General features: G+C 44.6%; 1 protein-coding gene across 1 annotated transcript; it reads left to right on the top strand.

Annotated features, from left to right (window-relative positions):
* Positions 1–23,240: 23,240 nt before the first annotated feature.
* Positions 23,241–70,105, top strand: LOC138766389 (heat shock factor protein 3-like). The gene is made up of 13 exons (XM_069943967.1): positions 23,241–23,533; positions 28,463–28,571; positions 29,767–29,894; positions 43,453–43,577; positions 48,567–48,642; positions 51,437–51,498; positions 58,844–58,928; positions 63,197–63,363; positions 63,413–63,655; positions 64,501–64,606; positions 65,220–65,285; positions 65,393–65,453; positions 68,050–70,105. Exons 1-13 carry the CDS (start codon positions 23,423–23,425, stop codon positions 68,340–68,342), a joined length of 1,632 nt encoding a protein of 543 aa, XP_069800068.1. The 5' UTR covers positions 23,241–23,422; the 3' UTR covers positions 68,343–70,105.
* The last annotated feature ends 1,984 nt before the right edge of the window (positions 70,106–72,089 follow it).

The raw sequence follows: 72,089 nt of genomic DNA, 5'->3' as shown, positions 1-72,089 counted from the left end.
GCCCACGGGTGACCGGTCTCCTCAGTCTCCAGCCCCGGCTCCTCTGGATCCTATGGTACCACAGGGACTCCCACCACGGAACTTGAGTCCGGACAGGCCTGTGTCTTCTGCCCAACATCGTTGAGCCTGCCTGATCTGGGGCAGGGTTTGTAGCTGGACTCGATTGCCTGCCGGGCACGCAGATTGACTTACCTCTTTCTCATCCTATGCCTGGAGAGTGTATGGGTTCCAGTACACAGTTGTATGCTGTTCTGTGTGTGTTCTAAGGTTACTCTTGCCGGGTTAAGAGTGCTTACTGGCTATCCTCCGGACCGGGAGGCAGTTATGATTCCCCTAATTTAATGTTGACCGTATGTCTAGGTCTCTGTTCGGAAGGGCAATCTGTCGGGAGGGGGCTACGTTATTGTGGGTGCGGGACTGTTGGGAGTGTCTGCTTATACCATGTGATATGGATTGTTTCCTCTCTGTGAGTATCCTTATCGGAGGGTGGGTGAAGAAGCAACAGATCTTCTCAATGTCTTTCCCTAGATTCTTGGGTGCTGGGGGTCTGCACGTTGTAGGTGTTGCTGTGGAAAGGGGAGGTCCCTAGTTGGGGTCATTGGTGACCCACATAATTTGATCATTTTATGACTTCCGGGGGCGGCGGGACCAGCTATGTCAGAATAAAAGAGAAGTCCCTGACCACTGTGCCTAGGGGTCCCTTGCATTCCCCTATAAAGTGCACTTGAGTGGAACCTTGGCTCTCCTGGTCTGATCACTATTCCTGATCATCCCAGGAGCGCTCTCTCTTCTTTTTCTCTTCTCTCTTTCTCTCTTTCCTCTCCCTCCCCCCCCCCCCCTTTTTTTTTTTTTTTTTGTGTGTGTGTGTGTGTCGGCCTGGGTGTGTAGTCCTGTGTATTGTTGTCTGTTCCCTGTGGTGTTCCCTCGTGGTCTCCCCTTAGGTAATTGTCCTGATGAAGGTGGTCTCCTGGAATGTGAAGGGGCTTCGGTCTCCCAACAAGCGTATACAGGTATTACGTCACTTGAAACGACTTCACACTGATGTAGCCCTGTTACAAGAAACCCATCTTGGTGAAAATGACATGGTGCGCATGAAAAAGCTCTGGGTGGGAGATGTGTATGGCTCCCCAGCTGTAGAGGGCAAGGCGGGAGTTCTTATCTTAATCAATAAGAACTTTGGATACACAGTGCTTTCACATGAAAACGATCAAGAGGGCGGGTGGGCTCGGATGACCCTAACTGTAGAGGGCATTGACTACAGCCTACATAACATCTACGGCCCAAACGGCGACAACAGCCGCTTTTTTGATGAGATGGGATCTAGACTGATGACTGATACAATACTGAACAAAATCACAGGGGGTGATCTCAATACGGTAGCGAACGTGGGGGAGGTTAGAAAGGGTCCGACTGACTGCACCAGGCTGCCCCGCTCCACAGACAAAGTCCTCTCGTCCTTTCTGGCATCGGCGGTTCTTCAGGACCTGTGGCGTTTACAACACCCTACAGATCGTGAATATACACATTTTTCTCACGCACATAAATCCTGGTCGAGAATTGATTACCTATGCACTAACGCTTCTCTAGTGGACAAGGTGGAAAGGTCGGAGATACATCAGATGGTGATCTCGGACCACTCACCGATCTCCATAGAAATTTCAAATTCATACAGGAAAATACGGGAATTTGTTTGGAGGTTCCCCGGATACATGGTGCGGGATGAGAAATTTGTAAATATCCTGAAAGGGTCGTGGGCTGAGTTCCTATCTGATAACTCGGGTCACCTCTCGAACCCGCCATTGTACTGGGAAACTGCCAAAGCGGTCCTGAGAGGCAGAGTGATGGCATATATGTCTGTTCTGAAAAAACGCACCCAGGTAGAATACAAGACTGCCAGTGACAAGTTACGTATTGCTTACTCCTCTTACCTATCTTCCCCGACTTCTGCCAACTGTGACGCATGGAAGTTAGCCAAGTCGGATTTCGACCTTTGGGCTGAGCGGAAGGTGAAGGCCTCGGCTGACCGTTTGAGAGCTGAGTACTTCAGGTTTGGTAATAAGTCGGGAAAGCTTTTGGCTAAGATAGCGAGAGGCCAATACTCCCCCCCAATTTATACCCTCCTTACGAGACTCTACGGGGACTCAACATAGCGACCCCACTAAAATAATGGAACTCCTGGAGGGTTACTATACTCGCCTCTATGCGGCACCACCTCAGGTAGGAGACTCTGGAGCTTCTTTTCTTGACTCGGCCCTTCTCCCTTCTATCTCAGCAGACCAGCAGGAGGTTCTAAACGCAGATTTCTCGGAGGAAGAGGTCCGGTCAGCCATTAAAGGACTGGCAAACTGCAAGGCCCCAGGCCCGGACGGGTTTAATGGAGAATTTTATAAGGCGCTCCGAGAGGAAGTCGTCTCCCCTCTGGCGGCCTATTTTAATCACCTTCTCCATACAGGTACTGTACCTCTCCATGCCAACACCGCCCACATAAAACTTCTCTTAAAACCCAACAAGGATCCCTTGCTCCCTGCATCTTACCGCCCCATTTCATTGATTAATGTAGACCTAAAGATCCCTTCCAAAATCCTAGCAGACAGGTTGAGTATTCTCCTGCCTGAGCTTGTTAGTCCAGCCCAGGTAGGTTTTGTTAAGGGCCGATCTGCAGTCTACAATATCAGGAAGGTCCTGACGGTCCTAGATAGGGTGCGGCACCATCCCGAGCCAGACGAGACCCCTATCCTGCTTGCACTCGACGCCGAAAAGGCCTTCGACAATGTTCGATGGGATTGGCTCGGGATGGTGCTCGACAGATTCGGCATTACGGGGGCCTTCAGGACATTTCTTGGGGGGCTATATAGTGAGCCGAGGGCCCGCATTGCATTACCTGCTAGACTCTCTCCTAGCTTCCCGTTGTGCCGGGGGACGAGGCAAGGTTGCCCGTTGTCTCCCCTCCTTTTTAATTTGGCCCTGGAACCCCTTGTTAGACGTCTGAGACATAGCAACTTGTATCAGGGAATTAGGGTGGGGAGAGCAATAGCCAAAGTAGCTTTCTTTGCTGATGATGCCTTGCTTTTCCTCTCCGACCCTAAGGCCCAAATTGGTGGGGTGCTAGAGGAAATAGCTAGATTTGGTACCTTCTCAGGATATAAAATAAACCCAACCAAGAGTGAAATTTTAGAGCTGGGCCGGAAGCTGCCTGCCGCTTTCTGGTCGGCTCGAGGCCTATCGGGAGCGGTGAAGTCGCACATTACCTATCTGGGAATTAAGATCGGTGCTGATCCTCATTCTCTCTACCAAATGAATTATACCCCCCTGATTGATAACATTTGCTCGGAGCTAAAACGGTGGTTTCACCTACCTCTCTCTTTTTTAGGTAGGTGTCACCTTGTTAAGATGATGAGCTTCTCTAGGCTACTTTACCCTCTACAGACCATCCCAGTGTTACTTAAACGCGGGGATATTTAGAAGCTGCAATCTGCCTTTCTTCATTTTGTGTGGTCTGGGAAGAGACCAAGAATATCCTTACAGAAGCTCATGTTAACTAAATTTGATGGAGGGATTAACTTCCCTAATATACGGGGGTATAATTTGGCATGCCTGCTTCGGCATGTCATTGATTGGATCAATGACACTAGCTTCTATTCTAACTTAGCCATGGAATCTGAACTGGCGGCCCCTTGGTCCCTACTCTCCTGTCTGCACACTAAAGTCCCCTCTTTACCCCTCCTTAAAAAGTCACTGATTGTAAGGGATACGGTGTTGGCATGGAAGGCAGTCAGACGGACCTTTGGCCTTTCCTTTCTTATGTCCCAGAGGCTGCCCCTTTGGCAGCACCCTGAATTCCCTCAGGGACGATCAAACCCTCTATTTAGAGAGTGGAGGGAGAAGGGCATACTGTCAACAAGAAAGCTGATGCATGAACCAGAAAAAAGGTGGTTCACTGAGGCTGAGCTGCAGGAGCGGTATGGTTTAGATGGGCGCCACTTTTTGGCATTAAGACAAGTAACCTCCTTTTGTAGGCAGAGGCTTACTAATCTCACTAAGGAGCTATCATCCAATGCTTTTGAGGATTTTGTGGGTGGAGATCCGAGACAGGTAACCCTCTCAGGTGCCTACAGGGCCCTGAATGATCACTTTTTATCTATTAACAAACAGACCATTTTTTCTAAGTGGGCGGACAAACTGGCTGATCCCGATGTCCGGGACAAGATCCTGGAGGGCTGGGACAGTGTCAGGAAACATGTCATAAGCGAAGTATGGAGGGAAACCTTCTTTAAGGTGATGCATAGCGCTTACTTTGGTTTCAACCTACCGGCCTCACCTCTGCACCCGAACCGAATCCTACACTGTCCTAAGTGCCGGACTCCGGCCACGGATTTCTGGCATGGTATGTGGTCCTGTTCACTGTCCCAGTCCTTCTGGAAGGAGGTCACTTTGTATGTAGCCAGACATTGGAAACTGACACTCCCTGAAGAACCCCTCCCTTTGGTCTTCCAGGCCATTGACTCTAACATTGTTGAGGCTTCTGGGATGAAGCGGGTGCCGCCCTTGGTTCATGGTGTGCTCCTGATAGCCAAGAGGATACTGCTCCGGGAGTGGCTCAATTCCTCCCCACCTACGATGTCTATGGTGGTTGACGATCTGAAGGCCTTTTTGGCAGCGGACCGCTTGGAAGCGGAACGTAATACTGAGAAACACGCGAAGCAGTTTTTTCTTAAATGGAAGACGTTTCTTCTGACGCATTTTACAAGAGAGCAAGTCCACTCTTTTGTATATCCCTACAGGTTTTCCACCTGCTACCTGACGGAAGACCTTAAAGATGCACTGGGGCCTCTCAAGCTACCTCCTCGTGGTTGAGGTGCCTTATAGTGGGAGGTCGACCTAGGTAGGATAGCATTCCATGAGACCATTTCTGTGACCCCTGTTGCGCTCTTCCCTGCTTCCCTCCCTTCCCATCCCGAGGTCCAATGTACTGATGCGTGTGGTATGTTTAATGTTTTTGTGTGTGTGTGTTTTTTTGTTTTGTTTTTTTTTTATTATTTTTTCTTTACTTTTATTATTATTATTATTATTATTATTATTATTATTATTATTATCACCATTATTGTTTTCTCTCCTTTCTTTTCTTTTTTCTCTCTCTCCCTCTGCCGGGCACTGTCGACACCTTGGGGGTGGCACAATTGTTGCCGGTAGTTTAACCCTTGAACGAGCGGGCACATTTAGAACTGCCCCGCTCTTTAAGGGTCTTATGGCCTTTGGGACTAAATCTAGAGTTGGTGCCTTGAAGTATGCCTGACTATCTTTGTTCCAACTAATTTCTGGTGTGACGCTTTTGTCTGTTTAATTACTGTTTGCACTGGTTCCAGATGTCTGAATCTGTCCGGTTATTTCTCACTCATACTGTTTCCACGATAAAACAAAAAATGGGCGCTGCGACGCCAATACGGTTTCCACTGTTTTGTCGGAGTGCTAATAAACATATATTTAAAAAAAAATAAAAAATTGTCGGTATGTAAATGTGTAGTGATGTAGTGTAAAACTTTATTTCATGCAGTGTAGTGTAATGTAGTGTTTATTTCATTTTTTTTAACATTAAGAAGAAAAAAAAACCTATGCCAAGAAAGGAGTTGCTAATAAATGCCGACAAGTGCCGACAAGCTATGAAGGCCTGCTATGATTTATAGCAGCCATCATTACCCGATCGCTGTGTGTTTACACACAGCGAGCGTAAATGTACGCCCATCTGCGTTAAGGCCCTGCCTGCGGGGGCGTACATTTATGCCCGCTGTCGTTAAAGGATTAAGGACATCACTTCAGCTTCGAGGCCATCTAGTGTCCTGGAAAATAAATATTTAATCCTTGGTTTATTGTGCTTATAATAAATTCACTGGCAGAGAGCTTTTAAATTATAAAAACACTCCAAGAACACTCATCTTTGAATTATTATTTTTAGCTTCATTTTTAAAATGACAGTTAAATAAAGTGCTTTACAAATAACATAAAGTGCAATTACTGTTTCTTTTATCTTGTTATTTAAGCGGTCATCTCTGACTATAGGGAGGGCACAGCAGGAGGCATTATTACTATATTGGGGTAACAGGAGGGGACATTATTACTATATAGGGGCACAGCAGGGGATCCTACATACATAGGGAAACCCACACACCTACTTTACTACAGTTCGGGTGTTTCTACTATTCACACCCTTCATAAAAGTCTGTACTTTTTGTGGTCTTATTGCAGCTACAGTGTTACTAGAGATGACCACTAGATGTCGCTGTATTGTATAGCTAAAGTATAGCTTTTATCTAGATGCATTCACCCCCACTGATTGCATAGAATCATCAAATCTCAGTCCAACCCGTCACCACTCCCTGCTCCTGGCCCCCACCCTCCGAGTCGGGACCACATGTCCTCAGTCTCTTCAATGGACCCAGTCCACTGAAGTGAAGGACACTAAGACAGTGGCAACTGCTGCTGATCACTGTCTCACTTTCTGAAAGCAGCCCCCCCCCCACACAGTGTGTAACCCCATGTTATAAATAAAAGTAAATAAAAATGTTTGCTATCGCCGCATGCGTAATCGCCCGAACTATTAATCACATTCCTGATCTCGCACGGTAAACGGCGTAAGCGCAAATAAAATCCCAGAGTGCTAAATTGCACATTTTTGGTCGCATCAAATCCAGAAAATTTAATTAAAGGTAGTCTCAGCACTACTTGCTACGGCAATCAAACCCTGGAAATATGGTGAAGGTGGCTTTGTAATGCAACAACTAGATGGTTACAGTCTCTTTTAAATAGTTAGCAGATCACCAGAATAAGTTGCAAAAACAGTGAAAGTCTTTATTTCTTAACTGGTCACTGGGATGGGTGCAGATGGGCGACGATCGTTTTGCGTGCTCAGCTGACGCACGCTTTGTCTCAGCCTACTACGTCACTCCGTTGCCCCTCCCTTTATAGTGCAAGCAATTACAATTTGTATAAACACATAAATACAAAAAATACATGTACATTTATTACACAGGTGACAGCAGACATATTAAAATTCATTACCTTAATGATACACAGTAATATGAAGATATCCTATCTTGTCATATTATACATCTCCAATCATTTAAGCCTAAGGGGCCCAACGCTTGCATTTTTAGAATTAAATTAGTTTCCTTCTTCATTAATGCCGCATGTCTATCCCCCCCGCTGGAGAATTTTTTACTACACACAAACCTAGAAAATGCATTTGTGACGCATCACCATTGTGAGCCGTGTGTATATGCTCTATTAGCTTCGGGCATCCTTTCCCCGTGCGGAAGGATCTCACGTGTTCTGAGAATCTAACTCAGAGGGGGCAGATCGTTTTACCTGGGTAGTAGTACCCGCAGCTGCACGTCACAGCTTTACATTTGCCGTACTCTGCAGCTGCGGGCACCACCTGCAAGAGCCACATTTATGATTACCCTGTGGTAACCCTTTAGATAGCCAGTTATTTTCCACTCTTTTTGCAACACTGTATCTACCATGCACCAACTCATCTCATAGGTTTTTACTTATTTTGAAGGCTATAATGGGACGTTGTGTTGCTACATTTTTTAACCCTTCTTCACCTCTTAGGATATGCCAATTATTGTTCACCACAGATTTTATTACATCATTCATAGGTCCATTTTTAAAAGTAAGTACACACCTCTCTGAACTCTCCTCAGTCTCATTACGTCTCTTTTTATTATTTTTATGTATTAATGTGAACCGGTCTAATTTACGTACCATATCTAATGATCTCTGTACTTCCTTTCTTGGATAACCCCTTTTTATATAGTCTTTGGGCTAACTCATCCGCCTGTTCAAAGATTACATCATTATTGTTTATACGACGTTAACGCACAAACTGTCCATACGGGACAGATTTCCTAATGTGTACAGGGTGGTAACTATCGTACCTTAATAGAGAGTTGGTAGCCGCGGGTTTTCGGTATCCACTGGTCACCAACTCCCCATTAGTCACCTCCAAATGCACGTCCAAGAAACCCAAACTTGACCCTCCATAAACAAAACTAAATGACATATTTAGATCATTGTTATTCATATATTCAGCAAATTGCCAGAATTCTTCCTCTGTCCCCGACCATATAATTAGTATATCTATATAATGTAAAAAAAGGGCAATCTTTGTCGCAAACGGATTTTCCAATAAACATCTTTCTATCCTCTAATTCAGCTAAAAATAAATTTGCAAAAGTTGGGGCGACAGGGGTCCCCATCGCTGTTCCAGCTCGCTGACGGTACCATTGGTCAGCGAACTGGAACGCGTTATGGGTAAGGACAAACCCCAGCAGGTCACATACATAGGAACAAAAAAAATTAATCATTTTCTGCACATTCAGCAATAAACGTCTGATCGCCTGCACACCTGCATCCTGTGGGATGCGGGTGTACAGGCTCTCGACATCAATGCTGGCCAACAAGATACCCTCAGACCACCCAAAATCATCTAATATGGTCAGTAATTCAGATGTATCACGCAAATATGACGGAACATTTTTTAATAGTGGCCTGAGTACCCAGTCCAAATATTTAGAGACCGGTTCCGTAACAGATTCCCTACCCGCCACTATGGGGCGCCCGGAAGGTTTACCATAGTTTTATGGATTTTTTGGATTATATACCAATATGTTTTTTTGGGCTGCTCCATTAGCAATTTCTTTGCAAACTTTTCTGAAAAAATTTTCTACTTCACGCCGTAATAACGATTTGATTTTCACAACATACTCTGACGTAGGATCCCTCTGTAATTTCTCATAGGTCTTTTCATCAGTGAGCTGTCTGTTGGCTTCATTTTCATAGTACTCCTTCGTAAGGAGCACTATGTTACCCCATTTGTCAAATCCAGAAAAAAATGTAATAAAAAGCAATCAAAAAGTCGTATATGCGCAATCAAGGTACCAATAGAAAGAACACATCATGGCGCAAATAAATGACACCTCACATAGCCCCATAGACCAAAGGATAAAAGCGTTATAAGCCTGGGAATAGAGCGATTTTAAGGAGCATATATTTGTTAACAATGGTTTGAATTTTTTACAGGCCATCAGATATATAACATGTATAACTTTTACTGTATCGTTGTAATCGTAACAACTTGAGGAACAAGCCTAACAAGTCAGTTTTACCACAGGGTGAATGGCGTAAAAACAAAAACCCCCTAAATAAAAATAAAATAAAAAAAAATGTGTTTTTTTTGTTCAATTTCACCCCACTTTGAATTTTTTCCTGGTTTCACAGTGTACTTTATGCAAAAATTCAGCCTGTCATTGCAAAGTACAATTAGTGACGCAAAAAATAAGGGCTCATGTGGGTCTCTAGGTGGAAAAATGCAAGTGCTATGGCCTTTTAAACACGAGGAAAAACCGAAAACGCAAAAACAAAAATTGGCCCCGTCCTTAAAGGGTTAAGGGGTTAAAGTGTCACTGTCATGAAAATTTTTTTGCAGAAATCAATAGTCCAGGTGATTTTAAGAAACTTTGTCATTGGTTTATTAAAATGCATTTTTAACATGAAAAAGCAGTTTGAAACTCTCCCCCCTGTCTTCATTGTTCTCCTATTGAGAGAGCTAAATAAAAGACCAAAACAGGACAACAAAGAGTCAAACAGTCAGTCAGCACTGACCTTTCTGAGCTCTTATTACAGCTGTCACCCAGCTCTGTGCCTGTAATCCTCTGTTATCTGCTTTCTGCTGCCGGCTAACTCCCTCCTCCCCTCTTCCTAGAACAGACTGGGTACGTCTGATGCAACATGTCACAATTTCCAGATTTTTTGCAGTGGATGGAAAAGAGGAGGGAGGGAGGGCCTGGGAAAAGGCTTTTAAAATGCAGATAATGGCATATTTGGCTAATAAACCCAAGTTTCTTAAAATAGTCTGGGCTATTGATTTCTGCAAAAAAATAAAAAAATAAATTGACAGTGACTCTTTAAGGTCCGGCTGTATCTTGGCCATTCACCACAAGGAGTGGTGTCACACTTCCATCTAGCAAGTGACCGGCCGTCCCACCGCTACAACATCATCCGGGGGCTCACCAGACTTAGATGTTTGTGTACCAGGCTCTGAAGAGATAAATTCTAGCTGGAAGAAATCATCATGGAGAGGAAAAGGGAAAGTGAACACAGATCAAATAAAACGTCACCTGTGGGTCACTTAAGATTTTTTGTATAAATACCCCCAGGTGAAAAATAAACTTTTCCAAGGGCTAACCTGAGGTGGAAGAGGTTGGGAAACACGAATGTAGTCATTTGCTTATTAATTTGAAATATCCCTTTATTTAGAATTGGCACCACCAGCACAGGAGAAACTACTATATATACCTCTGTCTATGTATATGAATGTATCTCTATTATATATCTATTGCTTATCCTAATAATCTTTACTTAAATTTTTTTTTTTAATTATTTATTTTTTTACCCTTAAATAGCCCCATCTTTGTCTATGATCTGTACCTGGTATTACAGCTTGAATAGAACTTATCAAAGATCCAACAATGTGCTCATTTACACACAGGACATTGTTCCCAGTTGGGAGGGGGGGGGGCTTTCTTCTACTCTCAGGCCAGGCTTTCTATGTTTCTATGTCATACAGTATGTGATGGTTCATTGTCACTGTGCAGTGACATGATTGCTCCATCGACTTCACTGACAACCCTTTATATGCACAATTTCAGTCCTATTACACTGTCGAATGACTGACACTTTTCCAATAATGTGGTACAGACTTCCGCCGCTGAAGAAACCATTGGATGTTCTGCTGATATAGCCAGTGCTTATCATTCCTATACACTGAGGTGCATACTGCCTGCAAATTATGTTGTAAATGTCAAGCATGTATGATCTTTTTTTCTATTTTTTATCAGTCTCTGTTGCTTTTTAGGCACCTCAATGAGCTTACTGCCAAAAGTGCGGCAATTTTATGCATATACTGTATATACAATGGGAAAACATCAGGGGGATGACTAAAATAATTCCATCGGAATTTAAATAGTTGTTTGAATCATTCAATACAAATCCAGTTGAGAGTGAACGTTTATAGATTAAGTCTTCCCTCTACTGGTTTTTATTGGAATTGCATGATTGGCTTTCACCATTCCCCTGATGATGATGTCCATGGGCAGCCCATCACTGGCCTCAGCCATGACAGCACAAGACCAAGGAGGCCAGTGATGGGCTGCCCATGGACATCATCAGGGGAAAGGTGAAAGCCAATCGTGCAGGGACGTATACAAAACCAAAATGAGTCACTGGAACAGCATCATTGTTCTTAGGAAGGATAAATATAGGTGAATGTACTGTATACTATCATTTTTTTTCTTGGCGTTATGTATACAGTAATTTTTATTTTTTTTTGTCTGGCTTAAGCTATTGTAGGTTATCTATTGACCATGTGTTTTTTTTATTAGGTTATTGGTCCCTGTCTAGAAATGTTCATTGCTGCTGTGTTTTGGCTTGGAGTGTAAAGTATGAGGTGTGTAGGTCAATGTGATAAACTTTATACATCTACTCATTTAAAGGTTTGTATTTTATTTTAAAAAATGTGGCTTTTTTACTATTTTCTAAAAGAACAGCTGTTGTTTTCCATTGAAACAATGGCCGTTCTTTTCATACTGCAATGACATGCATTGAAGTATCAGTAAATGCTGATTTTATACACTTGCTCTGGTCTTAGGGTGGTATTACACGGAACGATAATCGGCCAAATTGGCCCGATTCGGCCGATTATCGCTCCGTGTAATAAATGCAACGATCAGCCGATGACAATGATCATCGGCTGATCGTTGATATAGGTTAGAACCTATTTTCGTCGGGCGCCGACCGCGCACCGCTGCGTGTAATAGCGGTGCGTGGCCGGCGACTAACGATATACATTACCCATCCACGTTCCAGGGCTGCTCCTGCCGTCCGCTTCTCCCTGCGTCCCGCGCGCGCTCTAGCGTCACAGAGGCCTGTCAGCTGATAGGCCGCTCAGCCAATCACAGGCCGCGGCGGTCCCGGCCTGTGATTGGCTGAGCGGCCTACCAGCTGACAGGCTGCTGTGACGCTAGAGAGCGCGCGGGACCCCCGGGAGAAGCTGACGCAGGAGCAGCCCTGGAACGTGGATGGGTAATGTATGCCAGTTTAGCAAGGGCTGCAAGGACATCGGTAACGATGTCCTTGCAGCTATTGTCAAACGATTATCGGGCCGTGTAATAGGTCCAGTAAACGAGCAACGATCTAGCAGATCGCTGCTCGTTTACAGGTATTATCGGGCCCTCCTCGGCCCGTGTAATACCACCCTTAGGGTCTACTTACACAGAAAGATTATATGCCAAAGATTTCAAGCCAAAGCCAGGAACAGACTATAAACAGGTCATAAAGGAAAGCCTGAGATTTCTCCTCTTTTCAAATCCATTCCTGGCTTTGGCTTTAAATCTGTCAGATAATCTATCTGTGTAAATGGACCCTTTGTCTTTTTTGGCAGTCAGTAATGGAATATCTAGAACTCTCACTGGGAGTGAAATTGGGAGTCACAAAGATCCTGCTGGGGGTTATGCTAGGTTATGATGGGGGTGAGGGTTCCTTTAGCAACAAGATATATATGACTGGAAAGGTACTGTTAACAAGCAAATGATTCTATGAGGAAGTCCTGTCCTTAAGAAATGGAAGGCGTTTGTAGGGAGAACAAAGTATTATGAAGAATGTTTAGCAAAAAGCATATCTTTAAAGGCTGTTAGTAGACACATGAAGCTATGGGCTTACTGCATGTAACTGTTAAGTTTTGTGTTTTTCCTTTTTTTTTCTCTCCTGTATTGATGGGTGGGGGGTTGGGGTTTTGTTGTTCCTCTTGGGGGCGGAAGGTGGGAGGTTTAAAGAGGATGTACCATCAGGTACATCCTCTTTAATATTACGCACGGATAGAACGGCGTGGTCACGGGGAAGCCGGTGCCGTGGTCCTTTTTTCCGGTTCCCGGAACCAGGCTGGGGCACAGGAAGCAGGCCGGCCCGCCCCCAATGGGAGGAAACCCCCGCCCTTCTATGACGCGGCTCCATTGATTCTGACGGAGCTGCATCATATAGGGGAAGGAATTCCAGCCCGCCTCCTGTGCTTCAGCCCTGGCCCGGTACCAGTGGATAGAACGGCGCTGGATGCGGGAACCGGGCCGCTGTTCAAAGAACGGACTGCGGCACCCGCTTCCCCGTGATGGCGCTGTTCTACTTGTGGGTAATGTTAAAGAGGATGTACCTGATGGTACATCCTCTTTAAGATATGTCTGTAATTGGAAGGTTGTGTTTTTCCTCTCTCTTTTTTGTACATGTAACCTAAAAAAAAAAAAATGATATGCATTGGAGTAAGTGGAACAGCGGCCGTTGTTCAATACATTGTGTGAAAATAACAGCCGTTGTTGCTTTGACTTCAATACATATTATTGCAGTACAAAAAGTACGGATATTGTTTCAATGGAACACAATGGTTGTTCTTTTCAATAATAGTATGTTGTATGAACATAGCCTTAAAGGGGTAGTCCACCAAAAAAAAATTTCTTTCAAATTAACTGGTGCCATAAAGTGCCAGAGATTTGTAATTCACTTCTATTAAAAAATCTTAAGTCTTCCAGTACTTATCAGCTGCTGTGTGTCCAGCAGGAAGTGGTGTTTTCTTTCCTGTCTGACCCAGTGCTCTCTGTTGCCTCCTCTGTCCATGTCAGGAACTGTCCAAAGCAGGAGCAAATCCCCATAAAAAACCTCTCCTGCTCTCCAGACTGGAAATAATACAACTTCCTGTTGGGCATACAGCAGCTGATAAGTACTGGAAGGCTTGAGATTTTTTAATAGAAGTAAATTACAAATCTCTGGCACTTCATGGCAGCAGTTGATTTGAAAGAAATTTTTTTTTGGTGGACTACCCCTTTAATGTACTTTATGAGGTTCAAGAATGCATCAAATATGAAGTTTCTATGATGAATTTTCAGTTTAGAGCATAATAAATTCACAATCGCATCTATGTTGACAACACAGGAAATTTTAATATGATCCATTTATGAATGGACAGCACTTGGCTGTCTCTGGTTGTTGTTCCATAGAGAATGAATGAAGTGGCTTAGAGGATCTCATACTTGTCGCCATCCTGTGGATAGGTAATAACTCTGACAACCCCTGTAATGGGGTTTTCTGAGCAAAATGTACTGATAGACTATTAATAGGTCCCTTTTAGACCAAGAGATTTCTCAGCCGTTAGGGCTGCAAACAAGCGCTGATCAGTGAGATTGGCGGCTGCTGTGACTTTACATGGCACAAGAAATTGAGCAGATAGGCTGCACCAAAGATCCTTGTATAGCTCATGCAGCCCTGGAAACTGACATGATTGAAATATATACATATGGTGCTGTCAGTTTCCAGATCACAAGCAGCAGTCTATACTTACCAGCCACAGTGCTTGTGATCCGATATCTATCTCTTCGGTCCTGTATATCTGTATCTTCAGGCCCGCCTCCTCCGGCTATCAATCATTCCGGAGGAGGCGGCGGCATAAAGTTACAGCAGCGACCAGAGAACCAGTTGCCGGATCACAAGCAGCGTGGCTGGTAGGTATAACCTACTTGTTATTCAGAAACTGAATAACAAATAGCAAATCTATCACCAGAATTGCTGCAGTAACTTTTTTACACTCACAGGTTGGCGCCGCCATGCTGAATTGAGAAGTGCCCTGCATTTTGGGTTGCCCTGTTCGCAAGATATGGCTGTTTTTCTGTATATACTAGTTAGCAGGTATGGTGCACTGGAGGCGGGTCCAGCATCACCAGTGCACCAATATCCCCTTCCATCACTGTCGAGTCTCACATGAATAGTAATGAAGACTGTAGCTATCTCCGTCCCGGGACCGGTTCCAGGAGAGGGACTTGCAGCAAAGTGGAAGTACCTGGGGCTGCCCAGGGGGTCGGGTGGGCTCTGCGCCCGCGTCCCAAGTGACAGGTTCCCTTTAATTTAGGCGAGTGCAAAGGACCATATAGCTCCTCTGGAGAAAACCGCATCATCACATGGATAACTTGCAGCGGATTTCGTGCGCTCTCCCGCTTGACTAGTGACGAAAGCAGAAATCAATGGACTACAACACTTTAGCTGGCCATAGCAGGGGAAGAAAGTATGATAATGGAATTGTAGATTACGTTATATTAATAAGTTATATAACTTTGGGTTTAGGGGAGAACTATGGAAAAAATTGGCCGAACTTCTCCTTTAAAAGCGGCCAGCATGAAACCTGATCCTGAGGATTGAACCAACGTAAGCTGTTATTTTAGACCCACGACAACTGTAAACACACTATTAGGCAGTCCTAGCAGTAGGCTGGAAACACGCATCTAGGGGTCTGTTTGTATTTTCAGCAGAAAGGAAAAGTACTAAGTCCTATCTAATACTTCTTCGAGGTGCCCTCACACGCATCGGATCGCAGCAGATTTCACGCTACGATTTCCACAGCGAAATCCGCTGCAATTCCCGGTACTGTTGTTTTCTATGGGATTACATACTTGAAGCAGATTTTTCATTCCACTGCCAGTATGTAAAGCCCTGTCCCTGTTAACCCACTACTGCATGGGTAATACATTACCGGTCTGGTCTGCTTCTGTGGCTCCCGGCTCTGATTGGTTGGACATCAGGGAGCTGGGAGCCACAGAAGCAGGCTAGAGCGCTTATGTATTCACCAGGCAGCAGTGGGTTAACAGGGACAGGGCTTTACATACTCAAACCTCAAACTGTACATACGGAACTCGCAGTGTGAAACTTACTGCTTTCCGGTACGTGTAATAGCTTCTCGCATTAAAAATGCAGGTATTATTCTATAGTAAGGCTCAGTTCACACGGATCAAAAGTGGCAGAATTCTGCGGCAAAAAGTCCTGTCTGCATAAAAATATGACGTGCACTTACACAGTCCGTATTTGAGGAGCCAACTCACCATAGAAGTCAATTGATCAGTGGAAAATGCGGAAGGTATATAGATTCTATCTATATACTGTCTATATTTGCAGATTGGTTCCCTGGCAACCCCTGGCTTGTGACATGAGTCCAAGCATTCTATTTTTATAAGCTCACGAAAGAAAAAATGCAGACTACAGATCTGGATTCTTCCAGTCCAGAAAGCATTTACAATCATGTAAAGGGGGGAAAATGTGTGCTTTACTGTAGCTTTGCAACATGGTTATTGGCCGCACAGTTTTTAAAAGTGAAACCTTAAAAAAAAATGACTGAAATAACCCGTATCACCAAATAAAAAAGACTAAGATAAAAAAAGTATGCACAACCCAAAGTAACATTGTAATATACTATATTGAAATATCAGACTGTGGTGCGTTTACACAGGCAGATTTATCTGACAGATTTTGGAAGCCAAAACCAGGAATGGATTTGAAAATAAGAGAAATCTCAGTCTTTCCTTTATGACCCGTTCCCTGTTTATGGTCTGTTCCTGGTTTTGGCTTAAAAAATCTGTCAGATAAATCTGCCTGTGTAAACGCACCATAAGGAGGACCTGAGGAGGCACACAATATCATCCTACCTCACTAGTAGAGATGAGCGAACCTCGAGCATGCTCAAGTCCATCCGAACCCGAACTTTCGGCATTTGATTAGCGGTGGCTGCTGAACTTGGATAAAGCCCTAAGGCTATGTGGAAATCATGGATATAGTCATTGGCTGTATCCATGTTTTCCAGACAACCTTAGAGCTTTATCCAACTTCAGAAGCCCCAGCTAATCAAATGCCGAAAGTTCGGGTTCGGATGGACTTGAGCATGCTCGAGGTTCGCTCATCTCTACTCACTAGCCAAGGATACACTTAGGGTATGTTCACACTGAGAAATTGGCAAGGAATTTCAAGTAGAATCTGCGCTTTTATGCGAATTCCACTTAAAATTCCGCCCGTAAAATATGCATAGAGCAATGTCCCATTGTGTTCATTAGAATTTCCGTTCTGTTATTCACACAGCGGAATTTACGCATGGAATGTTCCGCCATGGATCTGCTTTCCACAAAAGAATTGACATGTCAATTCAATTCTTTGTGCGGATTCCGCTACAGAAATCCCATAGAAGTCATTAGAGCTTTGAATTTCCGCTCGAATTTCGTGATTATTCTGCTGGAGCTGAAGAGGAGGAAATTTCTCGCAGACAACTTTCCTTGTCCTTTCCTCGCCTATTCCTCAGTGTAAACACAGCCTTTACATGCAATGTAACGTACTGCCTCCCCCAACCTCCTCCCCACAATATTACATAATGAAGTCACAGAGGAAGTGTGCACCACACTATATGCACTGGTATTATACATAACAAATCGTAAATACATATCCACCATAAATGCATAAAGTGCAGCAAGTACAGCAATAGTAAAGGTATAAACTATCCATCCTTGCCATCGGCAACAACGGCTGTACTTTTACGGGGTGGAACACTGCCTATTCTTGTATGGGATCCCGACCGGAGCGTATACACTTAGTATACGCTCGGGACGGGATCCCATGCGGCACCGCAAAGAACTGACATGTCAGTTTTCTGCGGCTGCAATTCAGTCAATTGCGGCCACAGAAAGACCTGTCAGTTCACACAGTGTACACAGAGAGATTTACCTGACAGATTTTTATTTTATTTTAAATATATCTCTATTAACCCTTAGGCGACCCTGGACGTACTCTTACGTCCAGGGCCGCCTCCCCGCGTTCAGAGCGGGGCCGCGCGGCGGCCGCGCTCTGAACCGCAGCGATCCCGGGTGCCTCATGTAGCCCAGGATCGCGGCTGTTAGCGGGCACGGTCCGATCGCCGTGCCCGCTAATCAGGTAATCGGAGGCAGCTGTCAAAGATGACAGCTGCCTCCGATTACCGGCTGCATATGATCGGTGGTGGTATAGTGGGGAGATCGCTCCTTCGCGACAGCGATCTCCGATACTAAAGCCGGCCGGGGACCGCTCTAAGATGGTCCCCGGCTCGGCACTCGTTTGCTTTCGGCGGCTGCAGCCGAAAGCAAACGAGTGCCGATCTCATGGATCTCTGCAGCATATCTATGCTGCAGAGATCTCAATGAGAGATCACAGTGTATATACTAGAAGTCCCCCAGGGGGGCTTCTAATATATGTGTAAAAAAAAAAAAAAAAGTGTTGTTAATAGTAAAAAGCCCCCTCCCCTAATAAAAGTCTGAATCACCCCCCTTTTCCCAGGTTTTAAATAAAAGTAAACAAATAAATAAATAAACAAACATGTTTGCTATCGCCACGTGCGTAATCGCCCGAACTATTAATCACATTCCCGATCTCGCACGGTAAACGGTGTCAGCGCAAAAAAATCCCAAAGTCCAAAAGTGCATTTTTGGTCACATAAAATCCAGAAAAATTGTAATAAAAAGCGATCAAAAAGTCGTATATGCGCAATCAAGGTACCGATAGAAAGAACACATCATGGCGCAAAAAATTACACCTGACACAGCCCCATAGACCAAAGGATAAAAGCGATATAAGCCTGGGAATGGAGCGGTTTTAAGTGACGTATATTTGTTAACAATGGTTAGAATTTTTTACAGGCCATCCGATACAATATAAGTTATACATGTTATATATCGTTTTAATCGTAACAACTTGAGGAACATATATAACAAATCAGTTTTACCCCAAGGCGAATGGCGTAAAAACACATACCCCCCAAATAAAAGAAATGCGTTTTTTAATTTCTATTTCACCACTCCTTGAATTTTTTTCTGGTTTTGCAGTGTACTTTATGCAAAAATTCAGCCTGTTATTGCAAAGTACAATTAGTGACGGAAAAAATAAGGGCTCATGTGGGTTTCTAGGTGGAAAAATGCAAGTGCTATGACCTTTTAAACACAAGGAGGAAAAAACGAAAATGCAAAAATTGAAATTGGCCGGGTCCTCTAAGGGTTAAACAATTTTGCAATATTCCATATGATAAAAGCAAGTAACATCGGATATCAAACAGGGAACATCATAATTACCATAAGGAAAAAGAAAACACAAGAAGCAGAAAATAATTACCAGCCTTAAACATAAAACTTATGCAAACCAAGTACCGTTCATTTACCACGTGGAAAGGCTATCCGACCAAAAGAAGGATACAAAAAAAATGCAAAATGTTCCCACATTACTAATACATCCGAGGTATAGTTGACCATAAACCACAAAGCCAGGAACAGACTATAGACAGAGAACAGGTCGTAAAGGAAAGATTGAAATTCCTCCTCTCCTCTCCTGGCTTTGGCTTCAAAAATCTGTCAGATAAATCTCTATGAGTAAGCAGCAGGTGCAATGAACAACCTCACCAATGGATCGTAATAAACCCAGTAAAAGGAGGAAGAGCAGTCCTGGCACAACCCTTCCCCACGCGTTCTCTCAGTATGAACCTGACTTCAAATAATATGTGTAGACACATAAATGTTCTAAATTTAGGATTTTGGCTATATTCACAACTGCTAAAGAAAAAAAAGGAGTAACAAGAAAACAAACAAACAAAAAGGCTACGCCTAGGTTGATAATTTGCTTTTGCTGTACGTTTAACCCTTAGAGCACCGGGCCTATTTAAATTTTTGCGTTTTCGCTTTTTCCTCCTTGTGCTTAAAAGGCCATAGCACTTGCATTTTTTCACCTAGAGACCCACATGAGCCCTTATTTTTGTGCCACTAATTATACTTTGCAATGAGAGGCAGAATTTTTGAATAAAGTAGACTGCGAAACCAGGAAAAAATTTAATGTGTGGTGAAATTGAAAAAAAATATATTTTTTTTTTTTTTGGGGGGGGGGGGATCGTTTTTACGCCGTTCGCCCTGGGGTAAAACTGACGTGTTATATATGTTCCTCAAGTTGTTACGATTACAACGATATGTAATATGTATAACTTTTATTTTATTTGATGGCTTTTAAAAAATTCAAACCATTTTTAAGAAATATATGTTCCTTAAAATCGCTCTATTCCCAGGCTTATAGCGCTTTTATCCTTTGATCTATTGGGCTGAGGTGTCATTTTTTGCGCCATGATGTGCTCTCTCTATCGGTAAAGCGGCTTTTTGATCGCTTTTCATTCCAATTTTTCTGGATTTGATGCGACCAAAAATGCGCAATTTTGCACTTTTGAATTGTTTTGCGCTTACGCTGTTTACCGTGCGAGATCAGGAATTAAATAAATTTATAGTTTGGGCAATTACGCACGCAGCGATACAAAACATGTTTATTTATTTATTTATATTTATAAATTGGGAAAAGGGGGCTTATTCAAACTTTAATTAGGGAAGGGATTATTTATTAATAATAAAACACTTTCCATTTGTTTTACGCATATACTAGAAGCCCCCCTGGGGGACTTCTAGTATAAGCACACTGGTCTCTCATTGAGATCTATGCAGTATAGTTATACTGCATAGATCAATGAGATAGGCAGTCTATTGCTTTTGGCTGCTGCAGTCGAAAACAATAGAATGTCAAGCCGGGATCAGCGCCATTACGGCGCAGACCTCGGCCGGTATGAGATGCAGGGATCGCTCCTCCACGACCAAGTCGCGGGGAAGGGCAATCCCCCCCACTAGACACCAGGGATGGGCAAAAGCTGCTTTTTAAATGCAGCTGTCAACTTTGACAGCTGCCTCTAGAAAGCTAATTAGCGGGCACGGCGATCGGACCTGGCCCGCTAATAACCGTGGTGACTGGTCCCAGGCTGCACAAAGAACATGGGATCGCGGCGGTTCACAGCAGGGCTGCCGCGCGGTCCCCCTCTGTACTCCCCTAGCAACGTCAGGCCGTACAGGTACATCCTAGGTCGTCTAGGGGTTAAAGGGGTTATCCAGCGAAAATCTTTTTCTTTCAAATCAACTGTATTCAGAAACTTATATAGATTTGTAATTTACTTCTATTTAAAAATCCCAAGTCTTCCCATCCAGCTGCCTTATGTCCTGCAGGAAGTGGTGTATTCTTTCTACACTGACACAGTGCTCTCTGCTTCCACCTCTGTCAATGTTAGGAACTGTCCAGAGCAGAAGAGGTTTTTTTGTGGGGATTTGCTGCTGTTCTAGACAGTTCCTGAAATGTACAGAGGTGGCAGCAGAGAGCTCTGTGTCAGACTAGAAAGAATACACCACTTCCTGCAGGACATACAGCAGCTGATAAATATGGGAAGACTGGAGATTTTTAAATAGAAGTGAATTACAAATCTATATAAGTTTCTGAAACCAGTTGATTTGTAAGAAAAAGATTTTCACTGGACTACCCCTTTAAAGCATATTATCATCAGGTTCTTTTTTAACTTAGCCGAAGTACTGGAGGCAGGCTGCCGCCCCCAAGTGTGGCCTTATCCCCTCCACTCTGTGACGTGGCTTCATTGAATCTAATGAAGCCGCGTCATAAAGGGGAGGGGGTTTCGTCACACTTGGAGGCTATGCCCTACCTCCTGTGCACACAGACGGCCGGTACTAGGGAAAGAGGGGCATCAGGTCTGCAAACCAAATAGTGCTTCAAAAGAAGGACTGCGCCACTGTCACAAATTGGCTATGGTGAAAATTAATTTTAAAAAAGGATGCTACATTCACTGTACCAGGTTTGCAGTAAAAAAAATGCTTTATGCGGGGAAAAATAAACATAGACAGCCATCATTTTCTGCTAAAATCCCATTGTGGAAACATAGCCTTAGAGTACTATTACATGGCCCGATAATAACTGTAAACGTGTGCCGATCTGGGCCTATTAGGGTGCGTTTACACAGAGAGATTTATCTGACAGATTTTGGAAGCCAAAGCCAGGAATGGATTTGAAAATAGGAGAAATTTCAGGCTTTCCTTTATGACCTGATCCCTCTTTATAGTCCGTTCCTGGCTTTGGCTTCAAAAATCTGTTAGATAAATCTCTCTGTGTAAACGCACCATTACACGACCTGATAATCTTTTAACAAGGGCTGCATGGACATCGTTACAGATGTCCTTGCAGCCCTTGCTTACATTACATATCCATGCTCCAGGGCTCTTCTTGCGGTCCGCTTCTCCCCGAGTCCCGCACACTGCAGCTTCAGAGCAGCTTGTATTAGCTGACAGGCCGCTCAGCCAATCACTGGCCACGGCGGTCCCGGACAGTGATTGGCTGAGCGGCCTGTCAGCTGAGACAGGCCGCTCCAAAGCTGGAGCGCGCGGGACCCGGGGAGAAGCAGGAGGAGCCCTGGACCATGGATAGGTAATGAATGCACTTTGCCAATCGTCAGTCGCACACCGCTATTACACATAGTGATGCACGACCGGCGCCCGTGAATTATAGGTCCAAACCTACACCTTTATTACACAGAATGATAATCGGCCGGAAAGGGCCGATTATCTCTACGTGTAATAGTAGCCTAATGGTCCCTTTACACAGAGCGATTATCGTTCGAATTTTCAGGATAACAATCGCATTTGAGTGATAATCGCCTCGTGTAAACACAGCGAACGATCAAACGACGAGCGAGAAATCGTTCATTTTGATCTTTCAACAAGTTCTCAAATCGTCGTTGGTCGTTCACTGAAAATGCGCAGATCGCTTCGTGTAAACAGTCTTTCAAAGATTCACCCTATGTGTGAGATGGGCTTAAGCGATCTTAAACTGATCGCAATAACGATTTTTTCAAACAATATATTGTTCCATCTAAACGCTGATCGTTATAAAAAAACACATTGTTACTTCGAAATCGTTTGATTGGGCGAATTATTGCTCCGTGTAAAAGGACCATAAGTGTGTTACCACATTTGCCTTTGATGCTGTGTTCACACATTGCAGTTTCATTGCATTACTGTATCCTTACGTTGCTTTACTGTAATGAAACTCCATGTGTAAACACAGTCCAAGAACTGCAGAGAAAACGCATGGGGAAGCGCACCTGGTTTTAAAATACCACAGCTAACAAGCCTGTTGATACTGATCACCTTGCAGGACCCATAGCTTAGCGTCTCATTGTGTAAATAAGGGAACGCGACCTTTGCGTTTTTAATGCGTTTCCTTGTTTACAGAAGGTTTTGGTGTTGGAAGACAGATTTTCGGCTTGTGCTTTGCGGCTATCCTACAAATGCCATCGTGCTAAAACAAACAGGATCGGAACGGTATTTTCTTTAGAGAACACTGGTCCGCCGTAAAGTGCGTTGTGATGTGACGTAAATAGTTTATGTGGAGTAATGCATACGAAGAGCCGTGACTCTCCTCAGCTCGCCGCCTCTCACAGAGACCACGCCCTCTCCGACAGCACTCGCCAGAAGTGACTAAAGAGGGCGTGGTCTAAGTTGTACACTTCAGCCTCGACCAGTCAGCGCCCCGGGTCCGACATGGTGGGCGGGGCACATGTGTTCCGGAAGTGCGCTGGCGTGTTTGCGTAGTTTCTGTGTTCGGTCGTTGTCGCTGGGAGGTCGGGTCCGCTAGGATGAAGGAGCTCACCGCGTCCACCGGGACTCCTCCGGTTCCTGCCTTCCTCATGAAGCTCTGGGCGCTGGTGGAAGACCCGAGTAATAATGATGTCATTGCGTGGAGCTGGGTAATACCCCCTCGGGTGTGGGCACGGGGGGGAGGGGGTAACTCGTCCAGTGTGCCCGGGGTGTTCTCGTACTGAGTGGTGGCCGCACAGTGGGCATGTATCCACCTGTACTGGAGGAGAACCAGCGGGGACTGAGCGCAGCTGCCAAGGCGACACACCCCCTCAGCACTATACCAACTGCAATACGGGCGGAGCCGCTAGAGGGCAGTGTGGTGTATTATGGTGCCAGGCATGAGAGGAAGAAGCATGGCAACATGACAGGGGTGTAGGGTGATGTCTGGAGATGGCAGGGGGTGTCTGTAGGTTGTAGGGTGATGTCTGGAGACGGGGTATCTGTAGGGTGAGGTCTGAGGGTGGGGTGTCTAGGTTGTAGGATGAAGTCTGGAGATGGGGGGGTGTCTGTAGGTTGTAGGATGAGGTCTGGAGACATGGGGTGTCTGTAGGATGAGGTCTGGAGATGGGGGGATGTCTGTAGGTTGTAGGATGAGGTCTGAGGGCGGGGTGTCTGTAGGTTGTAGGGTCAGGTCTGGAGACGGGGGGTTTCTGTAGGTTGCAGGGTGAGGTCTGGAGATGTTGGGGGGTGGTTGTAGGGTGAGGTCTGGAGATGGGGGGGGTGTCTGTAGGTTGTAGGGTGAGGTCTGAGGGTGGGGTGTCTGTAGGGTGAGGTCTGGAGACGGGGATGTCTGTAGGTTGTAGGATGAGGTCTGAGGGTGGGGTGTCTGTAGGTTGTAGGGTGAGGTCTGAGGGCGGGGTGTCTGTAGGGTGAGGTCTGGAGACGGGGGGTGTCTGTAGGTTTTAGTGTGAGGTCTGGAGACATGTGGTGTCTGTAGGTTGTAGTGTGAGGTCTGGAGACGGGGGGTGTCTGTAGGTTGCAGGGTGAGGTCTGGAGATGTTGGGGGGTGGTTGTAGGGTGAGGTCTGGAGATGGGGGGGTGTCTGTAGGTTGTAGGGTGAGGTCTGAGGGTGGGGTGTCTGTAGGGTGAGGTCTGAGGGTGGGGTGTCTGTAGGGTGAGGTCTGGAGACGGTGGGGGGGTGTCTGTAGGGTGAGGTCTGGAGACGGTGGGGGGGTGTCTGTAGGGTGAGGTCTGGAGACGGTGGGGGGGTGTCTGTAGGGTGAGGTCTGGAGACGGTGGGGGGGTGTCTGTAGGGTGAGGTCTGGAGACGGTGGGGGGGTGTCTGTAGGGTGAGGTCTGGAGACGGTGGGGGGGTGTCTGTAGGGTGAGGTCTGGAGACGGTGGGGGGGTGTCTGTAGGGTGAGGTCTGGAGACGGTGGGGGGGTGTCTGTAGGGTGAGGTCTGGAGACGGTGGGGGGGTGTCTGTAGGGTGAGGTCTGGAGACGGTGGGGGGGTGTCTGTAGGGTGAGGTCTGGAGACGGTGGGGGGGTGTCTGTAGGGTGAGGTCTGGAGACGGTGGGGGGGTGTCTGTAGGGTGAGGTCTGGAGACGGTGGGGGGGTGTCTAGGGTGAGGTCTGGAGACGGTGGGGGGGTGTCTGTAGGGTGAGGTCTGGAGACGGTGGGGGGGTGTCTGTAGGGTGAGGTCTGGAGACGGTGGGGGGGTGTCTGTAGGGTGAGGTCTGGAGACGGTGGGGGGGTGTCTGTAGGGTGAGGTCTGGAGACGGTGGGGGGGTGTCTGTAGGGTGAGGTCTGGAGACGGTGGGGGGGTGTCTGTAGGGTGAGGTCTGGAGACGGTGGGGGGGTGTCTGTAGGGTGAGGTCTGGAGACGGTGGGGGGTGTCTGTAGGGTGAGGTCTGGAGACGGTGGGGGGGTGTCTGTAGGGTCAGGTCTGGAGACGGTGGGGGGGTGTCTGTAGGGTCAGGTCTGGAGACGGTGGGGGGGTGTCTGTAGGGTCAGGTCTGGAGACGGTGGGGGGGTGTCTGTAGGGTCAGGTCTGGAGACGGTGGGGGGGTGTCTGTAGGGTCAGGTCTGGAGACGGTGGGGGGGTGTCTGTAGGGTCAGGTCTGGAGACGGTGGGGGGGTGTCTGTAGGGTCAGGTCTGGAGACGGTGGGGGGGTGTCTGTAGGGTGAGGTCTGGAGACGGTGGGGGGGTGTCTGTAGGGTGAGGTCTGGAGACGGTGGGGGGGTGTCTGTAGGGTCAGGTCTGGAGACGGTGGGGGGGTGTCTGTAGGGTGAGGTCTGGAGACGGTGGGGGGGTGTCTGTAGGGTGAGGTCTGGAGACGGTGGGGGGGTGTCTGTAGGGTGAGGTCTGGAGACGGTGGGGGGGTGTCTGTAGGGTGAGGTCTGGAGACGGTGGGGGGGTGTCTGTAGGGTGAGGTCTGGAGACGGTGGGGGGGTGTCTGTAGGGTGAGGTCTGGAGACGGTGGGGGGGTGTCTGTAGGGTGAGGTCTGGAGACGGTGGGGGGGTGTCTGTAGGGTGAGGTCTGGAGACGGTGGGGGGGTGTCTGTAGGGTGAGGTCTGGAGACGGTGGGGGGGTGTCTGTAGGGTGAGGTCTGGAGACGGTGGGGGGGTGTCTGTAGGGTGAGGTCTGGAGACGGTGGGGGGGTGTCTGTAGGGTGAGGTCTGGAGACGGTGGGGGGGTGTCTGTAGGGTGAGGTCTGGAGACGGTGGGGGGGTGTCTGTAGGGTGAGGTCTGGAGACGGTGGGGGGGTGTCTGTAGGGTGAGGTCTGGAGACGGTGGGGGGGTGTCTGTAGGGTGAGGTCTGGAGACGGTGGGGGGGTGTCTGTAGGGTGAGGTCTGGAGACGGTGGGGGGGTGTCTGTAGGGTGAGGTCTGGAGACGGTGGGGGGGTGTCTGTAGGGTGAGGTCTGGAGACGGTGGGGGGGTGTCTGTAGGGTGAGGTCTGGAGACGGTGGGGGGGTGTCTGTAGGGTGAGGTCTGGAGACGGTGGGGGGGTGTCTGTAGGGTGAGGTCTGGAGACGGTGGGGGGGTGTCTGTAGGGTGAGGTCTGGAGACGGTGGGGGGGTGTCTGTAGGGTGAGGTCTGGAGACGGTGGGGGGGTGTCTGTAGGGTGAGGTCTGGAGACGGTGGGGGGGTGTCTGTAGGGTGAGGTCTGGAGACGGTGGGGGGGTGTCTGTAGGGTGAGGTCTGGAGACGGTGGGGGGGTGTCTGTAGGGTGAGGTCTGGAGACGGTGGGGGGGTGTCTGTAGGGTGAGGTCTGGAGACGGTGGGGGGGTGTCTGTAGGGTGAGGTCTGGAGACGGTGGGGGGGTGTCTGTAGGGTGAGGTCTGGAGACGGTGGGGGGGTGTCTGTAGGGTGAGGTCTGGAGACGGTGGGGGGGTGTCTGTAGGGTGAGGTCTGGAGACGGTGGGGGGGTGTCTGTAGGGTGAGGTCTGGAGACGGTGGGGGGGTGTCTGTAGGGTGAGGTCTGGAGACGGTGGGGGGGTGTCTGTAGGGTGAGGTCTGAGGGTGGGGTGTCTGTAGGGTGAGGTCTGGAGACGGTGGGGGGTGTCTGTAGGGTGAGGTCTGGAGACGGTGGGGGGGTGTCTGTAGGGTGAGGTCTGGAGACGGTGGGGGGGTGTCTGTAGGGTGAGGTCTGGAGACGGTGGGGGGGTGTCTGTAGGGTGAGGTCTGGAGACGGTGGGGGGGTGTCTGTAGGGTGAGGTCTGGAGACGGTGGGGGGGTGTCTGTAGGGTGAGGTCTGGAGACGGTGGGGGGGTGTCTGTAGGGTGAGGTCTGGAGACGGTGGGGGGGTGTCTGTAGGGTGAGGTCTGGAGACGGTGGGGGGGTGTCTGTAGGGTGAGGTCTGGAGACGGTGGGGGGGTGTCTGTAGGGTGAGGTCTGGAGACGGTGGGGGGGTGTCTGTAGGGTGAGGTCTGGAGACGGTGGGGGTGTCTGTAGGGTGAGGTCTGGAGACGGTGGGGCGTCTGTAGTGTGAGGTCTAGAGATGGGGGGCGTCTGTACGTTGTAGGGTGAGGTCTGAAGACGGGGGTGTCTGTAGGGTAAGGTCTGGAGATGGGGGGGTCTGTACGTTGTAGGGTGAGGTCTGAAGACGGGGTGTCTGTAGGGTAAGGTCTGGAGATTGGGGGGGGGGGGGGTCTGTACGTTGTAGGGTGAGGTCTGAAGAGATGGCAGGGAGTTTTTTTTTGCTTGCATGTCACCTCACTACAAGTTATACTACAATAGAAATGAATAAGTTGCACATTTATGAAGGCAGTTGTGCAAGTTTTAAGACTATGTTCACATGTTCAGGATTTGCCAGGGCCTGTCCTACTTAAAATGTTTCAGAGAATGTGCAGGAAAAATCCCTATCGGTAATGAAAACGCTTCAGGTATTAAAGGGAACTGCTGTAGATAGATGATGAGGAGAGCTGTGTTATTATACCTTGGATTACTGTCATGCAGGTCAGGTGACTGCTCTAGCATCCTGTCACAAGGCCGCTAGAGCCGTAAGAGCTGACACGAGGGCCGGGGAAGCACACATGGATTTGGGCACTTAACATGAAGGTTCTGACTACCAGCTACCTGGGAAATGCCTGTACAGAACTGGTGCAGCAATGTGGTTAGACTGGACATATTACTCCCCTATGTATGTGACTGGACATATTACTTCCCTATGTGACTGGAGTTGTCAAGCTAAGTTTCTAGGCTTACAGCAGACCGGCATGAAGTGACGCTGGGGGTATAAAATGAATGTGTCCCACGTATGCGCTTATACTTTAGGCTGCAGATGTTCAGCTAGGATTGCTGTGCTGTGACAGGTTACAACATGTGCCACTTGCCCTGGGATTGTCAAACATAATTTACTACTTTTTAAAGTCAGCAATTTTGACTCCTTCCTTAAATTACTGAACTGTTTGTACAAGCACCATGTCTCGCCCTGTGAGGTTCTTCCTCGGTATGAACCTCATTTTACTGATGCATCTGTTCTGAATCTGCCGATTTTCCTCACTTTTTATTCTCCCTATGTCTTGCTCTTGTCTGTCTTTGGGTCACACCCTCCCCACGGTTTAATGTCTGTGTGATTCTTTTACAGAATGGCCAGAACTTTTGTATCCTGGATGAACAGAGGTTCTCCAAAGAGATTCTGCCCAAGTACTTCAAGCACAACAATCTGTCCAGCTTCATCCGACAACTTAATATGTGTATGTATAATGTGTCTGCAAAGTTCCAGTGCAGGAAATGGTTATAGTGTTAACACTCCAGAGGTCCATACTTAGGCTTAGTTCACACAGAGTAAAACTGGCGGAATCCCGCCAGCCTCCGTTTCATACTGGCAGCCTATGGGAGGCTCGCGCGCCTCTCCGCTCGGAAGAATTGACATGTCCATTCTTTCGCGCAGAAAGAGGAGGTGCACAAGCCTCCCATAGGCTGCAAGTATAAAATGGAGGCTGGCGGGATTCCGTGGCGGAGAATGCAAACAGTTTTACTCCATGTGAACTGGCTTTTACCTTCCGATGCTCCCAAAGGGTCTCTGCAGAGCACCAGTATTGCTGATCTATACAGATCAATATTGGCAATCAAGTTAAAGATCTCTAGGGGAACTAAAAAGTGTAAACCCCCATTTCCCATTCATGAAGTGTAAACCCCCACTTCCCATTCATCAAATCAAAAATGTAAATTAAAACACATTTAGCATCGCTGCTTGCAGAATGTCTCATTTATTAAAATGTTATTAATCCTCATGGGGTAAACAATAAAAAATTGGAAATGCTCAGAGTGATAATTTTCGGTGACCTCATACGTAAAAAAAAAAAAAAAAAAAAAAAAAAGCTAAACTGGTTCTCTGATTGAAACTTGTCCCGTATCCACAGGATAGGGGACAAGTAAGAGACTGTGGAGGGTCTGACCTGTCACCCCGGATGATCTCCAGACCGTCCACCCGACTCATTTGTTTCGAATACAACTGCGGGTTGGCATGTGACCTTCATTCTCTTTAGGGCCACCAGAAAGAGTCAAGTGCTGTACTTCTCTCTCTCCAGCGGCTCCATAAAGAATGAATAGAGCTACGGGTTACCAGAGCCCCCCCATCCCACAGCTGTATTCAAAACTCTGGGTATACAACCCTAACAGCTTCACAGGTTTTAGAAGGTGAGGAGGGAAAAATTGAAAGCTCAAGAGTGAAAGTAAACTTGGATGCAAAGGGGTTAATATTTGAAAATTGACTATAACTTCTGGGGAGGAATTAAAATTACACAATAGTCAGGCCTGAGTGTTACTTTACTATTTTAACTCAAAGGGACTGACTTAAACAGCTAAATAATTGTCAACCATTATATGTAATGTTGTCAGAGAATGTAATGTCCCGAATAATAATGACTTTAATATGCTTCCTTATAGATGGCTTCAGGAAGGTGATGAGTCTGGAGAGTGGGCTTGTGAAGTCTGATCGGGGATCCTACATTGAGTTCCAGCATCCATTTTTTAAAAAGGGGAAAGCAGAACTGTTGGAAAATATCAAGCGAAAGGTAAGTATCAAGTTGTCTGGTCGATCTGTATGCAGTCTTAGGCTGGGTTCACACTACGTATATTTGAGGCTGTATAGCAACCAAAACAAGGAGTGGATTGAAAACACAGAAAGGATCTGTTCACATAATGTTGTAATTGAGTGGATGGCCGCCATTTAATGGCAAATATTTGCTGTTATTTTAAAACAACGGCTGTTGTATTGAAATAATGGCAGTTATTTACTGTTATATGGCGGCCATCCACTCAATTTTAACATTGTGTGGACAGAGCCTTTCTGTGTTTTCAATCCACTCCTGGTTTTGGTTGCTATGAGGACCAAATACAGCCTCAAATATACATAGTGTGAACCCAGCCTTAAAGAGGAACTCCAGCAGGGGTGCACTTTTTTGCTGGGACCGGGGACGAGGTGGCTGAGGGAAAATACATCCACTTACCTCCCCGGGTCCAGCGGCGGGTCCCGCATCGCTGTGCTCCAGTGCCCGGTTCCCGTCCCCTGGTGTCTGACGCGGGCCCGAGACGTGACATCTCAGGTCCGCTCAGCCAGTCAGTGAAGGAGGCGGAATCAGTTTCAAGTCCACTCAGATCCCACCTCCTTCACTGACTGGCTGAGCGGACCTGAGATGCCGCAACAGACACCAGGAAGCAGCCGGGCAGCAAAAAAGTGCCCCAACCCCTCCCCCCCCCGCTGGAGTACCCCTTTAATAACTCCCTGATCACATCTGCCACGATTTTAAGGATCCCCTCATTAGATAAGTTTTTTTTTTAAACAAGTTTCATATGAGCTGAATATGGGAAGATTTCTTCACCTGTACTTGGTCACATGTCCTGGCTCTCCAGTTGATCGGAACTGACTGCATCATGAGGAGTCTTTACCATGCTTGATAGCTCACACGATACCTGTATGCTGACTGTGTTATTGCTGATTGCATTGCAGAGCCAAATGGGAGTAGTAAGATGGCAGTGTTGTGGGTTTCCTTGGGTCTTTGCTAGCCAGTTCAAGCCAAATGGCAAGAGAGCCTCTGTAAAAGGGTTATCACCCATTCTGTCTGTGTAGATATTTATACTGGTAAGAGAGCAGAGCTTTGGATGTATAAATTATGAGAATAGCACTGGAGTCAAGCATGAAAAAAGCAGTTTAGTAACCAAACTTAATCCAACAGGGTAGCGACACTATACACATATGCTTCACCCATAATATGCACACTACTTTGGGAGTTCATATAATACATAATGCTGATACTTTGCGTTCATACAGGGAATCATCATAAACCTGTTCTCTTCTGGCATTATGCCATGGGGGTAGTTAAGGGGAATTAAAAACTTCCCTATGTTTTTTTAGTGATTACTAAAGTGATGAGAAAGAGCACTTAATATGCTGGGCACAAGAATGAGGAAAATTTCTTGTGTATATTATGCTTGCCTTAAAGCGACTCAGTACCCACAATCTGCCCTCCCTAAACCACTTGTACCTTCGGATAGCTGTTTTTAATTTAAGTTCTGTCCTGGGGTCCACTCGGCAGGTGATGCAGTTATTGTCCTAAAAAAAAAAACTTTTAAACTTGCAGCCCTGTGTCATTAGGAATGTCCTGGGCAGGATTTTTCCTATTCATCACCTGTCTGAACACTGCACATGTGCTGGATCATTAATGCCCATTTGAAGTGTTTACACAAGTGATTTATAGGAAAAAAAACTGCCCAGGGCATCTCTAATGATTAGGAGGGTGGGGAGGAGGGACAGAGAGGAGGTGCAAGGCTTGGGCACACACACTCTAGACCATGCGGCAGCCCGTCATTGAGGGTGAGGGCCCGGCTGCTTATAGCAGCCGGTCCTCACCCGCTATGGGGCGAGCTCAGCTCCTGAACCCACTCCATAGCCCGGTACCCCCGCGGGGTGCACATTTACGCCCGTTTGCGCCAAGGCCCAGGCTGCGGGGGGCATAAATGTATTGGTGTTAAGGGGTTAAGTGGTATCACAGAGAGACATAACACATTTCATTACCAGAATAGTTATGTGTGAACTTGCTAAACCCGAATGCTCTGCATTTGACTTCCTGTGGCTGGACAGGTTGGATGCAGCCCCAGGGAGTCATGGAAAACATGAATACGAGGGAGTGTTGATTGTTGAGGATAAGGTTTGTTTGTTTCTTTTTCTTCCTTTCTTTCTTTTTCTTTCTTTCTTTTTCTCTTTTTTTTCTTTCTCTTTCTTTTTCTCTTTTTTTTTCTTTCTCTTTCTTTCTTTTTCTTTTTTTTCTTTTTCTTTCTTTCTTTTTCTCTTTTTTTTCTTTTTCTTTCTTTCTTTCTTTCTTTTTCTCTTTTTTTTCTTTTTCTTTCTTTCTTTCTTTTTCTCTTTTTTTTCTTTTTCTTTCTTTCTTTCTTTTTCTCTTTTTTTTCTTTTTCTTTCTTTCTTTCTTTCTTTTTCTTTTTTTTTCTTTTTCTTTCTTTCTTTTTCTCTTTTTTTTTCTTTCTTTCTTTCTTTCTTTCTTTCTTTCTTTCTTTTTTTTTCTTTTTCTTTCTTTCTTTTTCTTTTTTTTTCTTTTTCTTTCTTTCTTTTTCTCTTTTTTTTTCTTTCTTTCTTTCTTTCTTTTTTTTTCTTTTTCTTTCTTTTCTCTTTCTTTCGATAAAATTTTCTCCTGCATCCACGCTACCATTTTAAGATGAATTACTACTTTTCTACTGTCTTTGCTAGTTTACACACATTTATCTCCTATATTTCCACCTGCTTTTTATGTGTCACTGCGGCTCTCCAGTTTCCCCTTCCTGGTGCCAAAGGATTAAATTCCCCTTTTTTAAGCATGCCACGTGTCCAAGAGTCTGTTTGTAGATTATCTATTTACCCCTTCAAGACTAAGCCTATTTGGGCCCTAATGACCAGGCTAATTTTTCAAAATCTGACCTGTCTCACTTTATGCTCTTATAGCTCAGTGATTCTTTAACGTATGCTAGCAATTTTGAGAGAGTTTTTTTTTGTCACATATGGCACGTTATATTAGTGGCAAAATTTGGTCACTACTTTGTGTGTTTTTTTGTGAAAAACATCAAAATATCATGAAATTTTTTTAAAAAAATTAGCATTTTATGAACTTTGAAATTCTCTGCTTCTAAAAAAAAGAAAGTCATATCACATAAATTAGTTACTTAGTCACATTACCGATATGTCCTCTTTATTCTGGCTTCATTTCATAAACATATTTTACTTTTTTTAGGGTGTTACAGGACTTAGAAATTTATCAGCAAATTACCACATTTTCGTGAAAGTTTCCAAAACTGATTTTTTTTTTTTAAGTTGATTTAGGAGGCTTGTATAATGGAAACCCCCATAAGTGACCCCATTTTGGAAACTACACACCTTAAAGAATTAATCTAGGGGTATAATGAGCATTTTAACCCTACAGGGGCTGGAGGAAAGTATTCACCATTAGGCCGTAACAAAATGGAAAATTAAAATTTTCCAATAATATATACGTTTAGATTGAAGTTTCTTATTTTCAAAAGGAACATGAGAGAAAAAGTACCCCAAAATTTGTAACGCAGGTTCTCACGAGTACAACGGTACCCTATATGTGGGCGTAAACCACTGTTTGGGCACACAGCGGGGCTCAGAAGGAAGGGAGCGCCAAATAGCTTTTCCAATGCAGATTTTGCTGAAGAAGGTTCTGAGCACCAGGTGCGTTTGCAGCGCTCCTGTAGTGTCAGCAGAATAGAACCCCCCAAAAGTCACCCCATTTTGGAAAGTACACCCCTCAAAGAATTAATCTTGGGGTAGGATGAGCATTTTGACCCCACAGGTATTAGAGGAAAGTATTCAAAATTAGACAGTAAAAATGAAAAACTCAAATTTTTCCAATAATATGTTCGTTTAGTTTGAAATTTCTCAATTTCACAAGGAACAAGTACCCCATAATTTGTAAAGCAGGTTCTCCTGAGTAGAACGGTACCCCATATGTGGGCATAAACCACTGGGGCTCAGAAGGAAGGGAGCGCCAATTAGCCTTTTCATTGCAGATTTTGCTGAAGAAGTTTCTGAGTGCCAGGTGCGTTTGCAGCGCCCCTGTAGTGCCAGCGGAGTAAAATCTCCCCATAAGTCACCCCATTTTGGAAAGTGCACCCCTCAGAGAATTCATCTTGGGGTGTGGTGACCATTTTGACCCCACAGGTATTAGAGGAAAGTATTGAAAAGTAGACAGTAAAAATGAAAAACGCGAATTTTTCCAATAATATATTCCTTTAGTTTGAAATTTCTCAATTTCTTGAGGAACAAGAGAGAAAGTTCACCCCAAAATCTGTAACGCAGGTTCTCCTGAGTAGAACAGTACCCCATAAGTGGGCATAAACCACTGTATGGGCACACAGCCGGGCTCAGAAGGAAAGGAGCGCCAATTAGCATTTTCAGTGCAGATTTTTCTGAAGAAATTTCTGAGCGCCAGGTGCATTTGCAGCGCCCCTGTAGTGCCAGTGGAGTGAAACCCCCCCCCCATAAGTCACCCCATTTTGGAAAGTGCACCCCTTAAAGAATTTATCTTGGTTTGTGGTGAGCATTTTGACCTAACAGGTATTGGAGGAAAGTATTCAAAATTGGCCAGTAAAAATGAAAAACTCGAATTTTTCCAATAATATGTTCGTTTAGTTTGAAATTTCTAAATTTCACAAGGAACAGGAGAAAAAATGTACCCCAAAATCTGTAACGCAGGTTCTCCTGAGTACAACGGTACCCCATATGTGGGCATAAACCACTGTATGGGCACACAGCAGGGCTCAGAAGGGAAGGAGCGCCAATTTGCTGGAGCAAAACCGCAGCTAGTAACAGTTATTAGAATAGCGCAGTTACTAAAACACAATTAAAAAAAGAGATTACAGGTAATGCGTTGTGGTTACGGACAGTCTGGGGTGGTTCCGGGTAATCTGGAGGTGGTTACGGGCAACCTGGGGTGGTGACGGGTAATGTAGGGTGGATACGGTTAACATGGGGTGGTCACGGTCAACCTGCTGTGGTTACAAGCCATGGGGGTGGTTACGGGCAACCTGGGGTACGGGCAACCTGGGGTGGTTACGGATAAACTGAAGTGCTCATAGGTAATCTGAGGTGGGTACCTGTAATCTGGCGTGGTTACGGGCAATCTGGAGGGGGTCATTGGCAATTTGCGGTAGTGAGAGGCGACGTGCGGTGGTTGCGTGCAATCTGGGGGGTTACATGTAATCTGGCATGATTACGGCAACCTGGGATGGTTATGCACAACCTGCGGTGGTTATGGGCAACCTGGGGGGTTACAGACAATCTGGCATTGTTACGGATAAACTGAAGTGCTTATAGGTAATCTGGGGTGGGTACAAGTAATTTGGGATGATTACAATCTGGAGGGGGTCACTGGCAACACGCGGTGGTTACGGGCAACGTGCGGTGGTTACGTGCAATCTGGCGTGATTACGGACAACCTGGGGCAGTTACGGGCAACCTGCTGGGGTAACGGGTAATCTGGGGGGGTTAGGGGTAATTTGGGAGTAAACTGCAATTATTACTATAATAAAAAGTGTGTGTTTTATTTTTTTGTGTGTTTGTCACTTTTTGTACTTTATACATTCATTTTCACTGTATTACTATGATTACTGTGATATTTTCTATCACAGTAATCATAGTTTAGTGACAGACCAAATTGTTCTGTCACTTTAAATTTTCAAAGTTGGCTGGTTCTGACGCGCATGCGCACATTAGAACCAGCCAGGACGCCGAAGAGGAAGGACCTCCCTGGATCAGGTAAGGTATAAGGGGTAGGGGGGTGACTTGGGGGACGGACTCTAACACTTTTTATCCCCTGTCACCAATCATTGATGGTGATGGGGGATAAAAAGTGCATCCCTGCACTGGGAACAGGCGATCAGCGATATATGGTATATACCGCCGATCGCCTGTTTCGGGACCCCACGGGGGGTCTCCGATCACTGCCCCATGCTCTCCGCTACCTCTGGTGGCGGAGAGCATGGGGCTTCCATTCATTTTTACATTTCAATCGCTGTGAACAGACTGTCTGGCGATCTTGGATGGCGGTGGCCATCTTGGATCTGATGGCCGCCGGGGGAGGAGGGTTAGTTACTGCCTACTAGGACGGGGGGGGGGGGGGGGGGTGATCTTGGGTCTGATTTGACATATTTCATCTTCCCCACCGTGGATTCACGGTGGGGGGAGATAAAAGGCAGTACAGCGCTCGCCCATTAGTGACCGCCGTATCGGTGGTCACTAAGGGGTTACCTGCCGGGATCCGGGCACGGCCTGGATCTCTGCAGTTGCGGCGGGTGCCCGGCTATCACTGACAGCCGGGCCCCGCCGGGGATGACAGGAGTGCAGCTCCTGCGCCCCTGTCATCCCGTGGACGTACCAGCACGTCCATCTGCAGGAACTGCGGGAAAGGGTTAAGAGTTGCGCCCACTTCCAATAAAAACAATTCTTGAATATTTTGAAACCAGTGATACCCACAACACTTCTGTTGGGGTCGTTTCATTTGTCAAACTCTAAACATTAAAGGGGTAGTCCAGCAAAAATCTTTTTCCTTCAAATCAACTGATATCAGAAAGTTATATAGATTTGTAATTTACTTCTATTTATAAATCTCAAGTCTTCCCATACTTATTAGCTGCTGTATTTCCTGCAGGAAATGTTGTTTTATTTTCAGTCTGACACTGTGCACTATGCTGACATCTCTGGCTGAGACAGGAACTGTCCAAAGCAGGAGAGGTTTTCATTCTTTGAACGGACGACGGTGTCCGCCCATGCATAGAATGGAGTCTATGACACGGGCGGAGACGCGCCCGCCCGCCGCAGGGCGCGAGCAGGGAATTTCACAACAGTTTTTCTGTCACATTTCCTTAGTGTGCACATACCCTAACACTGTCAAGGTGATTGCCATTTTCAGAAAACACCAAGATTGGCCAAAGGTAGCCTGACTGCCATGTACCGCGATGGGATCCTCAGACCCATCGTGGGACCATATGCAGGTTCGGTGGAGCCTGGGTTTCTCCTAATTCAGGACAATGGTAGGTCTCATGTGGCTGATGTGTGTCAGCATTTTAATGCTATGGACTGGCCTGCCGACTGCACAGACCTGAATCCAGTTCAGCATCTAGGACGCCATGTCTCATTCTGTCCACTAACGCCATGTTGCACTACAAACTGTCCAGGAGTTGGCGGATGCTTTAGTCCTGGTTTGGGAGGAGATCCCTCAGGAGACCATCCACTGCCTCATCAGGAGCATACCCAGGTGTCGTAGGGAGGTCATACAGGCACGTGGAGGCCACACACACTACTAAGCTTTGTTCCCTGTAATTTGATTTTCCTTAAATAATGGAATTATTGAGGGCTCTTGTTTACAGCATGGATGTAGTGCTAGAAAACAATTGCCTTTAAATATTTCTTTATTGTATAGCACCAACTTATTCTGCAGTGCTGTATAGGGATGCACGATGCACCGAAATATCGATACTACTATCGATATTTCGGGCAAAAAAACGGTTCGGTACCAGGATTTCCTGGTATCGAATTGTTTATGTTAACCGGCGCATGGAATATACCGTGGAAAACATTGCGGGCTGCAAGATGAAGTCTTGCTGTGTGTTCATTCAGTGACTGGCTTCCCCCCTGCTGCGGTTTGCTATTGTCTGCCGCCCCCGCTGCTAAAAATCACCTGATTCGCCAAACTTGTACTCCTACTGCCGCCTCTCCTCCTCCATTGGATGCTCCACTTGCCTAGTCCTAGTTACTTCCGTGGTCACAACCTTCATCATTTTAGGCTGCTGCCCCAGCTTCTCCCTGTTCCGGAACGTGCACACAGGATCTGGAGAACTGAATACAGCACAACTTTCCGGCAGCTCTATTTATCCTCTCTGCATGCTCTGGAAGTTGTGCTGTATTCGGCTCTCCAGATCCTGTATACACGTTCTGATCTATGATCTCTTACAAGTAAAGTTCAATAGGAAAACCCCTGTAACCATTTAGATGCCGATTTCCAAAACTAACAGTGGTGTCAGAATCCTGCCAGTGCGGACATCGGGGGGATCGGCTCTGGCTATAGGGGGGATGTAACCTGCAGATTACCCACTCACACAGGAGCGGGCTGTGCTGCTTCATTGTATTAGAAGAAACTGCATTCCAGTGTAGACAGCGTCTGGGGAGAAATCACACTTCGTCACACTGACCGGGAAGCTGGGTGTCTGAAGAGAACGCTGCAACCGCCCGACAGTTGCTGCTGGACGCTCTGCCAGACTGGTCATCATGACATAAATCATTGGCCTGTATGTGTGTATGTCAGCTGTGGCAGCGTTCTCCGTAGCACAGGCCGTGCTTCCCGGGCAGTGTGGTGACCTGTGACCTCTGCCTGCCTGTGTGCGTCCTCCCTCCTCCTCAGTCTCTGGTGCAGCGTCCAGGATCCCGTGCTATAAGCCTGAGGATTATTTTCTCCACTCTATCTATCTCCTATCTATCTATCTCCTATCTATCTATCTCCTATCTATCTATCTCCTATCTATCTATCTCCTATCTATCTATCTCCTATCTATCTATCTCCTATCTATCTATCTCCTATCTATCTATCTCCTATCTATCTATCTCCTATCTATCTATCTCCTATCTATCTATCTCCTATCTATCTATCTCTAATCTCAATATTCTGTGGAAGTCTACCCCATGTACATTGTGCCAACCCTGGTGCTGTGCCACAGTATATACAGACACTGGGGGATTGGGGGTGGTGGTGATAGGAACATGGAAAATTTAGCTAAAACAAAATATCGCTAGTGTGGCTTACAAAAAAAGCCGTGTCAATTAGCATTACCGCAACTACATGTGTATGAATAACCGCGATATTGATTTCGGCCAATATCGCCCAGCCCTATGTACATTATATATATATATATATATATATATATATATATATATATATATATATATATATATATATATATAATATATATATTATATATAACATTTGTTACACTTGCAGTGCAGTACAGATCAATCCATTTAATATGGGTCCCTTCCCCTTTTCCCACCTTAGGATATCGCAGCAGAGTTTATGGTTCCCATTCTAGCAGTCAAATCCACAGCGATACTGATGTAACTGATGATCCAAATCAGTTAAATTACTCAGTATTGCAGTGGATTTTACTGTGAGACTCAGTATGAACTCTGCTGCAATACGCTATGTCTGAAGGCGCCCAAATGGTCCCTACCATTCACACATACTGGATCTGCTGCACATTTAATGCTGCAGATATTAATGTAATTAAACGAAGGAATCACATCATGTATGTGTGAATGGATCCTAAGGGAAACAGAAACCCCCTCACTGGCCAAGACCTTAAAATGGAATCTAACCTGCTGATAACCCCCTAGTGGGCATAGGGGGTATGTCCCCAGTTGTGCCCAGTAAGCAGATAGGAGCACTGTGGTGTGGCTACCACAACTCCAAGCACCGATCATTGATAATCACTAGAAGGGGCTGGTTGGCCAGGTGGTGCATCCCTGCTCCCCAAGTGGCAATCTGGCTCCGGCGGCCTGTCCCCCTGATTATCATCAATGGAGTGGGCCATCCCAGAATGGTGCTTGGAGGGGCAGTAGGCACAACCCCAGTGCTCACAGGGCACAATTAACAGCACAGGAACATAGAGACATCCTCATCCTCAGTCCCTTGTGCCCACTAGGGAGCTATCAGCAGGTTAGATTTGTCTAACCTGCTGATAGTTCCCCTTTAGAATATCATAAAGGATTAGAAAAGTAAAAGAAATATTTTGTGTAAAACTCCAGATCAACCATTGCCAATGCAAGACTGTGGTGTTCAAGCCAATAAAAATTTGGTGTTGAAAAATTTGCCCATTTTTCATTGTGTTTTTAAAAAAAAAATTCTTTTAAAAGTATCGAATTAGTATCGGGTATTGAAATTTGATAGTTGGTATCGGTATCGAAATTAAAATTCTGGTATCGTGACATCACTAGTGCTGTACAGTGTATACCTTTTATATGTACAGTGTGTGTCTCTACTGACTTACTCTTGTATATTAGTGGCCTTATTTTTTGCTACTTCATGCTACTTCAATAAATAAAATTCTTATAATTATTTCCCCTGATCACTAATCTTGCTGTACAGTTTTGAGAAGCTGTACAGTTAAAGAAGTAGGTGCAAGCGCGTATACTCACGGCAGGTGATTTGTGTCCCGCGGCGCTGTTCAAATCCAGCGCATGCTCACGCCCGCCTGAGCTGTGACTCCTCTTCAGTCTTCTGTGATTGAACGCAGGAAATCACAAGCTTCAATTCATTCTTTATGGAAGCGCGTGACTTCCGGAGTTCAATCACAGGAGACTGAAGAAGAGGCACAGCTGAGGCGGACGTGAGCGTGCCGCGAACTAGAAAGCTGCGCTGCGGGACACTGATCACTGCCGTGAGTATACGCGCCAGCGCCTAGCGGGGGTGCCACTAATAATTTTTTGTGTTCTGCTTTCTTAAGTGTTTGTATTTTTGCTGTTTTAAGTTTGTAAAGTATATTTTGACTTTTGTTTTATGTTGCATTACTGATGTATCATTAATATATCACCATCCGCCGAAATCTACACCTGACACACTAACGGCCTCAGGGTGTACATGAACATGTGTATCATTCCTGAAATAGATTCTGTTTACTGCTACGGAATATTGTAATCACAAATTGTACACTCCCTAAACTAAATTTATCTTTTTACTCGAGACCAGTTTTAGCACTAGAGAAGCTGGGGACAGCCGCACACGTTCCCAGCAGTGAACAAAATGAGTGACTGTCCATGTAATGCATGACCACCAGCGTGAACTTTTTTTCTTTTTGTATGTAGACGCGTTCTAAGCAGCGAATCCCCCTCAGTGGAGCCAATATGCACAAGGAGCACAAATGGGTATTGGTTGTTCTGATGACAAGACCTGTTCGCCAGGAAAGACGCCACTATGCTGTAATATGCAGAACAACATTACAAACTTGTCATATTGCATGCTTCTTATTAACAGATGCTAGACCAGGGGTGTCATAACTCAAATACACAATGGGCCAAAATTTTAAAAAAATAGGACAAAGTCACGGGCCAACCTTGATAACTATTGAAGTGCAAATGCATCCGTTCTGGCACTGTCAGAGTAGCGTGCAGTGTTCCTGGTACTGTCAGTGGTGTGTGTCTCCCAAGATAAATGACATGATGAATTGCTATGATATGATGAAACCCAAACCCATGTAATAGCCAACCCCCCAAATATTGCCCCATGCAGTAGCCAACCCAACCAAAATTGCCCCACATATTACCCAGCCCTCCCAATAGTGCCTTAATAGTAGCCAGCCCCCCACGTGTCCCATATAGTAGCCAGCCCTCCCCCGTAGTCTCTTATATAGTAGCCAGCCCTCCCCAGTAGTATCATATAGTAGCCAGTCCTCCCCCGTAGTCTCATAGTAACCAGCCCTCCCCTGTAGTCTCATTTAGTAGCCAGCCTTCCCAATAGTGCCTTAATAGTAGCCAGCCCTCACCCGTAGTCTCCTATATAGTAGCCAGCCCTCCCCAATAGTATCATGTAGTAGCCAGCCCTCCCCCCGTAGTTTCATAGTAACCAGCCCTCCCCTGTAGTCTCGTATAGTAGCCAGTCCTCCCCGTATTCTCTTATAAAGTAGCCAGCACTCCCCCATAGTCTTTTATAGTAGCTAGCCCACCCTGTAACCTCATAGTAACCAGCTGTCCCAATAGTGCCCAAATAGTAGCCAGCCCCCCAAGTGTTCCATATAGTAGCCAGCCCTCCGCAATAACCTCATATAGTAGCCAGCGCTCCCCAATAGTCTCATATAGTAGCAAGCCCTACTCTGTAGTCTCATATAGTAGCAGTCCCTCCCCCAATAGTCTGTTATATAGTAGTCAGCCCTCCCCAGTAGTCTTATATAGTAGCTAGGCCACCCCCATAGTCTCATATAATAGCCAGCCCTCCCTCATAATCTCTAATGTAGTAGCCATGGCGGGCCAGATGTAATTCAAACTCTGAATTGCCTGCCGGGCTAAAAATAATGGCACCTCAGGCCACATTTGGCCTGCGGGCCAGAGTTTGACTTAACAGATGCTAGATGGTCACCGGTTACAGCCCTTGTTTTGTAACCATACTTAAACAGGGTCACTCGTGAAGAACAGAAGGTCCCTCACTAAGGAATATCTTTATCCTGACATTTTAGTTGTCTTTTAGATTAACCCCTAGACGACCCTGGGTGTACAGGTACGTCCAGGGCCGCCTACGGGTGTTTATAGAGTGGGGCCACGCGGCGGCTGCTCTCTGAACCGCCGTGGGCCCGGGTGCCGCATGTAGCCTGGGACCATGGCTATTAGTGGCCACGGTCCAATCGCCGTGCCCGCTAATTAAGTAATTGGATGCAGCTGTCAGTTGACAGCTGCATCAGATTACCTTATGCAGCCCTTCCCTGGTGTCTAGTGGGGTGGATCGTCCCGGAGGAGTGATCCACACATCCGGCTCGGGCCGAGGTCTGCGCCGTAATATCGCTGATCCCGACTCGGCACTCGATTGCTTCTGGCTGAGGCAGCCGGAAGCGATCGAGTGCCTGTCTCATTGATCTACGCTGTATAACTATACAGCATAGATCTCAATGAGAGATCAGAGTGCTTATACTAGAAGTCCCCCAGGGGGGCTTCTAGTATAAGTGTGTAAAAAAAAAAAAAAGTGGTGGTGTTAATGAAAAAAACCCTCCCCTAATAAGCTCGAATCACCCCCCCCCCTTTTCCCATGTTATAAATAAAAATAAACCTTTTGCATCGCCGCGTGCGTAATCGCCCAAACTATTAATTAATCACATTCCTGATCTCGCACGGTAAATGCCGCAAGCGCAAAAAATCCCAAGTGAAGAATTGTGCATTTTTGGTTGCATCAAATCCAGAAAAATTGTAATAAAAAGCGGTCAAAAAGTCGCATATGCGCAATCAAGGTACCGATAGAACACATCATGGCGCAAAAAATGACACCTAACACATAGACCAAAGGATAAAAGCGCTATAAGTATGGGAATAGAGCGATTTTAAGGAACATATTTTTGTTAATAGTTTGAATTTTTTACAAGCCATCACATAATATAAAAGTTATACATGTTATATATCATTGTAATCGTAAAAACTTGAGGAACATAGATAACAAGTCAGTTTTACCCCAGGGTGAACGGCGTAAAAAAATACCCTCCAAATAAAAGAAATCCGTTTTTTTTTTTTTCAATATCACCACACATTGAATTTTTTTTCTGGTTTCGCAGTGTACTTTATGAAAAAACTCAGCCTGTCATTGCAAAGTACAATTAGTGGTGCAAAAAATAAGGGCTCATGTGGGTTTCTAGGTGGAAAAATGCAAGTGCTATGGCCTTTTAAACACAAGGAGGGAAAAACGAAAACTGAAACGCAAAAATTGAAATTGGCCCTTCCTCTAAGGGTTAATGTAAAAAAATTAAAATTATAACCTGCATATGTATTAGTATGTCAGACTTCTATAAATATGTTAATTGATCCCTATTTGTTTTCATTATTAGATGTCTTCAGTGAAGTCAGAAGATCCTCATCTCGCACCCGAAGAGCTACAGAAAGTAGTTACAGAGTTGCAGGATCTGAAAGATGTGCAAAGCAACATGGATACCAAGTTGGAAAATATGAGACGGTATGTAGCAGGCCTATTCCATGTTAGGTGATACCAGGCAGCAGTGGTTTCACTAGCTGTGTACATTGCACCCTGGTGGCAGTACATAGCACACAAGTACCTGCTGCTATCAAAGGTTTGTCACTGCACTGCAACACTGGAGGCTCACAGTAGTCTGTGGTGTTGGTCATTTATCAGTGGAGTCATCTAGGTAACTACTGTATTTTTCGCTTTATAAGACGCACTTTTTTCCTCCCAAAGTGGGAGGAAAAACTAATTGCGTCCTATAAAGCGAAGACTTCTCCAAGCAGTGCCGAGCACCGCCGCGGCCCGCCCACTATGCTGTGCAGGGAAGCAAGGAAGCTGTCTCGCCTGCCCAGCCCGCCCCCTCCATTGCCGCTCACTATGCATAGTAAGCGGCCCTGTGCGACCCCCTCCACCCGTCCAGCTCGCCCCCTCTATCGCCGCTCATCTGAGAGCCGATCAAAAGCCCAGGAAAGTGCAATGAGCAGCACTTTCCTGGGCTCCTGATCGGCTGTCGGCTAAGCAGCGATGGAGGGGGCGGGCTGGGCGGGCGGAGGGGGTCTATGGGGGTTATAGTATGTATAGCTCCCAACTGTCCCGGACTCACCTGTCCGCCGGTCCCAGCAGCTCCTCTCCCGGCTGGAGTGCATGCTCTGCTGGGAGAGGAGCTGCTGGGACCGGCGGACAGATGAGTTACTTTGTTGTTTTCTCTGGTCGGGCCACACTATATGGGGCATTGGCTACTATGTGGGGCACTATAATGGGGGATTGGAGGGGGCAGGCTGGGCGAGCGGAGGGGATCAAATTTTTTTTTTTTCATTTTTTTTTCCCCTAAAATCAGGGGTGCATCTTATCAAAAGGCGCGTCCTATAAAGCGAAAAATACGGTACTTAAAGTCTGCCTATTTTACATGGGCACTGTCACTACAAATAAATTTTGATATATCATAAGTTATTTATCACTGCATGTCTCACTCCTTAGACCTGCTTTGATCAGGAGATATAGCCGGGAAAAGATTGCGGCAGCGCCATCCACTCCCTGGCCGTCCTTTCGTTCTGTCAATATTTTTGTATAGACTTGCACTGAGAAAACATTGATGGAATGAGTGGCCACAATTTCTCCCTGGCTATATCTCCTGATCGGAGCAGATCTCAGCAGTGAGACCTGTTTTGTCATAGCAACACATTAGAGGGGTTGATTGGTGGGAGTCCGGATGCTAAGATGATGAAACACAGTACTCTACCCTTTAATTTTTGCTATTGGTGAGGGTCTCTGCATCTGGGATCACAATATCACAATTTCTGGCTTGTCTCTATGACGCCAATGAAATAATGGGGGTGGGGGTTAGACCATTTAATTTTCTGTAGGATTGTGTCTTCGATACAGAAGCCGATAAAACTTGAAGGTAGGTAGTCTCTTCTCTTTAACCCTCTGTGTGCTGCACAAAGGTAATAAGTTTTACGTTACAAACATGCTGCAGCACTGCAGGGGTTAAAGACCATCTCACTGAAGAACTTCCAACCTGTGCATCACTAGAGTCCTGCAGTGAAATTATCCATGCAGGAGACATAACACACACATGTCCTGTGTTCTGAGGCTTCCGTCAAGTTACCTGCAAGGGGACTGACTATAGAGGGAGTTACCTACAGGGGATGCTTACTACAGGGGGCTGGTATTCGGGCCGACTACTAGGTGGGCTACGCACTTGACGGATAGTTGCATAAGGATACCTGCAAGGAAGCATAGAGAGGACCCAACTACTATATAGAGGTACAGAGGGGCCTAACTACTATATGGGGCTTGTCTACTATTTGAAGGCACATATTGGGAATAACTTGAGGTTATTGTGTGAAGCAATACAGTTTCTGCCTTAAGATAAAAATAGTATCAGAGGCTGCCTGCAAGGAGAAAAAAAAATCATCCATAATTTTTTTAATCCATATTGCCCAGTTCTAGTGAGTCTCTCCCTACTCTGAGACCAAGGTAGTCCCGTTGACTTGCATTGTGATTTTAGTCTTGGTCACATGGCACAGAGACGAGAGAGAACATGCTTTTGGCCATGTATGGGTAGCAATTTGTTCTGGTCCTGATGCTACCAGAAGCCTTTATTTATGTCTATGGAGTTTTCATTCTTTGCTGAGGTGCGGACTATCCACTATTTAATCTTTCTCCACTACTTATATGCATTGACACCCCCCCCCCCCCCTAGAGGACTTCAGGTACCGGAAAGTAACATATAGGGACAGCTAGGACTCCCTTAGGATTGTTGTATGGGGTCCTGGATCATCTTTGTATGAGGAGAAATAGAGCATTTCGCCACTAGAGCTAGCAAGGGTTTAGGGTCATTTTTTGGGGGGGCAGGAGCAATCTGGGTTCGGACTGTCTTTATAGGGTTTTGACTAGGGACTTTTAACCCCTTAAGGACCGGGCCAATTTTTACTTTTGCATTTTTATTTTTTCCTCCTCGCCTTCTAAAAGCTATAACTTATTTTTCCATCTACATGGTCATGTGAGGGCTTGTTTTTTCACCAACAGATGTACATTGTAATAGCATCTGTCAATCTGCCATAAAATAAATGACGGAACCCCTAAAAATCATTCATGGGGTGAATTTGGGTCAAAAGAATGTGATTCCGCAAATTTGGGGGGTTCCATGTTTACGTAATGCACTTCACGGTAAAACTGACATTTTTTCGTTAATCTATAGGTCAGTCTGAACACAGCGAAATGCATGTTTACTAGGTTTTCGTTTTACTATTTTTGTTAGGAGTAAAACAATTTTTTTGCATATAGGTGTATTTAAAATGGCCCTATTGTAACTCTTATATCGCTTTTATTTTTTGACCTATGGGGTCGTATGGGGTGACATTTTTTTGCACCAGATCTTTATTTTTTATCAGTAACATTTCTTTTCTAGATCAGACGTATTGATCGCTTTTTATTTAAAAAAAAAAAAATGTCACTTTAAAGAAAGCAATCTCTGCGGTTTTTTTTTTTACAGGTTTTTTGTTCACGCCCTTCACCGTGCGGGAATAATATTGTTTTGTCTTAACAGATTGGACGATTACGCACGCTACAGTATATTATATGTTAACTAACTATTATTTTTATGTATTTTTTGTATTAAATGGGAAGGGGGGTGATATTTACTTTTATTGGTTGAGGGGCTTTGGGGCTTAAGGGACATTTTAAAAAACTTTATTGATTTTTTTTTTTTTTTTTGTAAATATTATTGTTACACTAGATTTCATACACTGATCACTGCTCCTGTCACTTACACTTAAATGCTTTTTTAGAGCCCCCCCCCCCCCCCCCCCCGCCCTTTCACATTAAGGCCCAGCCTGCGGGGGCATAAATATATGCCCCTGGTCGTTAAGGGGTTAAACAGTCTCTATTACCCCTCATACATTGGCTACCTCCCTCACTGCTGGGGGATTTTGTGGAAGCATTGTATTGTGCTTTAGAAATATGGTGAGTGTTCCTGTGCTTTTATCTATTTTGAAGTTATACCTGATCACTGCTACTTCATTTTCTTCTTTGTTGTGCTGTATGGTAAATTGGGGTGGTCACTTGGCATTGTATGACCCCTTTTAGACAAGTGTGATTTGTGTTTGTCATCTTATAACTGTTATTAGTAAAAGTTAGAGGTTGTCCAGGCAAAATTAACTTGTCCCCTATCCACGGGATAGGGGACAAGTAAGAGATTGCGGGCTGTCCGACCTTTGTACCCCCGCCCATCTCTGTATTGGGCTCCAGCTGCTTTGGTATGAATACAGCCGCGTCTCTAGTCATTCCTATAAAGTCGACGGAATTAATTGAGTAAGCCGCAAAGCGGATAGGGGACAAGTTAATTTTGCCAGGACAACCTTTTTAAGCATTATATTTGCGAAAACAACCTAATTGTTACTGTACACTTTTTCGGTACTCTTATATGACAACTATCTGTCTGTCTGAAAGGTTTCTTAGAAAACCGCCGACTTGTTGGTAAATTTTGAATGCTGGTCACTTTCTCTTGTGGCCAGAAGGTGGTATCAGTTTACCAGCAAGATAACTGATGCAAAAGAAAACTAAAATAAAACATTTGCAATCATTTTCAAAATTTTAAGGTGTCTTCCATTTTGAAATTCATAGGGGGAAGTGCAGCACCTTGATCAATTCACCCCATGGTTTTTACATTCTACACACTTAAAGCATACCCATCATTTAAACAAATGCAGAGACAGAATTATATTGGGGCCTATGGAACTTCCGGTAGACGCGATTTCCATTATGATTCCATCTCCTTCTACTTTGCCAGTGAGAGCGGAGTTGAAGGGACAGAGCACATGCTGCTGGGCACGCCTGTCCCTTCGTTCTAGCGATCAGCGGGGGTCTTGGCACCAGGACCCCCACTGATACCACTGACATTTCAAAAGTTTGTTTAAAGGCGAAGTTCACCATGTTGTTTTTTTTTTTTTCAAATCAAGTGGTGCCAGAGATTGGTAATTTACTTAAAGGGAATCTGTCAGCACCTGGACTGTTCCCGAGGGGCTGACAGTGTATGAAAGTGTTGTATTGCCCCCCCAAAAGTTATACAAATCACCAATATACACTTATATTGGTAAATGCTTATAAAGTGCTTTTTTCCCTGCACTTACTACTGCATCATCCTCTCTAGCAGCCACAGCCCGCACAGCTCTGGGAGTCGGGTCGTGGCATCACCATGTTATCCAGGAAGTGAAGCCTTGATGCAGTAGAAATTACAGGAAAAAAAGCACTTTATAAGCATTTCCCGTTATAAGTGCATATTGGTGATTTGTATAACTTTTGGGGAGCAATACAATACTTTCATAAAAATTTTCGCCAGACTTATCCTTTAATTATCCAGAATAATGGAATCTGGTCGCTGTGGGAAACTGCTCTCCCGTTCTTTGCTTTGGTTTGATAAATCTGCCCATTTTTAGAATAAACATTGTGTTCTCTTGACTTTTTTGCTCTTTTTAATAGAGAAAATGAAGCGCTCTGGAAAGAGGTATCTGCACTCAGAAGAAGACACAGTCAACAGCAAAAGCTCCTATCAAAGGTAAGTTGCTTCCTATTCCCGCTGGTGCCAGCAGCTGTAGAGCATAACAGAACACAAAACTACTACCGTGTAGTTTCCAGGTTCTGTGGTTTGGATTCTATAACGCCAAATAATTACCACCTCACAGTCAGTTTACAGCTGGAAAAACTGTCCTGTTTGTCTCCAAATGTAGTTGTTATATAACTCTTAGGCCCCATTCACACGTCCGTGTCAGTTTTTAGTGTCGGGAAATCCTGATCAGCAGGCCACAAAAGACATCGGGAAAGTATCAGGATCTCCTGACAGTAATCTGTTTTTCAGGAAACCACCAGGAAAAGCCTTCAGGATTTCCTGATGAGAAAAAAAAAAGCGTTCTTAATATGGTCTAGTGTGTCAACATACATCACAAGTACTCACATCACCCCTCATGTACCCTGCCACCGTGTCTCCCTTGTGTACCCTGCCACTGTCACCCCTCATGTACCCTACCACAGTCTCCCCCTTGTGTACCGTGCCCCCCCATATGTACTGTGTCACGGTCTCCCCCTTTTGCCATGTGTCATTCTCTAATCTGTTGCAAAACTACAACTCTTATGTGATATAGTCTTGCATATTACCACACACACCATGCTGGGAGAAGTAGTTCTACCTCCCCCTCCTATACTGTGTCATTCTGTAATATGTTGCAGAGCTACAGCTCCTATTATTAACTGTGAACAGGACATGATGGGGGTTGTTGTTCTGCAGCAGGTTGCATAACTACTACTCAAATTGCAAAAAATGTCAGAACATGATGGCAGTAGTAGTCTTGCAACCTGAATGGCCACATGTTGCTAAAGTACAACTCCCATCATGGACTGTCAGCAGGACATGATGGGAGTAGTAGTTTTAGGGAACAATCTCACCTGTCCTGGATCCTGCTCTGGCCTCCCTAGTCCTCTTTTCCATCCTTCCTGGAGTGGTCCCCAAGGTGAGATGGAAGGGGGGAATGGGTAGATTGTGCTTCTGGCAGGGGATTTGTTGGGGGGAGGGGATGTCGGGCGCTCAGGTATTTTGTTAATCCACCTACAAAAGACAGGTCTCCCCCCTACCTCCCAAGCTTTTCTCAAAATGTTGCTGGTATTTTGGCCGACTACTCATGGCAGAACTGCTATATATGAGTGAGGGTTGTAGGCCGGCTTGCTCACAAACTTGCAGTTCTGCCCAGCCCATAATTTTTTATTTTTTTTTGTTTGTTTCTAATTATAAATAAAATGATCTGTGAATATTTTTGGGAAAACAACGACTTGTGTGAAGTACAGAGTAGATCTAAAGGACCTATACTGTTAGGATGGAAGGAATAAGAGTATTAAGGACTTGAACTGGAGTTTATATAAACCTATTACTTTAACTGTATATAAAGACTGAAGGCAGCGAGTCAGGTTTGGGAGCCTTACGGGTAGGGGGCAGGGTAGTATACATTAACGTACCAATTTTACCACGAACTTTGGTCAAAATGGAGAAGTGTGTTAAAAAAAAAATTAACACCCAGATTGTCAAAGGCTGCAGTAATGGTAACAAAAGTCTGAAAAAAGTTATGTTTTTGCAAAGTTTTGCAAAAATGTCTAAAATTCAGTTTTTACAGTGTTTTTTTTTGTCATAAATAGGGCTTCACTTTTTTTTTATTTTTTAGATTAGTATTTATTTTTTTTTGTAATATTGAGGGGACTCGACCAACAGTATAAGGTGCATGGAGCCTTCCGACTCTTCACCGACGGATGGATATTTACTGCCCGACCTTTTGCTTCTCAATACGCTGCTATGAGATCAGTGTTACTGTGGCTAACCTCTTTCATCATGTGTATGGGAAAGTGGTTATTCCAGGAAAAATTTACTTGTCCCCTATCCACAGGATAGAGGACAAGTAAAATCACAGGGGTCCGACCTCTGAACCCCCATGATCTCCATATCGACCCCCTCCTTCTGTGTTATGAAAAGAGACGCAGTTAACACAGAAGGCAGGGGCCAATACGGAGATCACCGAGGGAGTTTTAAGGTTGGACCCCTGTGATCTCTTACTTGTTTAATTTTTCTTGGCATACCCATTGAAGTGTAAAGATTTGCATTTCTAAAGTCAGCTGAACCTGCTGACTTGACTGTCTGAATTGTATGGTACCCAATCCTATATATACAATATAAACATTGTGCCGCACCTACGTTTGTATGTATGGGGGAGAGTTATGGAACTTCATTAAACGCCAATATACAGAGATACTGGTATAAACGTATAACGTTTTTATTTTTTATCTGGGTTTATTCTGTTTGGAAGGATTAGGGTTTAAACTTAATAACCGTATGTGTTTTTGAACCTACTATGTAATTTTGCATTCTGGATACCTGTTAGGAAAAGAAAAAAAAAATTGACTTGCCAAAAGTTTTGATTGGTTGGGTCTGAATGTTCAGACCACGACCGATCAGAAGAACTAGCTGGGAAAAGTCAGCACTGCTGTCTGCTCCTCTCCCTGGTATGTGTCCACCCAACCTGGACAGCCCCATAGGCTTACATTAGCTCATTCTTTCCAGTTTTGAAGGCAGGGGTAGCAGTGGATGCACACTAGATGACCAGCTATCCCAGTATATCACTGCAGAAGAGTACAAAAATCCAATACCATCAAATTGTTTGCAAAAAGTTTTCATTGCAATCCTGACGAATACAGTAGCAACATTTCAACCTCAGTGGTCTTTGTCATGCTTGATGCTTAACGGTTATATGAAAAGTACCATGTGTCTTCTTGCTCTAGTATCACAGCATTCACTGTTTTTTGGCTCATTCTAGGTGCTTCAGTTCATCCTGAGCTTAATGAGAGGAAATATTGTGATGGCGCCAAAGAGGAAAAGGTATTTCTAGACTACAACTTTTTCTGCCCTGCTAGGCTTTTTGTTCTTGTATTCCTCAAATTCATGTCTCATTAGTGGTGGTGTGTGTGGTGTGCATGCGCCCCTTGAAAAAAATATACCCGTGACGGAAAAGTCCCTTCAAAAAATATTTTTTAAAACTCTATATTCATGCAACATTCATTCATTCATTCATTCATTTGTGTGACAGCTCTTTTTATACACTTGGATCCTATGGGCAGTGTCTTCCACTATATGACTATACAGTGGGTAGCCTGTTAGCCATCTGTTGTAGGTATATGTCAGGAATTTTTCCCAGCGTAAACATCACAGTCCAGTGGCATGATGTGCACAGAGGCTTAGTTACAAGTACAGAAGTTATTTTAATTCAAACACATGTGCATACATACTCTCAAAACATACATATACCCACGCCTAAAATATACATCTATATATGCACACACTCATATACATGCATGTGCAGATGCACCCTCACATAAATACTTGTGAACATACATGAGCACACACGTACACACTCACACATGCATGCACACCAACACATGTAAACATGCTATACATTCGCACTCTTACATTGACAGGCACATTTGTAGCAAATACATATAACAATTATATTATAAATTAAACTAGACAATAATATGCATGAAAGCTAAAACAAAGGTGATAAAATTGCTAAATTAACACATGGTTCTAAAAAGTGGATTAAAAATGCCAATGACAAATGTAGTCCGGAAAGATTATATAAAATCATGGTGAAAAGGAGAAATTGTGTGCCATACCAGTGCACTAACCACCAAGGGTCCAGTATATAGATATGCATGGAGGCAGGGTGCAGTATACAGTTGTATATGGAAGCAAGGTACAGCATACATACACACATATATAGATAGGTTGCAGTATATTGGGACCAAGGTGCAGTATATAGATACATATGGAGGCAGGGTGTAGTATATTTGTGGTATGTAAAGACATAATCTGGTATATAGGTGTATAAAAAGATAGGGAGCATATGGATGAATGTAAAGGCATGATGCACTATATAGATATATATGGGGAGAGTGCAATTTATGGAGTGTATACAGAGGCTGTATGCAGATAAATATGTAGACAGTGTGCAGTATATAGATACATAGGGGCAGTATTTAGTATACAGATGCATATAAAAGAAGGGTGCAGCATGTAGGTACAGGGTGCACATACATAGTCGGGCAACATAAATAAAGAAGATGAATGCTGATGACTATAAGGACACACCTTATTTGTACCTCAAAGCAGACCCCCTTTTTCAAAGACATAGTGAGGAGCTCTTGTCACCCGCTCCCTGCTTGTCTCCTTCCACACACTTTCTTTCTTAGCAGAGGGAACAGCATGGAGACATGCCAGATGCTGTGAGAGGAGACACACAGTCCTGGTCAGGTGGTTACATCGCAGTGTCCTGTCACTGGCGTCTGCTTCCCCTGTCCCCCCTTCACTCCCAGTCTCATCAGCGCTGTCACATAGCTGAGCTACTTACTGACAGGAATGGCGATAGCAGAGCTGCACACTGGAGCAGCACACAGTGACAGATGATAAATGCTATTTCTCGTGTGTCTTATTGGGGGACACAGATACCATGGGTATAGGCTGCTGCCACTAGGAGGCGCTGACACTAAGAGAAACAAAGGAAGTGACTCCTCCTGAGCAGGATATACCCGCCCACAGGCACTGAGCTAAACCAGTTTAGCTTAGTGTCAGTAGGAGGCAGACACAGGTCTGGGTTCTCCAGACCAGTTTCTTCCTTTATGTTTAGTTAGTTAGATTTTCTTTTTCCTTCTAGGTCCTATGGATTCTTGGGCACGGTGGGTTATCTAAAACTCACCCTGATCCCCCCCACTATGCGACCAGGGAACAGACCATAAATGTAAATGGGCTGTCACCCCTCGGTTGCCACCGGCCGGCAACGTGACACCAGGGCCCCAGATCAGTCTGACTATCTGGTCGCCTTTCTGCGGACTCTGTATCCGCACAGCCCCTTCCCGCCTCGCCCCCCAAAGCTTGGCGCGTAAGGTGAGGCACCCACCGGCTGAAGACGACAATGGTGAGTATGGGCTCCTATATGGTGAGTATATTCCCCCTGCCCACCCTCCCAGGCCGCCATTTTATTCCCATCGGCAACTCTCCCTCTCTCCAGTCACTTGCAGCCCTCCCCAGGCAGATGCTCCTCTCCTGACATTTTCAGGGTCTCCCCTCAGTCAGTAGCAGCCCAGCCCCTCCACCATTTTATTTTTATTTGTGCCTCTCTGGGTGCCATGGGGCGCACTGTGAGGGATGTTCCTCCCCTGACTGGGTGCTGCGCAGGCCGCAGTTTCCCGCACTTTTCCTTTCATGTGGCTCTAGAGACCATACTAAAGGATGCTCCGCCCCTTTTCCCTAAGCCCCGCCCCTTACCGGGTGCCACGGCATCCTCCTCTATTGTGGCTCTCCAGAGTACACACTGGGCTGCCTCCGCCCCTCCCGGTTTGCCCCGCCCCCTTTCGGGCGCTGCGCGGCCCACTTCATTCCTTTTTATTATGTTTGGCTCACTGGAGCCTGCGCTGGGGAGGCCCCGCCTCTTCCGGTAGGCCCCGCCTCTTCCGGGTGCCGCACAAGCCGGAGAATTGCCGCCTTCTTACAAGTTGTGGAGCCTGCACTGAAATGCTCCGCCCCCTCCGGTATGCCCCGCCCCCTTTCGGGAACCAGCATCCCACCTTAGGCCCTATTCACACATCCTGTTCCTGTCCGCAATTGCGGATCCGCAGAAAAATAGGACCAATGTATTTCAATGGACCCATACACACATCCGTGTTGTGTACTGGGCTGCAATCCGTTCCGCAAAAAAAAAAGGACAGACCCTAGTACGGACAGTAACTGACACATCCAATACAACTCTATGGGGTCCGTATTTTACGGAAGCAATACGGATGAAAATTTGCGGATTGCTTACGGATTCAAAATTGCGGATTGGAAAATATACTGACGTGTGAATAGACCCTTAGTCTTGTGGCTCTGGAGCCTTCACTGTAGGATGCCCCTCCCCCTCCCGGTAGGCCCCGCCGCTTTTCGAGTGCAGCGCGGACCGCGGCATCCCCCCTTATGGCTCTCTCTGGAGCCTGCACTGAGGGATGCTGCTTCCCCCCTCCCCCTGCCACATGTGTGTATGTGTGTGGTCTCCTGATGGAGCTACCACACACACTGCTCTCTATTCCAGCAGCCTGGGACACAATGCATCTCTCCTGCCACCTACTGGTGGAAGTGATAATTACACCATTACATATAGGAAAATGGCTTGCATCAGGTTTTATTATGTCCTAGGTTCCTTGCACTGTTCCAGAAACCCTTAGGCCGCAGATCCAGCATTTTTGGTGCTGGTTGACCCCTCTGTGTCAGATTTTATATATATACAATTACATTAATACATATATACAACCACATGCACACAGACACATTCGCCATCAGATAGTGTTTCTGTGCCCTCAGAGAGATCCTTCTGCTACATGGTGTCACAAGTAGGACGGAAACAGACACATTACCCGCTATCAGGCGGCGTATCTGTGCTCTGAGCAGAACCCTCTGCTACATGGTGTCACAAGTAGGACGGAAACAGACACATTACCCGCTATCAGGTGGCGTATCTGTGCTCTGAGCAGAACCCTCTGCTACATGGTGTCACGCAGGAAACAGAACCAGACACATTACCCGCTATCAGGTGGCGTATCTGTGCTCTGAGCAGAACCTTCTGCTACATGGTGTCACGCAGGAAACAGAACCAGACACATTACCCGCTATCAGGCGGCGTATCTGTGCTCTGAGCAGAACCCTCTGCTACATGGTGTCTCGGTAAGTACATGGAACCAGACACGTTGCCTGTTTTCCAGGCAGTGTAATTGTGCTCTGAGCAGAACCCTCTGCTACATGGTGTCACAAGCAGGACACAAAACAAGACACATTACCGTTCCTAGGGGGACTACTGTGTTCTCGGGGCAGAATCCTTTGCTAATTGGTGTCGCAAACAGGACATGGAACCAGACACATTACCTTTTACTATGCGGTGTTCCTGTGCTCTCACTTCAGAACCCTCTGCTACATGGTTTGTCATGCAGGTTATGGGACCAGACACATCACCCATTGTCAGTCGTTGTTCCTGTGTTACTCAGAGCTTCCCCCTCTGCTACAGGATATCATAGGTACAACACATATCCGGTCATTCACATCACCCATTAGCGGGCGGTGATTCAGACCTGCCTCTCATCTTCATGAAATAGATTCCTTTACTGCATGATGTCACATACATAGAACCGGACACGCTACCCCCTCCCAGATGGTGGTACAAGGTTATTCAGAGCTCTGCCCTCTGCTGCATGATATGGATACAACTACCTGTAGTTCAGTGTGCACAGATTGGGGTATTCTGTTATATGATATAACACCTTTTTCAGGTCCACTCACTATACTGGTGATGCTGGGCTTTTCTCGTGTCCAGTTCACATTTACGTTGGGACACAGCCCTGATCTCTTCCCTGCTCCCAGAGCTCACACTGTAGACCTATATTACATGTCTAGCTTACATGTCTGACCAGGTACATTACCTGCTTCCAATCCAGGTATTTGTATCTCTTGAATGCTGGTCCTCTGTTACTTACTGCTTGCTAGTCTGCTCGTGTTACCCTGTATATGACCTTTTTCCTCCTCGCAGGACTTCCATGATCTGTGCCTGTCACTTCAGGGGATCATCATACGGTAACTTGTTACTACACCATCTTGTCTTCTATATGTTTTCCTTGACAAGTCTCATTACCTGCTCTCAGGCAGCGTAACCTTGGTGTCTTCCTGTTGGGCTGTATCCTTTCTAAAGCCCTAGCATTCTGCTACATGTCCCACTACAGGTGGCCGGCAGCATACAGTTCCGGTCACTATTTCTCCTGGTACTGTCAGGGTGGTTCTTCTGTCCTTCATCTGGGCATAACGGACACGTACTTGCATTTGTCTCGCTGGCTGTTCCCCAGTGGTATGGCTTGTATTGCTTAGACCGCAATACAAGTGTGTTTCTCTGATGGGGTTACTCATGTCATAGGCCATGGCTTCTCCTAGATTGCCATACTTCTCTTGTGCTCGATCTTTGTCTTCTCAGTGAAGACTGTTCTCCTAGGCCTATGGAGCTTCCAGCCTGGCCATTCTTCCCTGCTCCATAGTCAGGGACGCAGCTTCTCCTGCATCTCATGTGGCACCTTCTATGAGAGACGCTCAGTCCTCTCTCCTTTATTTGACACCTTAGGCCTCTATGCGCCATAAAACACTTTCCAGTCTCTCCCGTCATGGTTGTATTTGCCTTTTTTCTGTTCTACCTCTGGGTAAGTCCCTGCCGCCTGTGGTCGCCTACTTGGCTGGGCGTCTACTTTTTTTCTGCACATCTAGCCTACTAGTTCTGTTCGACTCAATGTTACGTCATGTCGCTGGCTTACAGGAAGGCCCCAACCCACTCTGTCTGCAGTGCAGCACATTGCTCCAGGGACTAGACCCTCTTTCCTTTGTGGCGGATCCGTAGGGGTTTTTTAGACTGCATTCAGCATCATCCCTTGCTCTCTTCCTAGTTGATAGTTGTGTTGGTGCTATTCAGTTCCTTGTCACTGAACGCTCTTGTCTAGCGGTTATCTTTCCCACCCCATGGACTGCTTTTGGACGTCCCATGGTATCTGTGTCCCCCAATAAGACGCACGAGAAAGGAGGATTTTTTTACTCACCGTAAAATCTCTTTCTCGTAGTCTTCATTGGGGGACACAGCACCCACCCATTTTGTTTTGGGTTTTTTCCTCGGTATGGTAGTTTTCTCCGTTTTGGTGTTATTCCTACTTTACCTGTTCTTGACTTCTCCTACTGCTCTTGTACAAACTGGTTTAGCTCAGTGCCTGTGGGCGGATATATCCTGCTCAGGAGGAGTCACTTCCTTTGTTTCTCTTAGTGTCAGCGCCTCCTAGTGGCAGCAGCCTATACCCATGGTATCTGTGTCCCCCAATGAAGACTACGAGAAAGAGATTTTACGGTGAGTAAAAAATCCTCCTTTGTGTTGCTGCCATTGATGGGAGATGCACAAATATAGTAGCAACTAGAGCTGTTACGTCATTTTTGGAAGTTAGGTAAATTGTGTAGCTTGTGGTTCTGCTCTATTTCTGTAACTCCCATGAATGTGAATAGGGGCTATGCAAATTACATAACACAATTATGGATGTGCCATAAGTGTCTGATGCGGTTTTCACTTCTACATCACATCCAGGTGAAGACGAGTGTGTGCATCTCCCTCTATTCTGTTTTGAGGCAGACACAGTTGAGCCTGGTCGCTTGGCTGTGTGTATAACTCCCATAGAATGACCACATCTCCATTCATTCTCTGCCTCACAAGGTGGGTCACGGGACCCCTCTTTTATACATGGGTATAGGTCCCAGAGGTGCGACCTGCATCCATGACATGTATGGCTTATTCTGTGGATACTCCATACATGTCCAAGCTGGGAACACAGCTTTCACTTTTAGATAAATGTAAAAAGGTTTTAGAGGGGAAGCTAGAAGAATACCAGAACTACCATTTCTAAAATTGCTGCTAAATTGTACTTATCAGGTATATTTCTTATGTCTTCGAGGATCTATGCTGGTATTTCTTTGCTGTTAGAGGAGACCTACCATGAAAAGAAATGTTAAAAGGGCACTTTCGGCTAAATAAAAAAATAAGAAGCCAATTTTGTAATATCCTATTTCTTGTGCTGTTATCACCTCCTGGAGCAAGACTGCTGACAAATGACATCATGTCATCCTGATCGCTGACCAATGCAGTTTTCATTTCTGTTAAATTTGTTGTACGCACATGTTATTATTCCTACCAGGCAGGAAGTGAATGTTTTCCTATTTGGTGATTTAGAATGGAAGATCATGAATACTTGAATCTCCCAGCAGTTATCACTGAGGTGGTTAATACTGGAGTAATACACCGGCTATGTTCTTGTGCACATTTTTTTTCCCCAAAAAATGAGACCAAGTTGCAACAAGGGAAGAAAAAAAACCTATTCCATCTATATTGGGGTTTTAGCAAAAGAACACAAGAGAAACCATACTAAAAATACCTGACAATCCCTTATTTTAGAACCTCTTAGAAATTCACTGCTTATAATGACTTGTGTACATAGTAATTTTAGTAATTTTTTTTTTTTTTTTTTTGTATCCAGGTATATATATAATCCACAGATCAATATACCCTGAGCTAGCGCTGTTCGTGTAATTCTGTACAGGCAGTGTTATTTCATGTTTCTTTTTGTTTTGTTTGCAGGCAGCTAACGTTGGATCCGGCTCAGTCCCCTCCACCAAAATACAGTCGACATATCTTACAGATTCCAGAGGGTGTGGAGGAAGAGGTGAGAAATTCATGTTAATACATCTTTTTGCTTCCATAACAAATCAAGAGGCACCCTTAAAGGGTTATATAGATTTGTAATTTGAAATGGTGTTTTCTTTCCAGTCTGACACAGTGCTCTCTGGTGACGTCTCTGTCTGTGACAGGTACTGTCCAGAGCAGGAGAGGTTTTCTATGGGGATTTTCTGCTGCTCTGGACAGTTCCTGTCTCAGACAGAGGTGTCAGCAGAGAGCACTCTGTCAGACTGAAAAGATAACATTTTCTCCAGGACATACAGCAGCTGATAAGTACTGAAGACTTGAGATTTTTTAAATAGAAGTAAATTAGAAATTTATAAAATTTTCTGAAACCAGTTGATTGCTGGAATAGGTGGACATTACATATGTTGGTATTCTTCCACACTACAGCAGGATTTTTTTCCCATCCATCCATTTTATTTTTTCATTACATATAATGGTTCAGATTAGTATCCTGGGTGAGCTCCCTATAATCTTTTTTAGCCCCTAGACTGTTACCAGAAAGCTGCTCTTCATTGGGCCACAAAATGTTGTCATGTCTCATTGGGCCAGTCCTAATTTAACCTATTTGGGGGATGTATATTTTTTTTTTTCCTCTTACTGGACTGACGGGAGTTCTTTCAGGCAACTTGGCTCGCTCACTCGCTCCTTTTTTCATCATGGCAGTACTCTTGGTTGGTTTACGTCTTGTTTGATCTTTTTGGAAGCAATCACTAGCTGAGCCTTTGCCGTTTTGGTTATCCTTCCATCTATTTGACCAGTAGTTTTCTGTTACCTCTAATGTCTTTCAGGTTTTGGTTATCACCTCAGGTCATTGTGAGGTTCTTTTAGCTAAGGCTACGTTCACATCAGCGTTTTTCTTTTTTTCTAACTGATCCGTCCATATTAATTAAACGGATGAGCATAAACTGATGAGCAGACTGATGCAAACTGATTGCAAAATGTTCATTTTTTTTTAATGGTCCGTTTGTATTTTGGCTTAAAAAAACTGACTTTTGTACATCAGTTTGCATCCGTTTGCATCAGTCAGCATCCGTTTTTCTATCAGTTTATTTTTCTTCTTTGGTTTCTTGCTGCTTCCGTTTTAGATCCGTCCTCATTGACTACAATGTAAAAAAAAAACCGGAAGTGCACTTTCCGTTCGTGATCCGTTTTTTGAAACTGAAAGAAAATTACTGCAAACACTATTTTTTCTCCGTTCAAAAAAACGGATCTTGAACGGATTGCATGCAAACGGAGCACAATTAGGGCAAACGGAGCACACTAAAATATCATGGAAGTCTATGGGGATTTTAACGGATCCGCCAGTTACTCCAAAACGGAAAAGATAGGAATGGTGCCGGATGGTCAAACGCTGATGTGAACGAACCCTAAGTGGCCTTTATATATATATATATATATATATATATATATATATATATATATATATATATATATATATATATATATATAAATATATTTTTTTTTTTTTCTCCTTTCAATAACCTTTTTAGGGTAGCTTCACTCGTACCGTATCGCATCGGACTTTATGGTGTGGATGCACAGCAGATCCGCAGCTGATTTCATCTAAATAACTGAACACCGCATCAAATCTGCAGATCCTGTACGTGTGAATGCACCCTAAATCAGTACATTTTTCATTCGAACATTAGGGTATCTGCAACGGAAATCACTGCAAACAGATCCCACCTGTGTAGTCAGGGGACATAATTACACTACATGTACAAAGAAACACACCATCACTGAAAACATGTAGACTAAAACTTAAACAATTTTATTAGATATGCATTAAAAAGCAATTAAAAACGTGGTCCAAAGATAGAGGTCAATAGTTAGTGTAGGATACAGCACTATATAAAGGGATATGTAAAGTAGTGTGTTTATCAATCTGTGCAATGACACACCTCACCCCTCACAATAAGTCTGTCCTAAATATAATAGAGTTGCACCTATCTGCCACCCCGGTCTCTACGTGTTTCTCCCCTCCGAGATCATGAGGAGACCAAACAAAAACACAAACAACCAGGTCAGCATCGGGGTTAATACTGCCACTCTCCCATGTCACTAGAGACAATGCCGGACCAATGAGTAATAAAGCACTGAAAAAGTAATATATCAACCCGTATATGTGAAGAGATACACATTATCTATCAAGTTGCAAGTGTCACGATTGACAAACCAGTGCATTAATGAAAACAGGCTCAAACGAGCCACTCACGATCCCCTCAGACCGATGTCTGATCTCTGCTGTAGTGCCAAGGACGCTGAACCTAGGTCCCACCCTTTATTTATTCGTGAGTAGTTCGCGCCATCCGAGACAGCAGCACCACCCCTCACACACACACACACACACACGATCTAAGCGTTCCACAGTGGAACGCAGCGCTGCACGTACGTCACGTGATCCCTTGTCTATCCGCGGGTCACGTGACGTCTGCAACCCGGGATACAGCGTCCATCTGCAACCGTGCGCAGGAGAATCCGATTCGCGTCATAGGTCATGTGATCGCGGCTGAGATTTCCTGTGCATCGGAGGAAACACACCTTCATTGGTGTAACCAAGGTACCAGTATATACAACAATAGAACCTTAAGCGCATATCCAGTGCGGGGGAGATGTAAATCATACTGGTATATCTCCTCTTTATGTATTAATGTCCTCGGTGTCTGTGATGTAGCATAGATGCAAGTAGATACATAGAAGGTGGGGGGGGGGGGGGAAGACAGAAAACATTGATATGTGTGTCCTACATAGAGATGAAAAATGTGGAAATATGCACTTCAATACACATAAAGTCCCCTCAAGGATAATAGAAAAACATGTCTATAGGGACAATGTCAAATAGACAAGTAATAGATGAATAACTGTTTTTATCTATATATAGGGGTAGATTATTACCATCAGCCGGATGCAGGGACAGGTAGAATCTCACAAAGGCTAATCAGATATAGAATATAAAATAATAATAATAATAAAAGTGGGAAAGGGGACCTAAAGGACTGATTCATAGGAGGTAACCATAAAGAAGTAGATAAAACCCCTCCACAGTTAGGTGTTTTCAATCAGATCAATAAATGGAAAAAGACCCAGAAGTACTGAATGTGGTTACGTCTCAATACAGCAAGTGAAAGTGAGGCGCTCATTCAGTCCCCTAGGGGTTTGAGAGCGAGATCTATAGATCCACTCGCTCTCCTTTTGTAATATTCTCCTGTCCCAATCACCACCCCTCACTGATGGTCGGATCTTTTCAATAATAGAAAACCTTAAACATTTGGGGTCTCCGTTGTGTATTGAGTTGACATGTCGTGCAATGGGTGTATCCCTGTTATGTTAAATATCCCCTAGATGTTCGAGGATTCTCCTTCTAAACTCACGTTTAGTCTTGCCTACATAGTCAACTGGACAATTGCAGGTACAGAGATACACCACCCCCTTCGTCTTGCAGTTCACCAAATCTCGGATGAGGAAGTTCTCCCCAGTGTTAGTACAGGTGTTACTTTTAGTTGGACATGCTTTACACATACCACATCGGTATAGGCCCTTCGTTCTATCCTCCAGCCAAGTCTGTCTGCCATGGCCCAGTTTCCCCAGTATTGCAGAAGGAAATGCATTGTAACCATCTTGTGCAATGTTTGCCAACCTCCTACCTTAACTAAGGGAAAATACTGACACCTGTTGTTCCACAGAATGAATGAACTCGCCAGTTTAACTCCTCGCTGCTATGCATGTTGTAACTGTAATAGGAAAAAAGAGACCCAACAATTACAAGTAAATTGTTTGCTATGTAGAAATATCACTTGTACCAAAAACATTGACTTATCTGGGGGTGGGCTGCTATTTTTTTAACAAGACTTTATCGATCTTTATCACTCATCATTAGGGATGGGTTCGTAGGGACCTGAACTCTTGGCAATGATTCCCGCTGTCTTCCACCTCCATGGAGAGGGTGCATAAAGCCGGAGGACCGCCTGGAAAACTGGGATACAGCCATAGCCATAGGCTGTATCCCAGTTTTCCATGCGGTCCTCCGGCTGTATTCACCCTCTCCACAGAGGTGGAATACTGCGGGAATCATTGCCGAGAGTTCAGGTTCGTACGAACCCGAACTTCGGCAGGTTCGGACCATCCCTACTCATCATCTTTCAATTACTGGGTGCACAGTTGGTTACTTTCAGATCTCAAAACTGACAGTTTTGTGTATTTTTTTTTTTTCCTTTTTAACATGTTGTTTTTTATTTTTTATATACATAGGTACAATACTCCTCTCAAAACCCTGGGAACCTTAGAGACAATGCGCTAGAGATCCATGAGATTTTGAGCCCTGGAGAGGGCACCTCAGATGCTTCCGTTCATATTGAAGATCCGGCACACACTGTCACTGTCTCTTCAGCATCATCAGTAGGCACTGAACCGCTTGAGTAAGGACACCTTGTTGTGGGAGGTTGTTATCACTGTGTAAGTGCAGTCAGGAGTATTTTGTCTCACTTTTCCCTCCCTCCACAGTGATTCAATACAAGAAGTTATTATTGGTGATCCAGTTCTGCAGATGCATTCATTCACTGATCAAAATCTAAATCCAAGCAATTCCAATGCGAGCGATGAGCTAGCACTGGATGTTGTACAAGCCAACACCTCGGAAGACCCAGACAGTGTTATCAACTCTATTCTAAATGAAAACTGTGTGATCAGCAACCCAGATCTTTTGGACCGGTAACTATATATTTACAGAATAGATCAGTATAATATGTAAATTAAAAAAGTTCCAGTAACAGTTCTGGATGGATAAAATGAAAGTGTGCTGTAGATTTACCCATTACTGGTGATCATCTGGTATGCAGTGTAATGGCCCAGAGGTTGCACAACAAAGAGCCGCTCATCCTATACTCTTGGGGTTGTATTGCACTTCTGCCTATTTGATTCTCTTTAGTCAGTCACATATATATTCATATTGTAACATTTGGAAACTTTCTGCTCGCTTAATGCGTTTTCCCCCTGAGCAGGTAATATGTCTCCTGTTTCTACTTGACTTGCCCCTGAGGCGTCATGTTAAAGCTATCGCTGCCATCATTTTTTGCCGAAAGTTCAGGTTGGCACAAACCCTAATGAGCCGCATTTGAATTCTCCTGCATGGATAAGGTGGATGCAGCCTGAGGACTGCCTGGAAAACATAGATACAGCCTATGGCTACTGCTAAACCGCCTATGCTCTGCCTCCCTAATCGTCTATAGCTGTAATTAGTGTTCCTGTATGTCCATACCTGACACCAGAGAGAGAGCATCGGTTATGGCGTCCAGGAAACATTTAAAGCTATACAAGACCACATTGACTGTTAGTTTACAACATATGTGTTCAGTTACATTTAGCAGCCTTCAGTATCGGTCCTTTTGTTTGAGAGAGAAAAAAGTCATGGTTATGGCAGTGCAAGGGCATGAGACCTGGTGTGATCAGTAACTTCTCACATGTCTGACAGTAACGCTATAAGCTAATGTGCGTTCTTCAGAAACTGATACGATGGGGCCTTCTTATATATGTTTTGTTTTTTTGTTTTTTTTAAGAGATGAAATCCAGGACTTCCTCAGTTGCATTGATGCAAGTATGGAAGAGCTACAAAGCATGTTGTCCCGAAAGAAGCTGAATGTTGATTCCGATATCATCGAGGAGGTGAGACATGTGTTAGTAATTGGTAAGAGAGCAGGAGACTGCACGTCCAAAAAGAATCCACGTTTATTAACACATCAGAGTGCGACGTTTCAGCTATGTCAGCCTTTCTTAAGCAGTTATACAACATTATTGCATTGTGTGTTGTATCACTGCTTGAGAAAGGCTAATATAGCCAAAACGTCGCACTCTGATGTGTTAATAAACTTGGATTCTTTTTGGACGTGCCGTTCCCTGCTCTCTTTTGAATTTATGACCGTCCGGGGCCCGGTTGGTGAGACCCGCACCCATCTGAAATTTTTTTCCATCTGTGCTGCTGCTTTTTTTTTTTTCTTTTGGTAATTGGTAAAATACTCTGCACATTATATTTTATACAACTGTCTGTCTTTGTGGTCTGGCTCTCCCCCCTCTCAATGTGTTATGTATGCTCCCCAGCAGAGCATGCAGTCTAAATGTACCAGATATAAAAGGCTTGAAGAATATAGTTATTCAGATGAATAGTGGTTCAGTACATTGCTTTTATATTTTGGATGTGTGAAATGTACAATTCCCAGGCACAACTTGCAACAGTAATTGTAGCTAAATCTCTTATATCTCTTTAACTTGCTTTTTGCAGCTATTTAAACCTGACTTGTCATCCTCAGATATTCCCGTTGTTGGAGCCAGCACCGGCATAGACAATGTGAGTACATTTCCCGGTTGTTACACTGCTGGCCTGAGAATCGACCTTACCTTTATTTGACTGTAAGCATGGGGGACTATTTTAGCTTTGTGCTGTTTTTTTTGCAGACTGTACAACAGAACCCAGGAAAGAGTGCAGTGTCTGGCAACGGGGACCATTTGATTAAAGGTTGAAATTTGTTAATGAACTATATAATTGACATTTAAACCACCAGTTTAGTAACTATTACCATGTTTTAGTTGTCTATCTAGTAGTTGGGTCTTTGAGCACCAGTCGTGTGAGCTAGATATAAGACTTAGATTAAGGAGCCTTTCACACTGGTAGATTCACTATTTGGAACAAACACTTCTGTAAAGGTCCATACACCTCATACTTTCATCAGTCGTACTTGCTGGCCTTCGCTTTAAGGTGCAGAAGGCTTTTCCGAATTACCAACAGGTGATGTCGATGGTTATCTCTCCCTGAACAAAGTGGTTGGATGGTGATTTTCCATCACGCCCAACCTCCTTGTTCAGAAAGAGAGGATCTGTAGTCATATGTTTCTGGCATTGGCTTACCCCACTCCATAGAGAACACAGGAACGCTCAGCCATGCCGAACATTCCTGTGTATTGGGAAGACGGGCGGCAGAGTTAATTTGACGGCTGTCTGTTATTGAAGGTGTATGGCCCCATTGACACAAAAAGCAAGTCCTTTTTAATGTTTCCCTTTTTTTTTTTTTTTTTTTTTTTTTTTTATTGTCCAGTGTGCATGGGCTTAACAAGAGGCATAATAAATTCTACTGGTGCATCAGTCTTGGTATAAAATGCACTAGATTTGATACATGCTTATTGCGCCACAATTTTGTGTAGTTTGCACAGGGAGCATGGCTTCTAATTTTCTGCCTGGTTTTGGCGCATAAATGTGTCTTCCTCTACAGGTGGTGTAAATAAAACTAAGTTCTGACAGCGGCACCAGATTCTTAAACAAGCACACCTCACATTAGAAAATGTTATGCAGACCCAGTACAAATTAAAATGGCATAAAGTATGCTGCATTTTACTGATGCTGATTTGTGCCTATACAAATTATTTTTTTTTATTTTTTTGCAACTTGCAAGTGTTTTAACTTATTTGTGCACTAAAAAACATACACACTAACAGCAAAACTGGTACAATGCACTTACTTTTATTGTTGTTGGTATAATTATAGCTATAATTATAGCTATATTTGGACCACCTTGTGACCTGTCCTGGGATTCATTTTAATGAATTTAATGCATTTAAGTGGAAATAAGACAAGTTCAGTATTGGGGGGGGATTTGAAACATTGGTTGTGCAGGTAATGTTCTGTTCTTGAAGCGACTACACCAGTAATTTCCTTACTGTGTTTTTATTTTTTTTTATTTTTTTTTTAACACTACTTGGTCAGCTGCAGAGATCCCAGTGGAGTGGTCCACTCTTCCCAGTCCCCGCAATCAGGGATGGTTTCTTCTTTTTGGCCTGCTCTTTGTACTGGAGTCTGGTCCAGGGCCCCTGTGTAACAATCTCCCCTTAGTGATGCACCTCCATTAGAATCATCTCTGGCCACGTCACTGAGGTGAGGAACTGGGCGTTATTTAAAAAAAATGGACCGCGCCACTGGGATCTCGCTGGAGCCACCAGGTAGTGTGAAAACAAATTTTGCAAATTGGTACATTCACTTTAAATGTCTGTGCAAGGATGTGATATGCTGCAGTGGAGAACATAGTGTATGGCAAATATATTGTTTAACACCTTTTACTCTTACCTTAGCAGTTTTCAAAATGTTACCCCAAAAAGTCACCTAAAGGAGTTATGAAATGTGCCAGATTTATTAAAGCTCTGCACCTTGGTATGGTATACCTGTCGTGAAGCGATGTAGGGAAGAGAAACGTGTGGACTAGTAAGACTTGTAGTAAAATTAGCCACAGAGCTGCCGTGCTCCTCAAGAGTTGGGAATTAGTCCTTAACAAATACACAGACAATAACACCAAGAATTAGTTGTTGTAATTGAAGTAAACTTTATATGTGTGAATGTAATGATATATGTAAGTGATTACAATATTAGAACGAAAAGATACGTTTTTTTGGAGTAAACTAGCCTTGATACAAGATAGAGATGGTTCGGCATAAAGGTATACGGGTTCGGTATAGCATCTTGCGGCACAGATGTGGCAGCTGGGCCTATAGATCCTGAACACCCTTAGGTTGCTGAAGCTGGTCCCATAAATGCTCAATTAACAATAAATCTAGAAGGCCAAGGAAGAGTGCGGGGGGAGGGGTGAAGGAGCTTATAACATAAGTATCTGATCAGCAAGGTTCTGGCACACTGCCAATCTGCTGTTCAGGGGAGTTTCTGCATCAGCACCCATACACAGTGAATAGTGCCAGAACCCTGCAGTGTCTACTGTGCAGTGATGGCATGAAATACTGCAGGTCAGCTTCTGTGGCAATCAATAGGAGCTGAGCTGTAGGGACCCGTACTTCCACTACACAGTAGCTAGCGCTGGGCTTCTGGCACTTTTGGGATGTGTATGTGGCGGTGCAGCCACTCCCCCAAACGTCTGATTCAGACATTAATGGTCTGTACTGTGGATGGGCCATCAATGGTATATGTGGGGGAAAAAAAAACTTTAAAGAGGTAGAATAGTGCAGCATGTATCCCTAATAGATTGATAGATTCGCTCTCTTAAATTATTTGTATATGTTTATTTATTTATTTTTTTGGTCTAATCTAATATTTCATGCTTTTTCTTTTGCTTATAGACAAGCAGCTGATGCAGTACACGGGAAACCCCCTGCAGTCTCTCTTTGATCTTCCATCAAATAGTTCGGTAGCAGCATCTGTAGATCAAGGAGCTTTACTGACAACTCTAGAAGATGGCCTGTATCCCTGCAGCTCAGGAGCACAGAATAACATAGCTCTTCAGAAGTATTCCAGCAAACCTTCCGACCTGTTGGTAGAGGATTTCAGTGGTTCCAATGACATCTTACCCATTTTTGTCCTTAGCCCAGTCAACAAACTTATTGACGAAGTCACAAACTCTGAAACACTTTAATCACTGGCCATTTTTACTGAGCCTGTTGTATGTAAAATAATTTACTCTTCCAAAATAAGTGTTTGAGATATGGACTCATATAATGCAGGGTTCACATCAGTTTATGTCTTTCAGACAAGGATACGTCGAGAAATTGTCAAAACGAGATGGCAATGTATTTGTATTTAGATTGCATGCGCACCATTCATTTTAATGATGTGAGCATAGTAAGACAATGACTACGTTCAGGTTATTTCCCAAGCCTACAAAATTTTCACTCGGACTGAGAATTGATGATTGCAGCACTTTCCAGTCCGGCTCAGAATTCAGATTATCAGAAACATACCCAAACGTAGTAACTTGCTGGCTACACTCGACCATTAATAGAACCCATTTTGATGTAAGCAAGGATATGTTGACATGTTGTTTTGACAGTTTCCCTAAGTATCCATACCTCTCTTAGGCACAAATCGTGGCGTCAACAAGCCCTAAGTCTGTTGCAATAACTTTTTTCATGAGACATGAGCGGATTTTGCTATTGTTTTTATGTTCCGTTTTAATGAAAAGAAGCATTGTTATAACTGTGGATAGTGTAATCTGATGGAACAGTGTTGTGTTCCAGTTTTTATAGCCATTTCCATTATTTAAAAGAAAAAGAGCAGTACACTTACAAATATTTTGAAGGGTTTCTTCCATTAAGATAAACAGGCCTACATTGATCCACAATAAACATATCTGCGTATATTTAAATGTGTATTGCACTATTACATAGGTATTCTCCTGTAGTTCATATTTCTTTCTTACCAGTGCAGTTGCTGTGTTTTGTAACACTTAACTATCCACAGCAATACGTTATTGGGGCCAGGCATGTGCAGGAATATATGTGTGTGTGTGTATATGTTTGCATTAAATGGTGCCTCTTCATATGCGTAAACACATCTGTCACATCCACTGTGTTGTGTGACTGCAGATCTAAATGGGTAAAGGGTTCGTGGAGAGTAGCACAGTGAACAGCTTGCTCACAATTCAGAATGACAATGCAGAATTCATGGCTTGCATTGGGGGAAGAAAAATACAAAAAATGTCTGCTCATTACCTAAGTTATCCCATTGGAAGTATTTTCAATAGATTCTAGGACTATTGTGGTTAATTTGGGTAATGGGAATCTCTTAAAATGCACTTGAGCGGCAATGTTGTAGATGGCACATGCTGTTTGCCAGGTTCAAGCTTTCAGTTTCTCTTCTCTTAATATACAGTCTGTTTAAGAGTGCATTCACACGTACAGGATCCGCAGCAGATTTGATGCTGTGTTCAGGATCCGCAGCATCAAATCCGCTGTGTGAAGCTACCCTAAAAGAAGTTCTAGAAAATTACAGTTTTGATAAATGGGAATGTTATAACTGTAGCAATATGGTGGAAAAAAGCTACACTAAAACTTTTTGTAGCACTAGAAGACTGAAGAACTACTATAAAGCTATAGGTGCAGTTTAAAGCAATACGCTGAGCTCCTTTAAAATCTTGTGGATTTCAGGTGTCACCTAATAGTTAAAATCAATCCAGTACCTCTAGAAGAAAAGTTGCAGTGTAGCCCTTGTCTAAAAGCTGATGAAAATGTGAAGTTTTCATTTACATGTTGATCATCTGCACAGTCTAATGCACGAATGCAGTGAAACCAGATGGCCACCATACCTAGGAATGGCTTATTGTAGAGAGAGGCTAGGTTCACACTGTTTATGTTAAAATTATATGTTCTATACTTTTAAAATAAAAAATTTATACAGTAACATGCTAAAAATGGCTGATTCTTCTGTATAAGGAAAAGCAAACCGGCACTACTACGGCAATAGGAGTCAATCTTTTAACGTGTGATAAGACGCACTTAGAGCTTGCGACTGTCTGTCTGAGTTGCTCCTCGTTTGAGTATAGTGGAAAATTGTGGCGTAAAGAAGCACTCACCGGTTTGTAGTCTTTATACTTTCAAACAACTAAAATCCATAGCGTGTGTATAGCAAACAGCGAAGATTTCAAACAACTAGTAAAATGTGTGAGAGCTGTTTCACACACACGGGTGCTTGTACAGACACCGGCGCTCTAGAGAAGCACCCATGCAAAACAGCTGTCCTTAATTTTACTAGTTATTTGGCATCCTTTCTGTCTGCTATGCACATGCTATAGATTTTAGTTGTTTGAAAGAATAAAGATTACTAAAAGGTTAGTACCTTTTGTGCCTGTACCTTTTGTGCCTATTCTTGATATGTGGTAACAAAAGTGCATTGTGAACCTAGTCTGATTTATGGGAAGCAGAGGATTCACTAGGCCACAAATTTAACGTGGGGTTCACACCACTATTTGTGCTTTCGAGGGATCCCGCCTCCTTCACTGAGTGGCTGAGCGGACCTAAGACATCATGTCTCGGGACGGGATGCGGGACCCGCCGCTGGAACCGGGGAGGTGAGTGAACGTCTTTTCTTTCAGCCACATCCTCCCAGGCCATATGAAAAAATAGCCCCCACGCTGGACAACCCCTTTAATGCTCCATTAACATGTTTCGTTGCTTAAAGTGGTTATCCAGTGCTACAAAAACATGGGCACTTTCCCCCTACTGTTGTCTCCAGATTGAGCGGGGTTTTGAAACTCTGTTCCATTGAAGTAAATGGCGCTAAATTGCAAATCACACCTGAACTGGAGACAACAGTAGGGGGAAAAGCGGCCATGTTTTTGTAGTGCTGGATAACCACTTTAACGTGATGTTCTTAGGGAGAGTAAGGCTATTCTTTATGAAACCTGTGAGAGATGTTTTTACACCATAACTAAAGCTCACAAAAAGTAATAAAAGCAATTTAAAAAAAAAAATGCATTCATGGCCCCTAATCCTCCAGGACCCATCTAAGATTAAATGGTTGGAGGTGAAATAACTTTTTCCACTAATAAAAACTGGGGGGGGAGAATCTAAACACTTTACAAACATGTTGCCCTTTGGGGAAGTATATTCCGAACTCTTGGAGGAAATGCTAAAGCTTGACATAAAAATGGCAAAGGTGTCACATCCTAGAATTGTATTTAAAGATTTGCTTTAATTTTGTATAGGGAGGATGCTTCAAATATGAAGACCAACATTGCAGCTGGGTCCACCGTAGTCGAATCAGATTCCCATCCCTCAATGCTCCATAATGACAATGTGAAAACAACTTTATAAAAAAATTGCAAAAAGGAACACAAATTTGGCATTTACATAGGTATTCAGACCCTTTCCTATAAAAATGTAGGCCTTCCATCTCTGCGATGTTTTTAGACCTGGATTGGCGTCACCTGTACTAAATTCAGCTGATTGGACAAAATTTGGAAAGCCCCAGGCCTGTCTGTATAAGGGCTCACAGCTGACTTCTTATCAGCGTGGGCACCAGAACACTTGCTGCACTGAAAGTACCCAAGAATACAGTGACTCCTTAATAAATGCAGGAAGTTTGGAACAACCAGGACTTTTCTTAGAGCTGGCTGCCCAACAAAAATAATTGACGAGAAGGGCCTTAGTAAAAAAAAAAAAAAAAAGACCAAGAACCCAATGGACACTCTGGCTGAGCTCCAATGGTCCTGTGCATAGATGGGAGGAACTTCCAGAAGCTCAATTATCACTGTGTGTCTCCAGTAATAAGGGCTTTATGGCAGAGTGGGCAGAAAGAAGCCTTGCCTCTGTAAAAGACACATGTAAGCCCAGCTGGAGTTTGCAAAAATGCATCTAAATGAGAAATGACTGGTCTAAAAAAACAA

This window comes from Dendropsophus ebraccatus, chromosome 10, assembly GCF_027789765.1.
Source record: "Dendropsophus ebraccatus isolate aDenEbr1 chromosome 10, aDenEbr1.pat, whole genome shotgun sequence".
Classification (NCBI taxonomy): Eukaryota; Metazoa; Chordata; class Amphibia; order Anura; family Hylidae; genus Dendropsophus; species Dendropsophus ebraccatus.
This window is presented reverse-complemented; position numbering and strand designations above follow the sequence as displayed.

What these genes read in the sequence shown, in the direction of transcription:
- LOC138766389 (XM_069943967.1), top strand. Translation starts at nt 23,423, where the DNA reads ATGAAGGAGCTCACCGCGTCCACCGGGACTCCTCCGGTTCCTGCCTTC. An exon ending in AAGTTGGAAAATATGAGACG is followed by an intron (nt 43,578 to 48,566) that starts GTATGTAGCAGG and finishes TCTTTTTAATAG; the next exon opens with AGAAAATGAAGCGCTCTGGA. An exon ending in CCAGCACCGGCATAGACAAT is followed by an intron (nt 65,286 to 65,392) that starts GTGAGTACATTT and finishes TTTTTTTTGCAG; the next exon opens with ACTGTACAACAGAACCCAGG.